The 62,208-nt window shown below is 45.6% G+C and overlaps 3 long non-coding RNA genes across 4 annotated transcripts; 2 read left to right on the forward strand and 1 right to left on the reverse strand.

Annotated features, from left to right (window-relative positions):
- Window positions 1-16,382: 16,382 nt before the first annotated feature.
- On the reverse strand, window positions 16,383-22,008 carry LOC118238298. 2 transcript variants are annotated; one of them, XR_004768180.1, is made up of 3 exons: window positions 21,189-22,008; window positions 18,175-18,280; window positions 16,383-16,554 (listed from the first exon to the last, which is right to left on the reverse strand). It is a non-coding gene; the product is annotated as an uncharacterized LOC118238298 (long non-coding RNA). The 2 variants fall into 2 exon arrangements; XR_004768181.1 differs by having other exon boundaries at window positions 18,102-18,280.
- LOC107979404 lies at window positions 16,927-45,135 on the forward strand. Its single transcript, XR_003482746.2, has 3 exons — window positions 16,927-16,988; window positions 25,563-25,764; window positions 40,513-45,135. It is a non-coding gene; the product is annotated as an uncharacterized LOC107979404 (long non-coding RNA).
- On the forward strand, window positions 17,878-19,312 carry LOC113834307. The gene is made up of 2 exons (XR_004768182.1): window positions 17,878-17,933; window positions 18,356-19,312. It is a non-coding gene; the product is annotated as an uncharacterized LOC113834307 (long non-coding RNA).
- Window positions 45,136-62,208: the final 17,073 nt, after the last annotated feature.

Genomic DNA, 62,208 nt, shown 5'->3' on the forward strand with positions numbered 1-62,208 from the left:
AGAGATGGTTGATATTTTGGCACAGAGCCTCCTTCGGATAGTGGGTGAGTTCAGTTACAGGAAAACGTAGAATAATGTGCTTCGTTTACCCTGAAGACTGTGGCTTCCAGACACCTGCTCCATTCAGGAAAAAAAAAAAAAAAGATTTAAATTGAAAAGCACATTTTCTACAGTCCTTAATCACCACCTCATTGAAGCTTATGTACAAAATGTCTCCAGGGTGGCAGGCATAGTCTGAGGAAAGAGGTGGAGCACCTGGAAGGGCAAGGGTCCCTCTGACTGGGGTGGACTGGGGATTGTCCAGACACAAGGACAGATCAATGAAACTTGGTCATGGTCTTGAAAATAGCCACATCCCTTACATCGACATGAAAAATGCTTGCGTTAAATTGCTGAGCAAGGGCTGGTGAGACAGCTCAGTAGGTAAAGGCGCTTGCCTCCAAGCCTGGAGGCCTGAGTTCAATCTCCAGGATCTGTGTAACATGGAAGGAGACAGCCACCTCCACATGTGGTACATGGTATTTGTGTGTGCACACACACATACACACAATAATAATATCTTGATAGCTGAGAGAAGAAAAGCAAAATGTAAATCCATCTGTTCAAATGATCCACGTACAGATATAGTGATAATTGGTGACAACTTTGTGACTATATACTAAAGGCCACTGAATTTTAAAATGATTAAATTTGAGGTCTGTGAATTGTTCATAGAGATTTAGATAAAAATAAGAGACATTTAACAAGGAGTAGCTTATACAAAGAACTCTTGCAATTTTGTAGATGATAAATTCCATATTTAAAGTTGAGCAAAATATTTGAACTGGTCTTTTAACCAAGCAGGTATGTAAGTGACAAATGGGCTCCCAGAAACATGTTCAACATCATGGCTCATTTGGGACATGCAAATTAAAAACACATAGTGACACTGCCACTCACAGAGATACCTGGAGTTCAAGTTCCACTATGTCAGCCCCAAGGAGTGCAACCAACTCTGGGGTGTTTGAAGGTAGCCGTCTGCCTCCCTTGGCCTATGGTGTTCAGCTTATCACCACCTGCCCAGATCAAGAGAGCATTCAATCCATTTAGGCAAGGCAGTGCGGGATGCCCAGGCAGGGCTTGTGAAGGAGGGGCAGCTACAGGCTCCTGGATTCAGGGACTGGGGTGGGAGTGGGGGTGGGGGAGGGGAAGCGGGAGAGTCTGTCTGGGTTGTGGCTGGGAAGATGTTTTCCCCTCGCACTGGTGCAGTGTTATTGGGGGAGCTTGGTGGGTTGTCAGAATCTATTCAAGCAGCTACAAAGACACACTGTAGACTAATTTATAAACAAAACGCATTTATCGCCTATAGTTCTGAACGATGGGATGTCCTGGATCTAGGCATCAGCAGAATTTGAAGGGCCTCGTGGAGGCTCGCTCTTGTTTTGTCCTCCCTGGAAGAAGGGGTAAAAGGGCACTGACTCCTTTCATGAGGGTGACACTCTCATGCCTTCACAGCTTCCCCTAGGCCGTACCTTTCCATGCTACCACACGGGGAATTGGTTCCCAGCTATGGCTGAGTGAGATGCCAGCATCAGACACAGCAAGAGACAAAGGACAGTGAGGAATGAGCAGGAAGCAGTCACTGGGAGGCCCGAGTGGCAAGGACTGAGGAAGAACGAAGCAGGCCAACTGAGAAGAGTGCAAAGCCTTAAAGGGACGCGAGGAGTCGCTGAGCTTGGGGACAAAGCATGAGAACTCCCAGGGGGTCAGAGCACAGTGCCCCCTCCCCCCAGGCAGAGGGCACAAAAAGGGGGTACAGGCAAAGACACCTGCTTCCACTTTGCAAATGTGCGCTTTCCCACCAGGCATCCTGGCTCTTGTCCAGCAGGCCACTGGCTGTGAGTCTGAAGGTTGGAGAGACCCAGGCTGGAGCAGACAGTGTGGCGGTCGGCAGAGGGAGCATCTGGAAGCCCCAGGAGCAGAGAGACCACTGAAGAGATGGAGGGAGAGAGAGCAGACAGAGGGATCTGTCTGGGGCCAGGTGCTGAGGGGGCACCTACAGCAAAGGCTTAAGACAGGAAAAGGAAGCAGAGCCACCTGTTTCCCTGCCAGCTCCTTGCTGGCTGTGACTTGAGACAGCATAAGGCAGAGAAAGGAGTGAGGGAGGATGCTGGCCCCCAAACTGGGGAAGACAGGCCTCACAGAGGTGCCAGACAAAGGAGCTGGTTCTGAGTGCCCCAGCAGCCTGGTCTCCTAATGGCCCAATCTGTTTTTTGTTTTTTTGTTTTTAAGACTTGGATCAATTCACGTCTAAATCCGCCAGCCTTCCTGTGTTCGCCTTTCTCCTTCAGTCACGTTTCCAGCTCAGGCAGGTGGTGTCTGAGGATGTCCTGGGATTGAGAGAGCCACGGTCCTTGTGTTACAGTGTTTACAGGCTGCTGCCAACTAATAAGTGGCCAACTGTGACTCCAGTGGGATTCTCTGGAACTGTCCAAACCCCTTGTTTTTGATCCCCCAGGCTTTCATCCTACCTCCAAACGGCTGGGACTGAACTCTGGACTCTTCCTTCCTGTCCCCAGCTGTGTCTCCATTCTTAAGGCTGCTGGGCACTTATTCCCTTGAGCACCCACCACCTTCTCAGGCCAAGGGCTTCCTGAGGCCCATGCACACAGCAACCCACCGGAGCAGGCCTAGCGTCCCAGGAGCACACACAAGGCATTTGCAAAGGACAAACTTCTCTCTCTCTCTCTCTCTCTCTCTCTCTCTCTCTCTCTCTCTCTCTCTTTCTCTCTCTCTCTCTCTCTCTCTCTGTCACATACACACACACTCACTCACACACACATACTCTCACACACTCACACACATTCACACACACTCTCACACACATACACACATTCACACACACTCAAATACACACATTCACACACACACAAACACACACACACACACACACCCCTTCTCAGCCTTTGCCTCTGAGAACACAGTGCCTCAGTGACTGTTCCATTATCTGCTCCCCTCTCCCTCACTCTCTGCACAGATCCAGTCAGTCAGGGATACTACTGAGGATACGTGCACACGTTAGTCATGTGTTGAGAACCTTCCTAATGCTGCGACCCTTTAATGCAATTCCTCATGTTGTAGTGACCCCCAATCATAAAATTATTTTCGTTGCTACTTCATAACTGTAATTTTACTACTGATATGAATCATAATGTAAATATCTGTGTTTTCTAATGGTCTTAGGTGGCCCCTGTAAAAGAGTCATTTCTCCCCACAGGTTGAGAACAGCTGAAATAAGCTGAAGAAAGACTGAGTATATTGGCTCATATGACTAACAGGTTCAGGGTTCAGATCTGTCATGGCTGCACCCAGGAGAGGGAACCCTGTGAGAGGGTCCAGGCTTCCTGCTTTGCTGTTTGTTGGCAGTCAGTGTAGTGGGCTTCAGGTTCTTCACATCAAGGCCAGCAGGAAGAGCAATCTGTCTTCCCTAAAAATGCCACCAGCTTCATGGACTGTGACTGACATGCATGGATGGCTGTCCCTGGTCACCAAGGTACAGATGTGTGCATGGTTCCAGTTGGGGGTTTGGCTGAATCAAGCATGTGCCCCACTGCTTGGCATCACCTTGATTACATGCCCTGTGGGAAGGGGGCAGAGAGGGTCCCTCCAGGACATACGTGTCTCTTTCCAGTTGAGCAAGCTGTCCCAGAAACTGATGCCAGAAGAAATGGCCAAGCCTGCTTTAGACATGAAAGAAACTAGCAGTGGACAGTATGTTATTGAGGAATATTTGTTTAACTATGCAAAAATGTGTTGCATTTGTTTAACTATGTAAAGATGTGTTGCTGTGTTACCTTGCTTGCATAAGGTACCTGACTGGTATAATAAAAAGCTGAAGAGCCATTTGCAAGGGAGGAGGTATAAGTAGAACTTCTGGGCAGAGAGAGTATGTTGGAGGAGGAATTTGGCTCTAGGAGAAATAAAAGGAGACACCAGGGAGATGCCAGCCAGCCAGACACAGAGGAAGCAGGAAAGTAGGACATACAGGATGAAAGAAAGGTAAAAAGACCGGAGGCAAAACATAGATGAATAGAAATAGGTTAAATTAAGTTAAAAGAACTAGTGGGACAAGCCTAAGCTAAGGCTGAGCATTCATAATTAATAAGTCTCTATGTCTTTATTTGGGAGCTGGTTGGGGGCCCAAAGAAAATGCCAACGACAGGAAGCTGCGAAGGTCTGCTGAGTGAAAACATCATTAATTACAGTTGTTTACACAATCATCACAAGCAGCATCCCACATCCCTGAGCAGGTGTGTGTGGGATCTAATCACAGCGCTGAACTCTGCTACTGTGATGTGTGTCTGCTCAGTGGGCTCTCCTTTCAATGCCAAAATAACCAGAGCAGACCTGGCCTCAGGCCCCATCTGCTCCACCCCCAGCATGGGGAGGGTACTGAGCCACCTCAGAGCTGACTTTAGGATGAACACAACCCTCATCGACTTTCCCTGGGTCTCAGGAGCCAAGGCCTGCAGAGGGGGCAGGGTTTTGACATTCTTCACATGCAGACCCCTGAGAGTGAGGGGTCTAATGGAATGGAATGAACAAAACCCACCCTGGTGAATGATTAAAGGGGTTCCCTGGAAAGCCTCAACTCCAAGAGCCTCCAGCCGATTCTTTGATAAGTGGATTGACTACCTAGGTATCTTGAAACAATTCTTTTCTGCCAGGGATTTTTCAAGGTTCTTTCTGAGAAACACTTGCCCAAATGTGATGTGTTGAAAACATCTGGCCATCCAATCTTTAAGAAGAGAAGGAAGATCCGGACATTCGGTTGAAGGTATGTATGGAGGACACAATTCCTGGTGATGCCTGTAGCAGAGGCCTGAAGAGTTGACTGTCCTGGAGTGCCCCCTGCTGGCCACAGTGACAAATGGCATCTCTGGGGCTCAGGCCTCGCTGAATGGACAGAGCCTCGGGGCTGGCTGCAGGCCTGTTTTGCTCTGGGGTCTTCTAGGTCTGTCAAGCTACTATCCTGGGCATGAGCAGGTGGCAGCCCCGAAGGAAGGCCAGGCCCTACATCCTCTGCTCACAGAAGTTTGTGAGTGATGTTTTTCTTTCCTTTGCCAGCAGGCAGTGTGGACAGGATGTGCCAAGCCCTGGCCCACTGGGAAATGCCTGGGCCTCTCTGGACATACCCTTGCCTTTTCCCCAGATTCTATTTGCCCACCTGTAAGACAGGGCTGAAACCTGCCAACATCACAGCACATCACCCCCCTGAGTCGGTTCCTCCAGCATAGGGCACAGCACACTTTGTTGTGTTTCTCCTGTGCTCACAAGTGCCTGGTCTCAGCTATATACACAGACTGACCAGGAGTGTGACTGGGTGACACCAAGATAGACTTGGTGACTTGGTGAGAGCTCTGTCCGGTGGCTCTCCTAACTGACCCTTGGCTGTGGGATTTGGGGACTCAAAGCTGGGAACTGTGTGGTCCAGTGGCAGCATCCCTGGGATACCCCAGACTTTTCTCTCTGACACACTCTGGGCTTTTGAAGTAGACTTCTCGAGGGGTTTTTGTAGCATGAATAATAAAAGCCCGGAGACAGATATTGGGGTTAATCTAAAGATCAGAAAAGCAAAGCAGCCAGCCACTAGCTCTTACTTCTACCTCAGACCAAAATAGGCGATCCTGTCTCTATGAATCCTCAGACTGAAATACTCTCCACCAAACCTCAGACTCTCAAGCTCCTGTCTTCTCCCGCCTTATATTCCTCTCTAGTGCTGGATTAAAGGCCTGTCACTCCAAGTGCTGGGATCACCTTTGTTTGAGCTCTGTTTCTCTTTTAGACTGGATCAATTTCGTGTAGCCCAGGGTGGCCTTGAACTAACAGAGATCCATCTGCCTCTGTCTCATGAGTGCTGGGACTGGCCTCTGTGGTGGCTAACTAGTGTGGCTGGCTTTGTACTCTGATCCTCAGGCAAGCTTTATTAGTTAGATCATGAACAAAATATCACCACAGGTTTTTCTGTCCCCAAATCCTGAAGACCACTACAAGCCCTCCTCAACTAGTCTTCTGCCCCCTCCCGCTCCCCAGCCTCATCCCTCCCACCATGAGCACAGCCCTTCAACCTCTAATTTTGCAGGAGGCTGCAGAGAAACCCAGTCCTGACCATCGCTGGCTGCAGAGAAACCCAGTCCTGACCATCGCTGGCTGCAGAGAAACCCAGTCCTGACCATCGCTGGCTGCAGAGAAACCCAGTCCTGACCATCGCTGGCTCCACCTAGCCCCTCTTTGGAGACCTCCAGCCCTTCCTTATCACTAACTGAGTTGGGTCCAGAATCACCACACAAACTGTGTCCCCTACTACTCCTCTGCTGTGCTCTCCATCTTGTGGAGTACCAAAAAAATAATGTGACATAAATGTGAGGCGACGTATGTGCCTCGCAGTTCTATTAATAGCAGCCATGTTTTTATTTTATTTCCTGAGACAGTCTCAAACTCCTAGGCTGAAATTATCCTCTCAGCTCCACTATCTGAATAGCTGGGACCACAGGCACATGCCAGCATCTATCTTTATTTATTTTTTTTTAGATAGCCAAACGAGTCCAGTGAAATTAATTAAGTAACTTTTTTTTTTAAATTTTGCCCGACATTTTCAAAATGTTACCAGTTCAGCATGCATTCACTCAGTACCAAAATTATTAAGATACCCTAACAACCTGAATCCTTTAGATACAGCAAGGCTGTGAAGTTCCCAGAATGTACGGCCCCTCTCATTCAAACTGGCCACATGCTGCATGGTCGTAAGACACATTAGTGGCCATCCTACCAGGTGCTTCAGCTACTGCCAACTCTCTTACCCCTGAGAGGCTTAGGGTGTGTGCTGCTTGCTGCATATGTTTCTGGGAAATTCGTGAGGGCAGTTGCAGACTGCCCAGTGTACTGCCTGTGTGAGGACCTGGGCCCGACCTGGGGAAGTCTTCTCAGGTGAGTGGTGAGTTTTTTTGTAAAGCTGCATTGATTTTTTTGTTTGTTTGTTTTGTTTTTGTGTTTTTGACAGGGTCTCACAATGTATCCCTGGCTGGCCTGGAACTCACTATACAGACCAGGCTGGTCTTGAACTCAGAGATCCTCCTGCCATGCCCTCTCGAGTGCTGGGCATATAGATTTGATTTGAAGGTAGGCTCCACAATCTGAGATTATTCCCTTCCCAGGACTGGGCATTAAAACCCATCAGCAGCCCCACCCCCTTCTCTTGCTTTTGACATGATGGTGACAGAAAAAAAGTGGTTGCTTTTTAGGGCAATATTAGAAGATGGCAGCCCTATGCACTCGAGATGGAAAAATATAAACCAACCTGGCCTATGAAACCCCAGGGCCCCAGTGTCCACCATCAAGGTTCTTCTAAAATGAAAATCCAATGGCCTTGCTTCTTAGGGATTCTCATTGCCTCGGGAGAGTTCATGAGCTGCCAAGACCCAAGGAGACCCTTACTTAGCAGCTGTCACATATATTTCTTTCTGAGAGGGGCAAACCACTTGTTCTCCCTCCTGCCATTAAGTTCCTTTCTAAAGCCAAGCTGCTTTCTGCCTCTTGTTCCCAGCATTCCCTGGCCTGTCACTGGCAGATGTCTCACCCTGTCTCAACCTCTAGCAGGAAGCCTCTCTGACTTTTGTCAGGGTCAGCCACACCTCAGGATTCTTTTTGAGGTGTGTGCAGTTGGCTCTGCCCGTCCCGCCGACATATGAACCTTTCCAGTGAAGGGTGCTGTCCCCACTGTTAGCCCAGGGCTTGCATCAGGAAGGGCTCGTGCGAGTTAGAGTAGAGCAGCCAGGAGGGCTCAGGTGCCCTGCCAGGAGGGTGTCTGTAGGGCAACCTGTCCTCTGTGGGGCAGCACCAGGCAGAGGAGAGCCAGTAGGTTCTGGGTCTCCCCAGGGGCTCTGTAGGGACCGGACAACATAACCGTTAAGTCAAGGACTGGGATCTGTCCATGCAGTCTTTCCCCACAGTGATCTCTAACCAGCTGTACTGAGGTATGTAACACACACACAAGAAAACTGATCTATTCAGTGCTATTTGAGAAGCCCAGCAGGGTCACCCCCACCCCACAAAACGTCTAGCATTTCCACCATCTGCAATTTCCCAGTGGCCTTAGTCCCTTTCCCACGATGGCTCTGACCATTCTGGCCTCTGCCTTGCAGTTTCCTCTTTTCAGACTGTCATGGGAACACAGGGTTGGGGGTGTAGCTAGGACGGTAGACTGCTTGACCAGCACGCACAAGATCTAGAGTCCGATTCCCAGAAGTTCAAAGTTACCCTTGCCTACATAGCAAGTTCAAGGTTAGCCTGGGCTACAAGAGACCCTATCTCAACACAAAAACAAATGACAGACTACCATAGAAATCGACCCCACAACATGCATCTTTCTGGGGTTGGCTTCTGGCATGTAGCATAAGGCTCTCAGTTGCATGGGCGCCATGTGAGGTTTACTCCTTTATTGTGGCTATGCAGGAGAGGCTTTTTCCTTTTCACTCTTGGGCAGCCCACTGTTGTCTTGATATGCCACAGTTTAACTGTCCCCTGGTGCAAGAGCCAGCTCGTCCTCCCCAAGAAAAACAAAGATAGTCAAGAGCCATATGGATCAGGTGTGGTGGCCGAAATCTAATCCTGAAGAGGCAGAGGTGGGGTGATCATGAGTTCAAGGCCAGTTTAAGATATGTAGAGGCCTCAAGGGTAGCTTAGCGCATATAGTGAGACCCTGTCTCAAAAACCAAAAACCCCAATGTGAATAATATGGGTTTGGAAAGGGGGAGTGTCAGGAGCCCCTTCCTCAAGGAGGTTGGTGTCAGGTCCAAAGGGCACCTCCAAATGACAGTCTTAGTTCTGCTCAAACTACACTACATAGAAGCACTGTTGGCGGAAGAGATAAAAGCTCTCTAGCACCCAGCATTCCTCAGGAACCTGCCTACCAGAAAGGGCCACTTCCCTTCCCAACACTTGTAGTTACATATCAAAGCCCACACTGGCCTCCAGACTCCTTTAGTCCTATTCACATGTACTTGTTATACATTTCAAAGTCCACACTAGCATCCGGGCCCTCTCCTCCTCCTCTATCCCAACTCCCAGGCTGCCCCAGGTCACAGGCGTCCCTCCTCTCCTTATAACCCAAGTGATTCTTCGACACCCTGGCCCTGGCCATGGCCAATCTGCTTCTTTCTCTCCCTCACCCTGAGGAGTGGCTGACCTCTGTGCCTGCACCAGCTCTGAGGCTCCTCACCCCTCTGTGACTGCACCTCCTATGAGGGCTCCTCACTCCACTGTTTGCCTGTGGAATGGTTTGTCTTCAAGAAGGAAACAACACCTCTGAGATCAAAGGAACTGTGTCCTATGTTCTAAAAGTTAAAAACTCAAGGGACAAAAGACCATCCTGAATGCTTTGGCCCCCTCTGCCTTTGTCCTGGGTCAACACTTTGGCTTCCTTCCTTCTCAAATGTGTTTCTGAATTTCCTTTTAAATGTCTTTCAGTTAGTGTGTTTATTTTCAAACCAGAAATTCAGTGTGTTGTTTTCTTGCCTTTTTATTTAACTGTGGAATGCCTCACATGTTTGCCTGCTTGTCCTCTTCTGAGGCTATGTTAGTCTCCTCTGTATTGTTCTGACTTGGTGTGTGTGTGCAGCCAGTACTTCCAATAAGATTTCAAATGGTTAAAACCTATGTGCTTGGAATAAAGGCGTCTCTCCCTTGGGGATCCCAAAGTAATCTCTTCAAAGCTGGTGAGGGTGGGCTCCTGGTCGAGACCCTGTTAAATGGGTGTGTTGAAGATGGGAGTAGAGAGGTCCCTGTGTCTGTGAATGCCTCTGGCTGTGCCTGTGTGCAAGAATTTTTCATCTCGGGAGCCCTGTGTCTGGGGACTGTGTGGCAGGTGGGGGGGAGAGCAGGTAGGAGAGAGATTGTTTCTTCATTGGCACTGTCTAAGAATGCCTCTCGGGTATTTATTTCCCCTCCCTGTACAACAGCCCTACATCTGTGTGTCATTATTAATGTCACTCCACACAAGACAAGCCCAAGGCTGGAACACAAGCCACCCTGAGAAACAAAGATAGGACTGAGACAGGTAAGGGCTTGGGAGAACTTTGAACTCCAGAATCCTTGATTAATTCCGGAACCTGTGTGGGAATGAATGGTGGTATTGTAAGACCCAATGGTAACTTGTAAACCCCACCCTGGTATCTTCCTGGAATGCTCGGAGTTGCAGTTTTTGGAAAATAACAGCCAAGCCATAACACGGGTCTGGGGCCACTCTGCTGGGAATTCTAGGGAGTGAACCTGGCCAGAGTCCATCTACCTGAACAGTATTTAATATTTAATAAAATCTTGCTTCAACCGGGTGTGGTGGTGCACAACTTTAATCCCAGCACTCAGGAGAATCTCTGAGTTTGAGGCCAGCCTAGTCTACAGAGTGAGTTCCAGGACAGCCAGGGCTTTTGCACAGAGAAACCCTGTCACAAAAACAAAAACAAAAACAAAAACAAACCAAAAACCCACAAAAAACCCCAAAACCAAACAAAAAAGCTTGCTTGAAATTTGGCTTATGTGGTGGAATTAGTTTTTCTCCAGCAAACCTCAGGATTAACAGCATCTCATCATTTGACCTTGTGGTATCCACCCAATGCTTTTGTACCATGGTTAATTTTCTTCACCATGTTAGTGGTTCTAATCCAGAAACTTCTCTATATGGTGTGTGTGTGTGTGTGTGTGTGTGTGTGTGTGTGTGTGTGTGTGTTGTGTGGTATGTGTGTGTGTGGGGGGGTGTGTGTACTTGCATGTGCACACACGTGTGTGAGCATGTGTACACTCATGAACTTTCATGCTTTGATGGTAAGCACCATCTGAGAACCATTGGCTACCACCAAGAGAGTGAGCATGGCCATCATCCCCAAAACTTCCTCCTGCCCCTGGGTAATTGCTCTTGTGGCCATGTGGCATTGCCTCCTCCAGGCCACCAGAGTGTTCTGTCACTACAGCATCATTGTTGCCCAAGTCCAGGGAAACTAGTTTCCTATAAGAGAGGGAGCCTGAGACACAGAGGGAAGAGTAAAAACACAGCAAGTGGCCATGCACAAGCCCAGGAGAAAGACCTCAGGGGAAACTAGCCTCCCTAGGGCTGTGAGGAAACACAACTTTGCTGCTCAAGCCTCCTGGGAAGGTGTATTTGCTATGGCCACCCATGCCCCAGTGTCCCCAGGCCTGCTGGGGGAAGGTCACCTAGATCCTGTGGTCTTTCTCTTTGGGCTGACCTTACTGCTGTAGTGGGCTGCCTCAGGACTGACAGCAGGCATCTATCTACCTGCACACTGGACTTAGGGTCTCTCCAGCACCTGACAAGCCAGAATTCTGAGGAGAGCCCTTAACCCAGTGACACTGTCTGGGGGGGACCTTTGAATGTGCCTCTTCCTCAGGCTACCTTTCTGTCAGATGCCTTCCTTCAGTGCCTCAGTCCCTGGCACTTCCATCCAGGTCAGCCTGTGGTTCCCTAGGCTCAGTGTTGGACATGCCTGGTTGCCCACGTGGCATGAGGGCATTAAACGGGTGCTGCACGGAGGGTATAATAATGGCGATGTACTGAGACTCCCATTCCTGGGTGGTTGGCCTCTGTGCTTCAGCACTGTTCCTAAGCCTTCAGTATCTGCCATGAGTGGAGCTCATTTTTCACGGCTGCCTGCTGCCGAGTGGAGTCACACATTCAAGGGCCTGGCAGAGCAGAAACGGTCAGCTTTCTTCTCTTTCTTGTTTTATCACTTTTTATTTTATTTTTAAACAACAGGAAAACTAAATCCCAGAGATAGCAAGGGATCTGCCCCAGGTCACACAGCTGTATGGAGGTCAAAATGAATGCAGAATGTGAGGTTTCTGGAGCCAGGCAAACGCTGAGCTTGTCCTGATGAGCACTTTGTGGGCTCTACACTCCAACGACGACGTCACTTGCTTTTCTGCCTAACAGTTGAATGAACATTTGGAGCAGGCTGTAGTTCTTTTTGTTCTCCCAGAAGTTACAAGTGCTGCGGTATCTTATTTATGAGAGCAAAATCTAGTTCACATCACTGTTATTAAAACTGTGATTTAACAAAGATCTTTTATTACAAAAATAAATTTCACTAATAACCACTCAGGCACTTGGCAATTAAAAATAAAACTGTGTAGTAAAGAGAATGCCATTCACACCACGCTTGATTGTTCTCTCTCCTCCTCCCGCCTGTACTCAACAGCATTGTCACAGGGTTTCAATGTCACTGGCATTCGCCTACTTAATCCTGGGCTGAGCTTCAAACAACAGGCTGATTCTGTATTTTTTTTTTTAAGCTCAGGACTAATTCTTTCTGATAGATGTGTATCTTTCAGTCCTTAACAATCACCTCTGCCAGGATTTGGCCACTTGGATTTGTCCGCTTAATGCAATGGCTATGTTTGATCTTGTCACTGTTTAAGACGAAAGCACATAGCATGAGAACCTCATTGTATTAGTCATATCAGGCTGCTGAGTCTGATCTGACAAAACACTGCAAAGACAGAGTCACTGAACAATAGACCTGTGTCTTCTCACTGTTCTGAAGGCTAGACATCCAAGACCAGCATGCTTAGGCTCTGGTAAGGGACCTGGTGAGGGACCTCTTTCAGGCTGTAGATGGCTGAATCCTCAGTATATCCTTACTGGCAGAGACGGGGAGAAAGAGGGTGGAAGAAAGAGGGAGAGAGAGACACACAGAGATAGAGACAGATACACAGAGAGACAGAACTGAGACCCTTTAGTTGCTTGGTTGAGGGTTTTTTTTTTTTTTTTTTTTTTTTTTGAGACAGAATCTCACTATGTAGCACAGACCAGAACTCCCAATCCCCCTGCCTCAGCCTCTGAAGTGCTAGATGACAGCTGTGCATTGCCACTTACCTGGTTAATGCTCTTCTTAGAAGAGTGCCTAGGCACTTCCCGCCCTCATGACTTCATCTAATCACTTCCAGAGGCTCCATCTCCAAATACCTTCGGATTGGAGTTAGTGCTTCAATGGTAGGATGGGAGACAGTTCAAGCCCCTTGGTACCCTCTGCCTAAACTTCCTGCCTGGCTATTTTCACAGTGCTTGAGTATAAGCTTGCACTTGGGATCACATTCACAGGGCTTGTTTATTCTTTTGCGTCTACTATGAAAAAGGAATGAGCTGTTTCAAGTCCCATTAGTGAACAACAGGTAGAACAGCTTGTTGTCAAAGCTCCTTTTAGCTACAGAGGACCCAATAGCGCCAGCAGGAGCTCCCTGGGGCCTCTGAAAGTTCCCCTCGTTATTGCCATATTAGTTCCTCATTGCAGCTCACAGGTGAAAGAGTTCTTAAAAAGGTGAAGAAATTAGTCAAATGCCTTTGGTTGTAAGTGTGGATATACGCCCCGCAGAATCTTTTGTAGGATTTCTCTATACATATTGACACAGCTAATCTTTGCTTCTCCAGCAAGCACATAAATATTATCCAAGATGACTGGCATATGGTACTGTTATGTGTCTTTTAAGAAGATATCCAGCCAAATCTAGTATTTCCCATGTGGCACCTGATACACTGTGGGTGTGAGATATTTATAGAGCGATAATAATACTTGGATTCTGTAATGTCTAAAGGCTCTGTCTCTCTTGCAGATTTCATCTAGAAGGCTGCATTCTGCAGACCTAAGCTCTTGCCAGCTGTTCTCATAGTCTGGGATGCTGAGCGCTGTCGGCATCCCAAAATGGCTGTGCTAAGCACTACTGCCACTGAGTCCTGTAGTGGGAAAGCTACCATCTCTCAGTCATGGGACTCTCCTGCCACTGGGGACTCCTGCCTAATCCAGCCGTCTAACCTTGGTCTTTTGCCCTCAACTAGAATTAGGGCTTTGATGCATTTTTTTTCCTCAATAATCTTGGGGGGATCCATAGGCTACTTGTAGTAGTTCACAGCATCACACTGTAGAGCAACAGTCTATGGGACGTCCCTGAGCAGAGAATAAACTTAGTTTCCATTTTATTTATTTATTTATTTATTTTTGTTTTGTTTTTGTGCATAGGTTTTTTTTAAAAGATTTTATTTATTTATCATGCATACAACATTCTGCTTCCATGCATATCTGCACACCAGAAGAGGGCACCAGATCTCATAACGAATGGTTGTGAACCACCTCATAACGGATGGTTGTGAGCCACCCTGTGGTTGCTGGGAATTGAACCCAGGACCTCTGGAAAAGCAGTCAGTGCTCTTAATCTCTGAGCCATCTCTCCAGCCACCCATTTTATTTATTTTTATTTTGTTTTTTGGTTTTTTGAGACAGGGTTTCCCAGTACTTATGGAGCCTGTCCTGGAACTCACTCTGTAGACCAAGCTAGCCTTGAACTAACAGAGATCCGCCTGCCTGTGTCTACCTAGTGCTGGCATTAAAGGCATGTGCCACCACTACTCAACTTTAGTTTCCATTTTAAACAAACTATTCGCCTTCCTTGTGCTGGATAAGTTTTATGTCAACTTGACACAAGCTAGAGTTACCTGAAAGGAGGGAACCTCAGATGAGAAAATGTCTCCATAAGGTCCAGCACAAGATCTTAATTGGTGATTGGTGGGTAGGACCATCCCTAGGCTGCTGGGCTTGGGTTCTATAAGAAAGCAGGCTGAACAAGCCATGGTAAGTAAGCCAGCAAACAGCACCCCTCCATAGCCCCTGCATCAGCTCCTGCATCTAGGTTCCTGCCCTGCTTGAGTTCTTGATCTTACTTGGAAGTGAAACCCTAATAAACCCTTTCTTCCTCAACTTGTTTTTTCGGTCATGCTGTTTCATCACAGGGATAGAAATCTTACCTAAGACACTCCACACACACTTTTATTTTTTTAAGTCAGTGAGGATAAAGGGGGAACTGGGAGTTTTCTGTATCTACTGCAGGGCTCAGTCTGTTCTCCTCAATTTGTTTCTATAGCAAGCATAATAGCCAATCTTACTGGATTCAGTCCTATCCTGTTTCAATTAGTCCACGTTATCAAGAGACCCACTGGGATAATAGCCTTCACTATCAAAGGTCTATTCTGTCAGGTTTTACCAGACTCCCAGAAGGTGGGCATGAACACTCCATTTTACACATAGGTAACCAAGGTATAGTGAGGTCAGTTGTCTTGTCCAAAGACCCATAGCATCTAAGTGATCAAGTCAAGATTTGAACCTGGAACCATTTGACTCTGTAGCCCAGGTTCCTGCCCTCAGCACTGGAGAGGAGAGATGGAATTAGAGACTAGTTTTCCATACAAACAGGATTGCTCTTCTGAGGCTAGGCTGGAGTATGGGCACCAGGCTTATATTCCAGGCCACTGTTGTCATGTGCCAAACTACCCAGGATCAAAGGGTCTTGGGAGAACATTCTGGCTGTACAGAAGACATGTAAACAAATAGCAGCACCTTGTGATGCCAACTGTGCAGAGGGGCAATGAGAGGCTGTAATCTCAGCTCTAGAAACTGAGTGTAGCTGGCCCTGGTAGAGGAAGACGGAAAAGCTTTGAGGTGGCCAGGTCTTCTAGGCTGCGACTCTCATGTTTTAGAACCAAGAACAGGAGGGGGCTCAAGGAAGCAGGGTCCCAGTGTGGGATGGGTCTAGGCTTGAGCCATGCAGAGAGCATACCACAAAGCACATGGATATACAGCTAAAGTCTGGATAGAACCCGCCTAAGAGACTAGGGGAATCCTGAGGGTCATAGGTGGGGGCGGGGGTGGGGGCGGAGTCTGGCCCAAGATTGAGAACCAGTTCAGGGTAGAGGAAAGCTCTGGGAGGAGGTAGGTAAGGGCAGCATGTTTATAGAGGCTGTTGTAGGAACCTTGTCCAAAGATGCCTATGGTCTGATCAAGGTGGTTCAGCCATGGGGATAGAAGAGAGCAGGAAGCCTTGGAAGGAGAGAGAGGAAGATGACAAACCAGTTCAGGAGGGTGGTAGGGCAGGAGGCATCTCAGCCAGGAACAGCTGCTCAGTGGTTGAGAGCTCCTGGAGACAGCAGGTGCCAGGGGAAGAGAGGATAGCAATGGGGGGATGAGGTATAGACCCTGGACCCTGTGGGCCACCATGGCAAGGAGACTCATATTTAAGCGAAGGAAAAACAGGAAGGGATCTCTTTTCCCCTCCGCTCCTGCTCCAGCAGCACGATGTGTGGCGGTGGGGCTCAGGCGGCTTTGGCAGAAAGATTTATCGTAACAGGCCGTCGCTTCTATCTCGACCAGCAAGAGAAACACGACCACGACTCTTCTTCAAGCCGTTTATTCAGGAACCTTGTACATCAGCTTCTCTCTTCTCCCAGCCCCCGCAAGCCCTTAAGTAGATGCTCAGTGCCCAGTCAGCTCATGCCATCTGGCAATCCCGGATAGGCCACAGAAGGAGGAAGTGCGCCAGATGCCTCAAGCACTTCCAAATAAGGCTTGTTTACAGCTAAGCTCCTGGCATCCAGCCAAGTGCCATCTTAGGGCTGTGGCTCTCCACAGCAGGCCACCTCATCTGTCTGGAAGGATGGGTGATGACAATGTAGCCTCAGCTGCTCTAGAAGACATGAGATGGAGGGCAGGTGTATGTGTCAGTCTCATCAAACTGGGGTTAAAGCCTCATCTGGGAAGTGCAGCTGGGACTTTGCAGAGAAATGAAGGGTAAACGGAGGCTGGGTGAGCAGGGAGGGTCGGGCAGTGGTCTTAATTCAATAGGGCTCTGATGGGGAATGTACTGTGTATGTTTATCTTATTGATTGTTAAATAAAATACTGTTTGGCCAATGAAATGGCAAGTTAGGCAGGACTAGGAGTCAAAGAGGATTCTGGGAAATGTAGTAGAGAAGTGCCGATCCAGGCAGGAAGTGACATAGCAAGGATACTCATATTTAAGCGAAGGAGAAACAGGAAGGGCCCTTTTTCCCGTTTGCCCCCTCCAGCGGCAGGATGTGAGCCACCGGCAAGGAGGGACGCCAATAAGGCGTCCGATAAGGTAAGTCTTATAAAATATATAGATGTATGATAATTGAGACTGAGCTAACAGATGAGAATCCTAGTCATTGGCTAAGCAGCATTGTACCTAATACAAGTTTCTGTGTATTCATTTGGGCCTAACTCGGGCGTAAAGCTCACACATGGCGGTGGGTCTCAGGCAGCTTTTGGCGGAAAGATTTATCCCAGCAGGGCTCAGCGGTGGGCAAAGGCTGTGGCCCTATCCTGAACTGGCCTTGCAGATATATGACGAGGCAAATGGGGCACACGTGTGGCCCGGAGCCTGGGTTGGATGAGGAAAGTGGGTGGGACATGTTCACAGGCAATGAACTCAGGCAGGGCTTAAGAAGGTCACAGGTGTATATCATGACCTTCCAGTATCCTAACAGTGATGCAACAACTTTCCTGGCCCTCTCAGCTAACAGCCAGCCCCAAGTGAGCTGCTTTTAAAGGGCAAACCCCCTTGGGAGGCTGTGCCCTGTGGGTTTGCTGCCCTCCTGGCATCAAGAGCAGTCTCTGGGATGACAGTGTTTCCAGGTGTCCACAGCTGCACACACGTGGGTCTGGCGGCAGCAGGGAGGAAGGGAGAAAGCACTGGAGTCCAGAAGTGTCATTCACAGCTCTACAACTTAGTTTTGTTTTGTCTTCAACTTGACACAAGCTAGAGCCATCTGGGATGAGGGAATGTCAACCAGGAATTGCCTCCATCAGATTGGCCTATAGGCAACATTTTCTGGATTGAGAATTGATGTGGGAGGCCCAGCCCACTGTGGGCGGTGCCAACCCCAGGCAGGTTGTCCTGGGTTGTATAAGAAAACAGGTTGAGCAAGCAATGGGGAGCAAGCCAGTAAGCAACACTCCTCCATGGTCTCTGCATCAGCTCCTGCCTTTAGGATCCTGCCTTGAGTTCCTGCCCTGGCTTCCTTCCATGATAGACTGTGATAATGTAAGTCAAATAAACCCTTTCTTCCCCCAAGTTGCTTTTGGTCATGGGGTTTATCACAGTGACAGAAAGTAAGATGGACTCAGGGCCTTAGGCTCTCCATCTGTAGTAATAGGACACCTGTAGTCCCCTCTCTGAGGTCATTAGAGCCGCTCTGGAAGGAGTACTCACAGAGGAGAGGTTCTAAGAGAAGGTCCCTTGAGGGTGGGTGCAGGGTCCCTCCCAAGTCAAGTAGAGTCCTTACATAAGTGCTCTGGGCCTGAAGTTCACTGGAGGAAGAGGGAAAGTCTTCATCCCTGCTGGGTCTCTGGGTTCAATCTTCAGTAATCTCCTAAATGTCCCATGCTGGCCTTTTAGAGATATACAAAGAAAAGAGTCCACATGGTGGTGTGAGCCATTCCTGTACTACACACCTTCATTTACAGTAAGTGCTGTGGGGTTGGCCTGATGGCTCCGTCAGTAAAGTCAGATGACCTGAGGATCTCCAGGAGCCACATCGTGGAAGAAGAGAACTGACTCCCACAAGTTTTCTGCTGACCTCTGCAGGTGTGCTTGGCATGCTCATCACACACACACACACACACACACACACACACACACGGGAGACGAGAGAGAGAGAGAGAAGAGAGAGAGAGAGAGAGAGAGAGAGAGAGAGAGAGAGAAAGAAAGAGTAAAATGTAATGTAAAAGTATGTCAGGGGCTGGAGAGGTGGGTCATCAGTGTACTGCTCTCGAAGAGGACCTGAGTTCAGTTCACAGTGGCCTTGTTGGGTCGCACACCACCCTCTGTAACTCTAGCTCCAGGAGACCAATGTCTCTGGCCTCTGCAGGTATTGATGAACCAGCTTGGCCATCTTATAGTAAAGACAAGCTAGTTTCATTCCTGTTTATGATTATATCTCTGTTTCTCAAGGACTGGGCCAGCCCCACCTGTAACCTTAACTCCTGTCTGTACTGCCTATTCCAGGAATGGCAATCATGCCTTTGTTTCAAAAAGATGCTTAGGGGACACTCTCATGTATACATGCAGACAAAACACCAATGCAAGTAAAACAAAAATAAAGTTATTAGGAGATTTCAAAAAGTTGTTTATAACCATCTTTCAACTCTGTCTTTGTTTCAAAAGGTTGTTATGACTATGTATTGCTATGACTGCCTTGTTAGGACCACCTTGCAATCATGCCTTTGTCTCAGAAGGTCACTATGACTGACTTGTTATGCTTATGTTCTGCTCCTGTAACCACACATAGTTCTTCCCATTTGGAAACCCCCTACCCTGAGCTATAAAAACATTGTCTTTCTCATGTCCAATATTGACCTCTGGAATCCCGCCTTAGGGGGAGGCAGCCTGAGTACACAAATAAAAAAGTTTGCTGTAATTAATTTGGCTGTGATGATTTGAGTCGGTGATCTTTCTCCTCAAATATTTGGGATTAATCTTACCCATACTCATACTCACATGCCCACACACATACACTTAATTTGAAAATGAAGTAAATCTTAAAACAACGTTTTAAAAAGATGAATGCTGTCATCCCACCCTACCAGGGGGATAGAAGCCAGGAGGAACTGGGAAGCCTTTCCTGAAGGCTAGCCTAAAATCTGAATCGAAAACCATCTGACCTTGGATCCATGGTGCCAAGCAGGGAACCCTGGACCCTTCACAAGTCCCAGCCAGGAAAACTATCCCTGCTACTATTATGGAGGGCATGGAGGTTCAATAGGTAAACTAGATGCAGAATTAGGCCCTAGCATAATGCATGTTAGGTGTTCTTGTGGCCAAAATTAGCTACCCTAGAAGGGCTTGCCATATAAAAAGCAGCCCTGCTTTTCAGGCAGAAACTGAGAGGTTTTCAGAGAACTGCACTTTTGGGGTGTAGACCCTATGTGCCCCCAAACAGCACAGGTCCAGCCAGCTCTTTAGCTGCAGATAGACTCTACCCCCACATCTCCCAGCGAAAAAGCACCCCCGACAGGTGCCCAGCTCCAGGCAACATCTCTCTTCCTGGTGGAGGGAGTACCCATGTCTAGGAAGAGAGGCAGACTTCACAAGGAGCTGCCTCCCCTCTGCCTGCCAGCCTGTGCAGCTGGCACTCACGGCCATCTGTGTCAATGGCCTCACCTCTCTCCTAATGCAGCCTGGCAGGTGCTTTGGCTGAGGGGCAACAGGACACAGGTCGCTTCCTGTGGCGGGAGAGCGATGAGATGTTTGCGGATGATGGATGTGCTCTGGCAGGAAGGCTGCAGGAAAGGACCAAGCTGCTGGGGACAGATTCAGTCACTCTGATTTAGGAAAAGGTGTTTTGAGGTTTTCTGTTTCTTTTCACATCACCCCTTTAAGTCTTAAGACCTTCTCATTCCAAAATGGTTTATTTTCAAAATATTGCCCTTGGCTGTTGTGATTTTCGTTCAGAGTTGAGTTTCAAGAGTTTGCCAGGTACTGCCTGGGAACCTTTAGTCTGCAGGAGATGTAGCATGCCCCATACCGAGACATTGTGTCTTTAGAAGGATGAGTTCAATTCACAGCTATGCCTGCTGCAATTATGGATAATTATCATGCCATGCTGAGAGATCTCCATGGGGTCTGGGCTAGGCAGAAGACAACTAGTGTACTTGGTTCCCTCCTGCTTTGGAGAGTCCCAATCTAAATTGTCCTGCTTAGATTTCAGAGGTGGGTGGGACAGAAAGAATTTGCTCATGCTGTGTGCAAATGTGTGTATGCCTGTATGCATGTCACTAAAATTAATTCTAAGTGAAAAAAAAAAAAAGCCAGTTTGCCACAGTGTAAATAGAAACTTGTAATCAGGGATCCCAAAGGAGGTAAGGAGAAGAACAAAAAGGTTTTTTAAAGGGACCTAAATTTAGGCTTTGTTATATTAACAATGTGACTTTATAAATGCTGCCCTCACCGGGGCAGGGTGGGGTGGGGTGAGGGGAGGGCCCCTCTCTGGATCTTACCCTTTAGTTTGGCAAATATTGATCATGCTCCCATGTGTTAAGTTCCAGACATACCTGTTTTCACTTTAAAATTGTTAGCACATTTATTTGTGTTGTGTTAGTCACAGAAAAACTGGGTTTTTCCTTCCACCATGTGGGTCCTGGGGATCTCAAGGCATCAGAAGCCTTTAGTGGAAGAACCTTTACCCCCTGAGCCAATTCCTCAGCACCACACCTCCATCTTTTTTTAAAATTTTAAAATATTTCTTTTGTGTGTATGACTGTGTTTGCCTGCATGTATATATGTATACTATGTACATACCTGCTGCTCACAGAGGTCAGGGGAGGGCACTGGATCCCTTGGAACTGGAGTTGCAGACAGTTTTGAGCCACCATGTGGGTGCTGGGACTCGAACTTGGGCCCTCTGCAAGAGCAATTAAGTGCTCTAAACCACAGACCATGACAAAGACAACTCTTAACATATAGTTGGTGGACTTCTCATGTAGAATTAGCCATGCATTTGATAGCCTGTGTGTGCTGGTTGGTTTTTTCAACCTGATGCCTGGGAAAGTGGACCCCTTCCTTGAGGGGTTGCCTCCATCAGATTGGCCAGTGAGCAAGTCTGAGGGGGGCATTTTCTTGATTAATGATTGATGTGGATAGTGTGACCCCTGGCAGGTGGCCCTGGCTTGTATAAGTGAACAAGCTGAGGCAGCCAGTGAGCATTATCCTCCATGGCCTCTGCTTCTGTTCTTGCCTCTGGGTTTGCCTTAGCTTCCCTGGATGATGGACAGTATGCTGTAAGACGGAATTGTAATGATAAATCTTTCTGCCAAGCTGCCCAAGCCCTGCCGCCATGTGGGTGTCCAAAATAACACACAGAGTCTTGTATTAGGTACAATGCTACTGGCCAATGACTAAGATTTCCTATTTGCTAGCTCTGTCTTAAGTATCACCCATAACTATTAATCTATATATTTTATAAACTTATTTTATTGAGCACACTGGTGGAATATATCCTGTCTTCCTGGTGATCACATGGTGGCTGCTGTCTCTACTACATTTCCCAGAATCCTCCTCAACTCCTAGTCCCACCTAACTTGCTCTCCTATTGGCCAACAGTGCTTTATTTATCAACCAATAAGACAAACATATACACACAAGGACCTCCCCCATAATTTTCTCTTTTCTGTCTAAGTAAAAAGAAGGGTGTTAACATTAACATAGTAAAATATATAACAAAACAGTTATCAAGTAAGAACTATAGTTACAATATTTAGTCCATTAACATTTAGCAAGATTTAAAGAAAATATTCTATCATCTATCCCATCTTTGTGAGTCTAAAGTCTTATATGTAGCTTATCTTTTATAATAACTAAAGAAAACTATAACCATAACTATCTGTCTTCAACTCCAACAAAGACCACAGAAGGATAATAAATAAACTCTAGAACTGACAGAGATATCTCGCTGCCTGGACAGTGACCCGAAGTTCCTTTGTAACGTTGGGGCACACTGATGGAATTTATCCTGTCTTCAGTCTATAGGCCACAGTATGTCTGGCAGACTTCTCAGTGAAGCAGGAAATTTTAAACTGTCCACCTGTATTGGCAGTTTGTCAGCCAATTTCCTCTGTGTCCTGCAGAATGTCTGGCAGATGCTTCCTTGAAGCAGGGACTCTTCACAACTTTCCATCTTGTTTTCTAAGTTCAGCAGTCACTTTCCTGTGGGTCCTGCATGTCCAGTTTATCAAACAGTCCAGACAAGAGCAGTTTCTTGCCCAAATGGCTAATCTTGCCACATTGAAAGCAAACTCCATAATGAGTTTCTTCAATGCCCATCTTCCTCTCAGATGTAATTGGTGTGCCAGGAGCAGTTGTGTCTCACTGCCATGAAAAACCCTAAACCATTTAAATGCCATATATTCTGTAGGTCTTTGTCTATCCATCTCAAACACATCTCTCTATAGCTAGAAAACCTAACTAACCTAATTATAAGTTCTGACTATTATAGGTGACTATATAATTTGCATTTAATTATACATTACATTTTAAAAGATCTGTATAAACACAATACCAAACAAGAGGAGAAATTTACATATAACAAAATTAACCTTAAATTTGTATCAATAAATGAAAATCCATACCAATGTATTCATTTCTATATTCTATTCCCCTTTTTTCCTTTAAAAAGAGATTGACTGTGATCATTACCATTTATAACCAACCCTATTTAAATGAAAACAAACATTTATAAACAATATTTGGGAACTTGGGCATCGTTCGTTCCAAACTGCTTCCTGCTGGTTGGGGGTGATGTCCACACCATGGGGGATCATGATAAAACACAGAAATCAGGCCAGTTCCTTGTTTTTGTAGTCTGCAAGGCTGCATCGTCTCAGCTGTTTTGGATGTAGGATCGGTTGGGCCACTGCTTCAGGGGGTCTTGCTTGATCAAACCAAATTAGTCTGGAAGGAATCCACAGCTTTCCATTTTATGTGGAAACGTAAGTAGAAATTCTTCTCCCAAGTAACCTGTCCTTATATTTAAATTTAGAAGTCAAAGCATTTTAAAAATATATAAGTTGGACTAATTGAGTAGCACTTATAATCAAATGTGTTTTATCAGCTGTAGCTCTTTCCTCGGCAATCAAACAATTTAAAGACAACAGTATAACATATAGTATCCAGACTCTGTGAGTATTTTCCATCTTTACCTGGCTTTTTAATATTCTATTTCTTTTACTTCCTTTTTTTCCCCCCCCTGAGACAAGGTTTCTCCGTGGAAATCCGCCTGCCTCTGCTTCCTTCAGCAAATCCTACTGGCGTGTGCCACCACCACTGGCTTCTCTTTCTCTCTCTCTCTCTCTTCTCTCTCTCTCTCTCTCTCTCTCTCAATTACTTTATCCTGTTCTTTTCTCTCACAAGCCTACATATATTTTTAAATACACTGTAAACCTTTAGGAGTTTTTCTTCATCTGAATCTGTCTTTACTGTAAATCTTTACCTTTTTCTGGCTACACGATCTTTTATCTGCTAAACAGCATTGCTAAAATTAAAGCAGTGGCTGCTTTAGTGGATGTCTTTCCAAGATGGCGAAGGTATGTTTACCGCCAGCACTGAGAGCTATGCTCACTGCCTTGGTCTATGCTGTCATCAAGGAACACGCTTTCGGCTTGGAGATGTGGTTGCTGCCACTGCCAGCTGCTCATACATACCATTCAATTGTTAGCAAGAGCCCTGTGGTTTTTTGTTTTTGTTTTCTTTTTTTTCCAATTATGCTGAGTCAGGAAGCCTCTCTTAAAGGAGCCACTTGAGTATCTGCTTGTCTCTAGCAAAACAGAGACTACCCGAGAAAATACCACTACCAAGAAGTAGTGCTTGTCTCTGTTCCTTTGCTTCTAAATTCCCTTTTTAAGTTTTTGTGAAGTTTTTATGTGGAAGTTCATAAAACCATGTCCTGACACCATTTGGTAATGATAAATCTTTCTGCTACGTCACCCGAGCCCCGCCGCCACGTGGGCGTCCAGAATAACACACTGAGTCTTATATTAGGTACAGTGCCTCTGGCCAATGACAAAGATTTATTTGCTAACTCTGTCTTAAGTATCACCCATAACTATTAATCTATATATTTTATAAACTTATCTTATTGAGCACGCTGGTGGAATATATCCTGTCTTCCTGGTGATCACGTGGTGGCTGCTGTCTCTACTACATTTCCCAGAATCCTCCTCAACTCCTAGTCCCACCTAACTTGCTCCCCTATTGGCCAACAATGCTTTATTTATCAACCAATAAGATAAACATATACACACAAGGATTTCCCCATCACGGAATAAACCATTTTCCTCCTCAAGCTGCTTTTCATCAGTGTTTTCTCACAGCAACAAAAAACAAACTATTAGGATACTGTGTGTTTCCATGTGAGCCACATACTCTTAAGAACAGGGTAAAAACAGAGAGGGCCTGACAGGGACAGGAGCAGCCAAGAACACATCTTGGGCAAGGCCAATGGCTCCAGAACCAAACCCAAGTAGGCACAGGAAGAGGTTACAGGTAGGAACACAGACACGATGACTAGAGAAGAAAACTGTTGAAAGGAGGTGAGATTTCCACACAGTGCCCAGTGCTCTACAGGCACCAGCCTGACTTCTGTTCAAGCCTCTGTAGTGAAGCTTGACTCTTCCTCACTGTGTGGCCTCAGCCGAGTTACTCAGTTTCTCTGTGGCTTGATTTTTAAGTCAAAGCCTTGTGTGATGAGTTGGGTCATGAGATGAGGAGCTTGAGTGAGGACTTGAATTGACTCACTGAGGGGCTTGCCATAGAACTCAGTGCCATGCCTTGGAGCGCAGTGGGTACTTTCTGTCTTAAATCTCATCCACATTTGTTGGTCCTGGTGAAGGAAGGCTTGTGATTTAAACCCAGGCAACGAGGCCTAGGCTGGGCACACCCCTAGAGCCGACTGCATGGCTGCTGGTCTCATCTGGAAGGGGTGCCTAGGCTAAGCACAGGGATGGGCCCTCCAGACTGTCCCTGTGGTAATACCATAACCTCATTGGGGAACCTCCTTGAATCCCACTCAACCTATTCGTTCCTCTTCTCCTGCATTTATCAAAGGATCACTGCCGTTTAAGACCTGATACACATGGAACCAGACTGTGATGCTCTTGTCACACTCCATTGTCCCAACAGATGAAAGGAGAGGAAAAGCTCATGTCCACCACAAGGCTGAAGAACCTCAGAGCTGCCCAGACTCAAAGACTGCCTACGAGGGGCCATCTCTCCCAACCAGAAGCATGGGGCAGATCCCTGGAGGGCAAGACCTGAAGAAGCCATGTACAAGATGCCTTTGAACTGGGAGATGGCAGGGGCAGGGAGGCTAGAGGCAGGGAAGGTGAGCAAACATTTCCTGGAAACTTCAGTCTAAATCCTCTCCTCTCCCACCATTTTCTGCCAAGGGCTTGCCTTGTAGCAGGATGTGTTATCAGCTTGTTGCAAATTACATGGTAAACACTGATCCCCCCTAGTTGAGGCAGTTACCAGTCTCTTTGTTAGATTAATAAGATTACAAGATCTGGGCAGACTTTCAAATGTTTCTCTTCAGAGGGTGGTAAGAGCAGCAAGAGGCTCACTGGGTTCCTGGTGTAGGATCTCTATTCTCTTCAGAGTGCACAAGAAAGAAAAGGGTTCTTAGGCAGATCTCTGAGTTTGAGGCCAGCCTGGTCTCCAGGGCAAGTGCCAGGATAGGCTCCAAAGCTACACAGAGAAACCCTGTCTCGAAAAACCAAAAACCAAACCAAACAACAACAACAAAAAAAAAAAAAAAAAAAAACAAGAAAAAAAAGGGGTTCCTGATCCTTGGCCTCAGACAGATTACAGTCATGAACCATGTCTCTGGCTTCGTAATCAATCAAATGTTTATGGTCTCACCTACATGGCTTTTTCAGTCTTGTCCCAGATTATAAATGGCTTTGAAAGCCACCTTTGCAATCACTGGTTTCTTACATCATTCCTCGGCATGTGGCCAGAATGTCTGTCCTTTGGCTTGTATCTAGACTCATTCATGAAGGCTTTTATTCTGTAATGCAAATCACATCTTCTTGTTGTCTCATATTATGCCATGTTTTGGATAGTGTGATTCCTTAACAAATATAAGCCACTTCCATGTTGGCTGGGCAAGAGAGCATGGCCCCAGGTGTCCCTGTGCTGGCCCTACTTACAAATCTTTACAAGGTCCCATTGTTCTCTCTCACCTCTCCTCTATATTCCTGGCTGTGGCTGTGTGTGTGGATCTGGTACAGATTGTGGGAAAATGAAAAGAGGAGACTGTGTCTTGAAGACTTTGCAGCCAGCTGAGTGTGCAGACTTTTAGGAGTCCCCAGAAGCATCTTCCTTCAGCACAAGTGTGCTCTGATACCTCAGCCAGCTGCAGTTTCTTTAGGTCCACACACCCCACCTTGGCAATAACCCATTGTCTCACAGCCTAAGCAGTGTCATCTCTCCTGGCTCTTATTGACTGACCAAGTTCCTCCGACCCATCGTGCCCTTCTGCACCACATCACAGTCTTCCAGATGCAGGACAGGGCTGCCCTTCTGGGACTCATCCCCGAGTCCGCGCCTTGTCCACATTCTGACTCACTGACTGAGGGGTAAGGTTCTCACCTGGCTTTGGACTTGATGGCTTTGTTTACTGATGCCCTGAGATGCTATGAAACCTTTGGGGAGCCTTCTAAGTTTATTTGTTTTTGCTTTTTTGAGACAGGGTTTCCCTGTGTAACAGCTCTGACTATCCTAGAACTGCTTTGTAAACCAGGCTGGCCTTGAACTCACAGAGATCTGCCTGCCTCTGCCTCTTGAGTGCTAGGATTAAAGGCATGCACCACCACCAACCAGCCCAAATTCATTTTTATAGCCCCTGTGCTGAGCTTGCAAGGTACTCAGGGACTGGCCAGCTCAAGCAAGGCAGACACGGCTCTGGCAGGCCTCGCCCTTCTCTATTCCCTCTGCCTTGCTATAAACCATCAGAGTACATTCCTAAAGCTAGCCATCAAGATCTATTCCCTTATATAGCCACTTCCTCCTCCTGAAGCTGACCATCAAGGTCCAGCTATCAAAGTACTGAAGTCCAGCAATCAAAAACCCTCTTTGGCTCACTTAGTCAACATGCCCAATTAAAATTAAACACTTCATCCTAATATGGGGTTTCCCTTTGTACCTTTATAAACTGCCATTTTCCTACATACCACATCTCTCTCCTCTCTATCCAGAGGCAATCCTTGTCCTCTGGGACAAATACCCCTGCCTCCTTTCCTTTGTTCCCTTCCCCTTCTCCCTGGTCCCCTGTCTCCTGTCTTTGTCTCCTATCTCTGACCTCTGTCCCTCTGGGGCAAATAAATCTCCTTTGTGCTGAGAACTTGGTCTTGGGGGTCCTGAGCCCATACTTTTCCTTTCAATGCCAAATACTGATAATTTAGTAAATGTTAAGTGAGTGAATACATAAATGAACACACACAGAAAAAAAAATAAATGAACATGTTAACAGAGATAAGAGTTAACTTTATTGAAAGGGCTTTTCAGTGTCCAGAGTTTGTACCCACTGGCTGACATGGGTAGCTGCACTGCCTAAACTTCACAAGACCAAGAGCCCCAGTCCTGGATGAGCCTGCCCTGCCCTGCCCACCCCCAAGAGAGAGCAAGGTGGGCACACATCAACCAGGAGGGAAACAGGCTCAGAAAACACTCTAACTTCTGAGCAGGAATCAGAATCCACATCTTGGGTCGTAACCTTTTAGTCCCCAGCACTCAGGGGACTCAGACAGGAAGGCAAGCCAAGGCGGAGCCGCCTGAGCTGAGTCCCGAAGCACAGAATGGAGCATCTCCCCAGTCTGCTCCTGGGACTGGAGGAGCAGCAGGCTGGGCTTGGGAGCTGGGACCTAAGGGACAGTGTGAGGTGTGGGAAGTGGGTGTGACCAAAGCCAGTGGTCAGGAGGGCCCATGTCAGAGCAGGATTCATGGTCTAGGGGTAAGGTACTTGATTCTGTCTGAGTGGCTCCCATGTGGGTGGGGTGGGCACTGTAGCTCCTTTGAGGTACTCTGGGTCAGTAGGGGAGGGAGCTGGAGGTTGGGTAGTCATCTGGTCACGCCATTGGTGACTGAACATGAATTAGAGAATAGAAATCTTTGGGGTTTTTTGTTTTGTTTTTTGTTGTTTTGTTTTTATTTTGTTTGTTTTGTTTGTTTGTTTGTTTGTTTTTGAGTCAAGGTTTCTCTGTGTAACATCCCTGGCTCTCATACAACATGATTTGTAGACCGGGCTGGCCTTGAACTCATGAGATCCTCCTGCCTCTGCTCCCTGAGTGCTGGGATTAAAGTTGTGCAACACCACACCCAGCTTGGAATAGAAATCTTAAAAGATGAAACAGACACACAAACAGTTGAGATTCTTTCCCATACTCCCCTGCCCTCTATTTTTAGGTCAAAGAAATTTCTCAACTGAAAGAACTCCCCAGCCTTGGCGGCTCAGGCCATCAGACCTTTTTTGTTTGTTTGTTTGTTTGTTTGTTTTTCAAGACAGGGTTTCTCTGTGTAGCTTTGGAGCCTATCCTGGCACATCAGCCCTTCTTGCTCACTGTCTCCTCTGTTATCTCTTCCCCTACCCACCGACCACCAATCTGGATTACATCTGTTCAGCTTCCAAAGCTTTGCCAGTACCCAAGCATCTCTCCATGGCTGCCAGTGTGGTAGGCTGCACGACCACACCTGTGCACACCTATATGTCTGGCTCAGATTTCTACGGCAGCAGCAGCAGCACCAGGCTGTGCAACTGCCTCTTCTGGTAGAGACTGAGCTCAATAGCTGGGAATATTTTTATCTTTGTGTTCCTGTGCCTAAGGCAGTACCCAACACATAGTAAGCAGGAAGTCAAGTGAATGAGTGTGTGCATGAATAAATGAACCAACCAGTGCATGCCTGGATGAGTATGCGAACAAATGCCCTCGTGAAGACTGTCTCCCCTCTTTTCCAGCCACTGGGGGCATGACAGCTTTACACTTGTTATCCTGGCTTTCAGACTGTGTGTGTCGTCCTGAGAATGCTTTTAAAGGAAACTTCATTTTTGGAAAATTAATGAGCATTTCATTTGGTAAGGTGGCAAGCATGAAACGCCCCAAAGGAGCAAAAACTATTTAAGCGTGAGGGAAAGAAAAGAATAGGGAAAGGCATGTGGTCTGGGCTGTTGGCTTGCAGTGGCTGGTCTCTTGAGCATAATTGTGGACAAAAATAATCCCAAGCTTGGGAGACCAGAGGCCCTGTCACAAGTGACCTTGGAATACATTTTTATTTCACCTCCTCTCCTGAGGAGCCAATGGGGAAAGGCTTTGGAATTGGCAAGGAACAGCAGGAAAGAGACATATTATTATTCTGCCTGGACTATAAAATATTGCCTTGAGAATTCAGAGCTAGCTCCACCTGCTCTCCCCAAAGAAAGACTATTCTAACATGACGTGGATTCCTTTCACTTACTAAGGACTACATTAATTAGGAAACGTTTTCTGAGATGTAAAATTAAGTCTCTGAGTAAGCACAATTCTTTTCAGGAAGTAGGAAGCACACGAGTCAAGCAGCCCTACCCTCAGATGCGAAGCCATCTGTGATTTCAGAACAAGCGGTTTTGCTAGCTGGAGGTGGCACGCTGTTGTGAAATGCTGAATTAAATACCACGACACATTATTATGGTTTCAAAAAGTAGTTACAGGCTTCAATAAGCACACTTTTATCACAAGAACACACAACCTAAAGCCAAAATAGTTCAGTTTAGCATGCCAAAAATCTGCTCACCCCATACATTGTTAGAAAGAGCAGTGGGAAAGGCATCCAGAATTTGCTACCATTTCTCTCGATGGTAGCCAACACCTCCTAGCTTCTTTGGCAAGGAGGCCATTTTTGTATGCTGTATTTTGCACACAGAAATCTGAATACAGTGATTTGCATACCAAAACCACATTTGTAAAAGAAACTGTTTGCAGAAAAGCCAGAGGGAGATGGGGTTGCCACCATTGACTTCTATGTACAACACTCCCGGGTTGCTTGCTTTTTATTCTCTTCTATGCTGAATCCCCACAAAGGGCCATGTGCTTTATGAGGCATTAAAAATTAAAGCAAATATATCCTGCGTGTTTCTACAAACCTCACTAATAGTAACAACGCGGGCAGAATTGTTCCTGCCAACAGCCTGTCCATTGTTTACTAAAAGGCTTGTAGTGGTAGCGCTAAGCACCACAATACATGGATATTTTATTATATGTTATATTTTAAATAAAGTCTGTCTTCAGGACAGGTGCCGTGGTACTCTGATTTACATAGGGAGAAACTGAGGCATGGTGAAATAAGGTACATTGCCAAAGCCATGCCAGCCAGGAGTAGTATAGCCAGGTTTGGAAGCCTGGTCTGAGTGCTCAGACCCTGGTAGCCACCTTTATCCCCACTGCCATCCTCTATCTTTAGTGCTACACCCCCACTTTAGCTGACTCTTCCAGTCTGAGGTGCGGTGCCATGCTGGCTGAAGGGTACCACTTTTCTGACCAGAGCCTGGAATTATGGCAGCCAGACCCAAGGCTTAGAGAAGGCGGCTCATAGCTAATCCAGGGGCACACTGGGGTGAATGGACAAGTGGCTTATGATGCTGCCAACAGTGTCAAGAGAGCAGGATTGGTGGCTGCACAAAGGCCACACGTGGTCATTGAAATGCAATGGAGGTCTTCTGCCCAGTGCGCATGTGCCTCAGTGCCAGCCCAGCTGTGTACTTGGAAACATAGCGCTGTCTGTGTGGGCTTAATTAGAATGCTGCTTACAGAGACCTTATCGGTAGCAAGTCAGATGCTCTGTGCTCTTCGTAAGAGAAAACGTCAGTAGTAGTTCTTTTAAATTGGTTTATCTGATGAGTACTTTGGATGTTTCCCATATACAGCATTTGAAAGAAATTAGCCATTTCTGCAAAGAAAAAGGTCAGAATGAAAAGGCCACGAATGCTTGAAAAAAAAATGGGATTATAAACATTTGCTTTCTTTAAAGGTGTCCTTTTGGTTTTGTGTTTTTCTCTCCCAGTCTCCATTTTCAGGCATAAAACTGTAATACACGTTTAATCATATCCACATTTAATCAGGTCAGCATTGTCCGAAGGCTGGTGGTTCTGAGACCTTCCAGTGTACTAGTTTCTTTTGGAGACCCATCTTCCTGATGCTTTCAGTGCTAAGTTCCATTTGATGTGATCTGTAACAGCTCAGCCTTTTGGCAAGTTCCAACCTGAACAAGGAACTGATGGGCTCCCAAAGCAGTCCCATCAGGAGAAGTTTGGGCGTGTTGTCATTACGACTTGACCTTAGTTAATCTCTGGAGCCTCAGTTCCCTCACCTGTCAAATAAGATGACAACAGCTGGCTCTGGGTGCCTGCCCCATGACCATTTCTCTCCATCCCCCTCATCTCTCTAGTTTATAAGAACAATGATAAACAGAATATTCTTGTTTTTCTTTTTTATTTAAATTAGAAACAAGCTTCTTTTGCATGTCAATCTCAGTTCCCTCTCCCTCCCCTTCTCCCCTGCCCCCCACCAACCCCCTAATCCAACCCCTTACTGCTCCCCAGGGAGGGTGGGGCCTTCCATGGGGGATCTTCAAAGTCTGTCATATCATATGATATGTGCAACAGGGACAATGCCATAGAGTAAGTGTATCATGGAAATCGGGTTTATTTTGTCTTTTGGGTCCAGAGGGAGTGTCCATAATGGCAGGGGTAGCATGGCAACAGGTAGCCAGAGCAGGAAGCTGAGAGACCACATGTTCAATTGTAAACAGGAAATGAACTGGGAACTAGGATTGGGGCAAGGCTACAAACTCTCAAAGCCTGTCCCTGCTGACATACGTCCTCCAGCAAGGCTGCACCTCCTAATGTCTTATAATCTCCTCAAACCAAATGGATATTAGGTGTTCAAATGCTTGAGCATATAGGAGACATTTCTCATTTAAACTGCCACGGTACACGCTCAGTGAATCATCTTAATGCAAACCAGGCTTTTGTCTTCATATTAGTGAAGAGGCCAATGACAAACCACCCTGAGTGTCAAACACATGACACATGAACATACTCGGTGTCTGTGTCCACTCACATCCAGAGGCAGCCCACATCCAGCTGAAAGAAAGCCTTCTATCTCCATGGCCACAGGTCTACACGCTGAGCATTGGCTTTTGTTAATTATTAATAGCCTGGGGCATTACCAATCTCTGAGTCAGGAGCCATATTTAGCAATCTATTATTTTAAAAGAAGCAATACAAACTAATCAAGAATTGTAATGATAAATAATGAGAACTTTTGGCTGCCTTGAACACAATTAAATACAACCACCAATTCCTAACACTTTGGCTAACTCAGATTTTATTGTATGCTATTCACACCCCACCCCAGCTTTGTTTTAACTCAATCTCTCCCCTTTCCTCTTTCACAATAAAGGGCAAAATTAGTGGTAAATACACACTGTGAGGTGATTCTCCAAAATTGATGGTTTCTACATAGCAGAGAATATGATATCATTTCTTCCTTAGAGGCAATTTCTACTCCTTACAGCATAGTGGATTTCAAAACTGATTTGTATGGGATCTAATGTCACTCTGTCATAGTCAGCAGTTTGCTTGTGCAGCTGTGGTCTTAATTTGATTGAAGAAGATAGAGGTAAGAGTTGCAGTAGGTTTTAGTACACCCATACAGTTTGTATCATCAATTCCAGAACACTCTCACCCTCCCACCCAAAGAAACCCTGGACCTACTAGCTGTCACCCTCATCCCTCCCTCCCATTTCTACCCACAATCCCTGCTTCTTGAACAATGAATTTTTTATCTCCATGGCTTTCCCTAATCAGGACATATCTCATAAATGGAATCATGCAACATGCACTGAGTCTGGCTTTCTTTACTTAGCATAATGATGTCAAGGTTCACCCACGTGGTAGTATTTGTTTCATTTCATTATATTTAAGAAAATAATGTTTTCTTTCCTTAACACTCCACTGTTTAGGCTTATGGCATTTTTCATCCATTAGTCGGTAGGTATTTAGATATTCTTTGGGCCTACTGTACTACTGTGAGCAAAGTATCTTGTGTTGTTTTTTGTTGTTGTTGTTTGCTTTTTTTGTTTTTGTTTTGTTTTGTAGACAAGGTTTCTCTGTGTAGCTTTGGAGCCTGTCCTGGAACTCGATCTGTAGACCAGGCTGGCCTTGAACTCACCAAGATACTGCTGCCTCTGCCTCTTGAGTGCTGGGATTAAAGGCGTGTGCTGCCACCACCCAGCATCTTGAAATAGTTTTAAGGTGATGATTTTGAAGTGTACAGGTAAGTGACATTGTATTCATAATGTCCTTTATGTACTGTCTTCCTTTGTCTTGGCCATTGTTCTGTTGCTGTTGAGAGTTGTCCATCCAGATCCACAGGATGCAGGAAAAGAGAGGCAGACACTGGGCCTGGCTTAAGCTTTCGAAAATTCAAAGCCTACTGCCAGTGACACACTTCCTCCTATAAGGCCACACCCACTCCAACAAGGCCACACCTCCTAATCCCTGTCAAGCAGCACCACTCCCTAATGACCAAGCCTTCAAATAGATGAACCCATGGATGGCATATGCGATCAATCCAAGTGCTTAGGAGGCAGAGGCAGGCAGATATCTGATTTCTTAGTCAATCTGGTCTATACAGTGAGTTCCAGGACAGCCAGGACTACATGAGAGATCCTGTCAAATAATTAAATAAATAACTTTGGAATAATATCCCATATCCATTAAACAATGTCTTGGTTTCACCAATCCTGGTCACCATTAACCTGTTGTCTCTCTGAGTTTGCCTATTTTTTGATTCATTTCATTAAATAGTTATACAGTGTATAGCTGGTCCTGGTATTGCAGACCTATAAACCAAGCTACAGGGAGGCTAGGCCAGGAAGGTCACAAGTTCAAGACCTGCCTGGGCAACTTAGTGAGACTCTCAAAATAGAAAGCGGACAGAGTACTAGGGCTGTGACTTCATGGTAGAGCATCCAATGCCAAGTTCCCAGATGTGGGGAAAAAAGTGACCTCTTTGACTTTCACACCTGGCTTCTCTTTCTACATGATGTTTCTGAGGTCCATCCATGTTATAGTGTCAGTACATGGTTCCTTTTTATGCCCAAATATCCTGCTGTATGTCTACTTCACACTTGGTTTGTATGCTAGTGAACAGGCAGCTTGGTTCTGCTTTTTGACTTCTTGAAACATTTTAACATCTCTTTTGTCATCAGTATTGCCTGTCACCTGGACTGTAGTAACAGTAAATTACTTTTAAAAAATGACATGTATTCTACTTTTGTTTTCCTTACTGCAACTTTTTCTTCCTTCTTTCTTCCTTCCTTTCTTTTTCTTTTTTTCTTTTTTGGTTTGTTTTGATTCTTTGAGGCAGGGTTTCTCTGTGTAGCCCTGGTTGTCCTGGAACTCATTCTGTAGACCAGGCTGGTTTCAAATTCACAGAGATCCTCCTGCCTCTACCTCCTGGGTGCTGGGATTAAGGGCATGGGCTACCACTGCCTGGCTCACAGCAACTTTTTTCATTTGTTTGATTTTTGCATTGTTTTGTTTTGCTTTTGAACAGGACCAGCCTTAAACGTTCAGTCCTCGGTCCTCAGCCTCTTGACTACTGGGCTCACAGGCATGTGTCACCATGCTTGGCTCTCTCCTCACAGTAACCTGAAGGTCGTTCCATGTTTGTGGCCCTTTAGGGATGTTCTATTAGTTCTATGAGTACTTTGAGAAGTCTTAGTCATAGATATGAACACCAAAGCCCGGAGGACTCCTCCTGGGCACATTTCCTGTCATCCTCTCAGTGGTGGAGTGGCTCAGCCACAGTGAACCTCTCTGGCTCCTCTGGATTCTTGGGTTGCTTTCTGTCCCTTTAGGGCAGGTATTCCAGCTGTGGCCACTGTCACATCATCTCTGGGGGTTGTATGCCTGCTCTCCTCTGTCTCATTGTAAGCATCACATGGAGACACAATCTTACAACACTATTTCTTTGCAGCACTTGCGTGGCATAATGTGCACATTGTAATGTATTTTCCATATTCTAATTGAGATTATGTGTCTCACAAAAAAACCTTTAACCTAGCCAATGCTTGACTTGTAGATATTGGTCAGTGGTATTGTAGATAGGACATGGGCATAACTACCAAAATGTTCCTAAAATATTTAAGGTCATAAAAGTTCTAAGAATATGGTAAACAACACAGACACACAGACACAGACACAGACACAGACACAGACACACACACACACACACACACACACACACACACACGCTTGCGCACATATGCACACACACTCAAACCTATACTCACATTGTTACTGACCTCTCTATATACCCACCCCATCACCCGTATTAAAGGAGTCAGGAAAAATGAGTGTCTTCTAAACGCTATTACAGTTCGAATCTCCATTATACAATTCTTTGCCCATAATGTAAAAAGGAACTGATCTTTAAGGCCACAAAAAACAAGCATGCTGTAATCTAATGGCGGCGTGCAAAATGTGGTGATTATTCGTGGCTTTGAAAAAAGCTCCAAAGAAACGCTTTCCAAAGAGTCTCTTGTGTAAAGGGAAGATTCTCAAACAAGACTACTTTGATCCTTCACAATTTTTACCATGTGGTATTAGAATATAAATATGGCCTTTGTTTTTGAGATTTTGCTTCCTCCTTTTATGCACTTCTCAGAGGACAGATCAGGGGATGAAATCACAGCTTTCTATCATGAAATTAATTTTGTACACTTGAGAAAGCGACTTTAATCACCACCTGGGGGCAAGATAAATAGACTATGCCAGCTTCCCTAGCCATAGGAACCAAAACTTAGAGGAGGAAAAAAAAAGAATGTGACAGAATAAAACCTTTTTGTTGAAACTGTGCACACACAGGCATGTGTATACATGTGGTGTGTGTGTGTGTGTGTGTGTGTGTGTGTGTGTGTGTGTGTGTGTGTGTCCATGTACAAAGGCACTAAAAGGACTATGTTTATAATCAGTTCCTTCAAGTTAGGACTCAGGTACCAAACAGGCATGGGAATATTACATATTAAGTAGTTTGCAATTTGATTACCTCTGTGTGTGTGTGTGTGTGTGTGTGTGTGTGTGTGTGTGTGCGTGTGCGCACACGCGCCCGCACTCATATGCTAGGCAAGCACTATACCACTAAGCCACCTCCCTAGTCCTCTTTTTACATTTTTATTTTGAGGCAGGCTCTCATTAAGCCACCCAGCTGGCCTGCAATTCACTCTGGAGCCCAGGCAGCATTCAAATTTGCAATCTTCTTGCCTCCAGCTCTTGAGCAGTACAGGTTCATCAGTGTGACCACTTCTAAGTAGTTTCTCTGTAGGCTTTCCAAAGTTGGAAAAGATGAGGGAAGATCCACATTGTATGCAAATAGAAATAACTTTGAGACTGGTGTCTTATTTTCATTTTATGTTATGATAAATACTCTGACAAAGGCAGAATAGGGTTCTCCCTGTGTTCAATTTACTCTCTTATTTTCATACAGTCCAGGATCCCAACCCAGGGGATGGTGCTGCCTGCTTTCAGGCTGGGTTTCCCACAGTGATTAACGTAATCACGTTGACCCCTATAGTCATACTCAAGCTAGGCAATCCCTCATTCTGTGTCTCTTCTCCAGTGACTCTAGACTGTGTCAAGTTGACAATTAAAACTAACCATCACAGTTGGAAACTGAGGAGACAGCTTAGTGGATAAAGAGCCTGCCATATAAACATGAAGACCTGGGTTCAGATACCAAGCACCCATGTAAAAAGCCAGATGTGGTGACATGTGCCTATAATCCCAGTGTAGGGGAAGTGGAGACAGGAGGATTCCTGGGGTTTGCTGACCAGCCAGTCTAGCCAAAATAGTAATCCCTATCTCTAAAAAAATGAGGTTGAAAGCCGGGTGGTGGTGGCGAACACCTTTAATCCCAGCACTCAGGAGGCAGAGGCAGGCAGATTCTATGAGTTGGAGACCAGCCTGGTCTACAAGAGCTAGTTCCAGGACAGTCTCCAAAGCCACAGAGAAACCCTGTCTCGAAACCCCCCCACCCCAATGAGGTTGAAAGTGACAGAGGAAGACACCCAACACACATATACTGACACACACATGTGCATACATACAAACAGACACAAGTAAATAATTTTGAGTACTATAAAAATAAATAATGAAAGGTATGTCATTGGTTATAATAGTGTGCTACACTGGAGTATTGAAGAAAGTGTGGACTTTCATTTAGACTGTACCCCAATTATCTATGAGTGCATATGCTACTTACTCTGAGTCGTGTGTGTGTGTATGTGTGTGTGTGTGTGTGTGTGTGTGTGTGTGTGTGTGTGTGTGTGTGGCTGTGGTAACATGAGGATATGAATATCAATTGCTAACAAAACCATATGTATACTATGGCTGCTATAATTCAGTAATACACAATTTCTCAGAAAGTGCAATTACAGGTATAGAAGAACAACAATTCCCTAGAGTTTTTTTTTGTTTGTTTGTTTTTGTTTTTGTTTTTTTTCTGTGGCTTTGGAGGCTGTCCTGGAACTAGCTCTTGTAGACCAGGCTGGTCTCGAACTCACAGAGATCTACCTGCCTCTGCCTCCCCAATGCTGAGATTAAAGGCCACCTGGCATTTCCCTAGGTTTTTAATTGTGATGGGTATCTGTCTGTCATAGAAAAAAACAGATTAAAAAAAAAAAAAAAACTGGGTCTGATAGTGCAGCCCTGTAATCCCAGATCCATAGGTGGCTGAAGCAGGAAGTTTGCACACTTAAGGCCTGCCTGGGCTCCATTGTGAGTGCCAAGTCACCCTGGGCACCTAAGACAGATTCCGGCTCAAAATAAAAAGTACACAAAGGGCTAGAGAGAGCTCAATGTTAGGACACTGAGTCAGCGCCCCCTACTGGGGAAAGAGATAATTATCAACACATATATTTCAGTGGCTGGAGAGATGGCTCAGTGGTTAAGATCACTGGCTGCTCTTCCAGAGGACCCTGGTTCAATTCCCAGCAACCACATGGTGGCTCACAACTGTCTGTGACTCCAGTTTCTTGGGAGCTGATGTGCTCACACAAACATGCAGGCAGGCAGAACACCAATGCACATAAAATAAAAAGAATTAAAAATTATTTTTAGGGGCTGGAGAGATGGCTCAGGGGTTGAGAACGCTGACTGCTCTTCCAGAGGTCCTGAGTTCAAGTCCCAGCAACCACATGGTGGCTCACAGCCATCCGTTATGAGATCTAGTGCCCTCTTCTGGTGTGCAGATATACATGGAAGCAGAATGTTGTATACATAATAAAATTATTCAAAAAATTATTTTTAAAAACAAGTATATGTTTCATATATGTCCAGGGAATGAGGAAAGCCTAGACGTTGAGGATTTCCTTTATATGTGGCTCTTAGCTTATTTACACTGCTTCCTCAACAAAGAATCATGAGTTGTGAGAGAAAATTTAGGAGTCTGAATCTTTTAGGAAAGACAACCAGTTAGGAGAAGACAAGTGAGGAGCAGAGAACCGCAGCAGATATGTCTATCACCACTAGGAGTAAATGCCTCCCTCTTGCGGAAGGAGAGGCAAGGTCTTTTGTCTTCTTTATGCTTTGCCTTTCACAGACAGATGAGGTGGAGAACACTCTTAGATCTGAGGCTTGGTTATGTTTGGTCAAACAATCCTTCATATTTTGGGATGGCATATTCCAGTCTGCCACACAGGCAAGGTAAAACATTGAGGGGAAACTAAAATTGTTCCCAAGGAATACATCTTAATAATCTGAGCTCCTGTTATCTTTAAATGACTCTCTTCTTTGAAGTCAGCTGACAAGGTCTTACTTCAACAGACATCTGCAAACCACCAATTAAAACCAAGTGACTAGAAATTCATGGACTCAATATGAAAACCCCTCATCCAAACCAGAAAGCTATCTTGTTGGCCACATTCACAACAGCCAGGACCACACCATACAGCTGTCCTTAGATGATATGCCTCCAAACATACACATTGCACAAAGCAACAATGACCCCCCCCCCAACTGCCCAAACAATAATCACAAAACCCCACAGATCACAAGTGATCTAATGGCTTGCAATCCATAGATTTTAGGGTTATCTCTCAAATCATGTTACTGGTAGAGGTGCCCTTTAATAATAATTACTGACGAAACAAACTGCATGCAAACACTTTGTTAGACAACACTGGGCACAATGTCCATTGAGTTCTTGCAAAACTGTATGCACAAGGTTCATCTTCATTACAGATATTGTTCCTTACCGAGAACTTCTACACAGACTTGTCCACTAGCCCACAAGGAGCGCTGTGGTGCCTTACCCACAGACCGTGAGCCTCAACACACACAGCAGAAGCACTAACTCACAGTAAGCGTTCTCTGTTGCCCACAGGCTCTGAGCCTTCCTCCCAGGTTCTTTGCTGTCCAAACAGCACAGTCAAATTGAGAGGCCCGCTGGCACACACTCCGTCAACTGCCCATCATCCGTAGCCCACATCCTTAACTTCTTTTAACAATGAGTTTACTATTGCAAAGTTAAAACATTAACACATTTCAAGTTTGTATTCTAATACAAATTCCCACAGCAACCACGTAATAATGTGGTAATATAAAATATCAGGTTGGAGTTTATTTCTTATTCACATTTCCAAACATCTCTAATTCAAAAACTTGCTGATTTTACAGTTTCCTCTCTCCAGAGCTGTGAAGGTTCAAAGACCTGGAAGTGCCTCATAACTTCAATACATCTTTTCACATTTTTTAAAACTTCAATACATATTATAAATAGCAACCATGAGATCTCTGAGACCCCTATCAAATTAATAGTACTACACTAAAAATAATGGTTTCCTTCCAAGTCCTTTCCGAACCATTCTTTAATATTTAACAGAGAAAAATGGCTGAAATTTTTATTTAAGATGTCAGGGTGGTATGCTGAGTGACTGCTGAAAGCTGGGGTACACAAAAGCAGTCCCTGAGGAGCCGAGGTTTTGCTTTACATATTTATTCCCAGAGCTTGCCCTTCATCTCCTTTGTGCTTTCCAGACTGATCCAATTTTGGGGCTTCCTGGAGAGTGCTGGGTTCTAATCAGCAACATCAGGAAGAGTCGGAACAAAGGGAGATGAGAAGATGCAGAGTCCCTCATGCCCCTGGAGCAGTGAACCCGCTAGCTCGTCCTACAAAGACACTCTAGCTGTCCGCAATCTTTACCCAGACAGACAGGAACAAGAAACGGTGGCTGAGCGCCTCAGCGACTCAACAGATGAAGCTTCTGAGAGGACCCGGCACCAGACCTTCGCTTTGTTCCTTCCCACGCACTGTGCTGACCTCCACACCTCATTTGTGACTGACCCCTGGGTAAGCTACAGAAACAACGGACAGAGAGACGCATTCGACACGCCAAGTTTCTCAATATTTCTTTTCTCCTGAGGTCCCAATCCCTCCCTTTTATGAGCAGGTTAAAGGTTTATTCCCCGTTCTTTTAAGTTAGTAGGTTAACGCCACCAGGCCAGCTCCCCAAATATGACGCAGCCCCCAAAATGAAACACTTGCATCTCTCTTGGACAACCAAAAAGAAGTCAGTATTTATTTAGTTATTTTTTACTTTTTTGGAGAATTTCACACATGAATACTGTATATATATATATAATTCCCCCCCACCCCAGGCTTCATCTCCTCTTGTGTCCCTCATGCTGCTTGGCAGACAACCCCCACTTAATGGAAATCCTGAGCTGTGTGGTAGCCAGAGTCCACACATCCACTCCAGCTTCCGCTTCTTCAGAAATCTGGGCACTTGAGCATCTGCAGAGAGAGGCAGCTTGAAATACATACACGTTGACTAAGTGGATGGGTCACTCCAGCGCTGTTGGGCTGCCATTCCAGATGATGAAGGTCTTTCCACAGGCCCGCCAGCCAGAAGCGACCAGGTATAGGGCAAAGAAGCCAGGCATGGGTGGAGGCAGCCTGGCCTAGGCCGGTCCTGCCCTTGTCGATGCAAAGCATGTGGTGAAGACCCTGTGAAAGCCAGACTTGAAGATGTCTAGAGACACACTGTCCACCTGCAGCCAGCCCACATCAGCCATCTTACCCAGGCCTGCCCTGCCTCTGGGCTTCAGCACCTTCATGAGGAAGCCCTGAACTAGTCCTTAGGAGTCTGCCACAGTGGGGTGGGGTGGGATCCTACAGTGAAGGTGGCCAGCACCATCCTGCTCTCTCCATCAGGACGGCCCCGTTCCTGCCAGGCCAGCCTTTGTCCCTTCACAAGCCCTCTCTGTCCTTCCTTGACCAGTATTAGTTGTGTGTTAGACCTCACCGTGGGCCGTGGGCAGAGCCTTCTCTACCCAAAGAGGCTTTTCCAGCTGGCTGCCTAGTCTTCTGTAAAGACGGTAATAAAATAAACCAACAAATACAAACACGAGTAGACACAGGAATAGGCGAGCAAATAGAGGAGAAAGTGAATGACCGGGTGAAGGGACTCCATTACAGCCTTCCTGAGGGGCCTTTCTGGAGGCTTCTTCATTCAACTCTGCCCCTTAGAGTGATGTCATCTCCATAGCAACAGTGTTCTATCAACAGAAGTGTCCAAGAGTTGGCAATGAGGCCCTGGCAGCCCAGTCCTGTGCTTCCAGCTTTCTAGGACCCTTCATATCTGTAGGGAGGGCGGGCGACACATGGAGGCACTCCCTCAATTGGGACAGGTGGGACCACTAACTGTTGTCACCCACTGGATATTTTTCACTGATTGGAGTCCCTGGCACAATTTGGGGGCACACAGGAGGAGGAAAGCCCTCCTTTTCCTCAGAGCTTGCAATCTCACCAGCCTAGAACATGAGAGCTCAGGGACTCAGGAGAACAATAGCACACACTGTTCATTCCTTCACTCACTGTGCCGGGCCCTGTGTAAAGAACCAGGCACATTCCTGCCTGCTTCCTGACAAGGCTGATTGGTTATGATCCTAGGCGTTGAACCCAGGGCCTGCCCAGTGCTAGGCAAGCACTCTTCAGCTGAACTGTATCCTCAGCCCTAAATAAAGAGGGTTCCCCCCCAAATGTTAATATTAGAGTAACATAGCAATCTGAATCGTGTTCTAGACGAACAACACGGGATAACTAGTTCTGTCTGATAACGTCAACACACTTCTGAGGAGGTGACAGTGTGGCTAGTGGCCCTGGAGGTTAAGGAAGGAAGAAGGAAAAGTAACTCTAGGTGATGGAAAATGTATGCGCATGGTTACCCGTGAGTCAGTCAATGAGCTGCAAACTAGAAAGAAACGAGTCCCCCAAAATAAAACTGGGTGGGATTCAGGAGGGACTTCAAAGTCTTCTTCAGGACTTGGACACTTTTCTCCTGTCGGTGAACACACCAACCTTCCAAATCACCTGGAAAATTAATTTAAAAATCCCCGTTCCCAGCCATGTATGAGGGTGGACATCTTTAACCTCAGGACTTGGGAGGCAGAGCCAGGCAGATCTCTGAGTTTGAGGACAGCCTGGTCTACATTGTGAGTTCCAGGCCAGCCAGGACTGCATAGAGAGACACTGTCTCAAGAAGAAGAAAAAAATAGTAAAAATCCTAGGGCATACTCCACACCCCTGACTGAGGATTTCTTGAGGGCAGATCTGAGATTTCAATGCTCTTCTTAGTGGATCTCTCATTAAACCTCAAAGTTTGGAAACTGAAGTTTGTGGCGTCCAGGAGGTGGAGAGATCTTGGAAGGTTCTGGGAGGAGTTGACACATTGATTGGCTAAGGATTTACAGAGGGCGTCAATATGAAAAGCGGAGTGGTTTGTGTGGGGGCTTCTGCACAGCGTTGAGAAGTGAGAAGCTGAGAGAGACGTTGTAGGCAGGGAGTCTTTTTTGTCATCCCACCCGTGTGTTGTGCTTTCTGAACCATTTTAGATACTGTGTTCTAGTCTGTTTTTGGCTGTTTCCTGAGGCGGGGTAATTTGTAATGAATGGAAGTTCATTTGGTTCATGTTTCTGGAAGCCTGGTTCTTCCATTTGTGTCCCGTAGTAGAAGACAGAGAACAAAGGCAGCTGATGGGGGAAGTGGATTTACTGTTGTAGCATCCAGCATCCAGCATCCAGCACGAACCCACCCTACAGTCCCAACATTAACCGGTTACAACTACCACACTATCCTGAGTTCTTACAGACATGAAGTGACCATTAAGCAGACCTCACCTTCCAACAAAGCTAGATTTTCTTCCCTTTTTTCCCCCCTGGTTTTGCTTTTTGTTTTGTTTTTTTGAGACAGGGTTTCTCTGTGTAGCCTTGATTGTCCTGGAGCTCATGCTATAGACCAGGCTGGCCTAGAACTATGTAGAGCTGCTTGCCTCTACCTCCTGAGTGCTGAGATTAAAGTTGTGTGCCACCATGCCCATCTAAGCCAGACTTTGATGTAAAGGGAAGAGAGGGAAAATGTATTTGTTCATTAATACAGTGAACTTAATTGGGCAATTTAATCCTCCCTTGTGAATGCCTATGTTACCTAAATTAAGGTAAAATTTCTTTAAAAAAATATGGAAACACATGAAAGACATTGAAATGAATGAATTTAAGCTCTTAGGAACTTAATGGGGAGGCAATTCTGTGCTTTGATACTGGGGGTCTATTTCTATTTACATTTCTTTTTATAGTTGTTTTGATTAAATTTGCTTATCTTATGTGTGAGTGAGTGTGCAGGCACACATGCATGCATGAGAGAGAGAGAGAGAGAAAGAGAGAGAGAGAGAGAGAGAAGAGAGATGGGGGGAGAAGAGAGAGAGGAACCAGGGAACTTGGGCCACAGGAGACAGGAGTGGAGTAATGTGTAGGTCTTGGAGATCAAACTTGGGTCATCAATTCTTGGCAGCAAATGTATCTATTCAATGAGCCATCTTTCTGGGAGCACATGTGTGTGTTTTGAGACTGTAAGAATGCTGCAGGCTTTGTTCCAACACTGATGTATTAGTTACTTTTCTCATTTTGTGGATAAATACCTGACAGAAACAACTTGGGTGAAGAAGGATATTTTTGGACTCGCAGTTTGAGAAGGATGCCGTCCATCATGGCAGGAGGCAAGGCGGAAGGAGCATGAGGTGGCCGGTCACATTGCATCTGTAGACAGGAAGTAGGGAGGGATGAAGGCTGGAGGTTACAGTTGTTTCAGATTTTGCTCTATTGTATGTGTATGAGTATTCTGCCTGTGCGACACAGGCATGCAGTACCCTCTGAGGCCAGCAGAAAGCAGACACCCTCTGGAACTGAAGTTAACAGGTCATCCAGCAGAGCAGCCCAGTGCTCTTGACTACTGAGCCATCTCTCCAGCCACATGATGTTTTAGCTTTGTCAACTTGACAGTCGGGACTCACTTGGGAAGAGAGCTTCAGTGATCGACTATCTGGATCAGGTTGGCCTCTGGATATGTCTGTGGGGATTGTCTTGATTACGTCAACTGATGTAAAAAGACTCATCCATGGTGGGCGGCACCACTCCCAGAATATGAGTTCTGGACTGGTCAAGAGTGGAGAAAGTGAGCTGAGCCGCAGGCTTGCACGCAGTCATTCTCCCCACTTCCGACTGTGGCTATAACCAGCCTGCTTCAGGGTTCTGCTGTCTCGAGTTTCTAGCAGTGATGAAATGCAACTTGGAATCGTAAGCCAAATAAACCGTTTTTCCTTTATAGTTACGTTTGTAGGGGTATTTTATCACTGTGGCAGAAATGAAACTAATACAGCTGGCTTCGTTTTTGTGTGTGTGTGTTTTGTTTGTTTGGGTTTTTTGTTTGTTTGTTTGCCCAGAGAGGGTTTCTTTGTGAAGCTCTGTCTGTCCTGGAACTCACTCTGTAGACCAAGCTGGCCTCAAACTCACAGAGACCCATCTGCCTCTGCCTCCGTGTGCTGGGATTCAAGGTGTGTGCCACCAACGCCCGGAAGGTTCTTGACGATGTTTATTTTTATTGTCCCGTTTTCTGAAAGAAGTATGCATGATCCATCAATGCTGAGTTTGCAGTGGCTTAATTCTTTCCCCTCCTTTTTAAACTCAGCCTGAGACCTCAGCCCATGGCATATGTCACCTCAGTTAAACCTCTGGGGAAACTCAAACATCCAGAAATGTGTTTCCTAGGGATTCCAAGTCCAGTTTAGTGGGCAATGAAGATGCTAACATTGGGTCTCTTCAGTCTTATACCAAATCACATCCAATGTTTTAAATATTGTTAAAGATTTATCTTAGTCAGGTGGTGGCACACGCCTTTAATCCCAGCACTCAGGAGACAGAGGCAGGCGGATCTCTGTGAGTTCGAGACCAGCCTGGTCTACAAGAGCTAGTTCCAGGACAGCCTCCAAGCCACAGAAAAAGCCTGTCTTGAAAAACAAAAACAAACAAACAAAAATATTTATCTTTATGCATATACATGTTTTCCCTGCACACATATGTGTGAGCCACGTATATGCCCGAGGATGACCAAACCTGGGTTCACTGAACAGTTCCTAACAGCTGAGCCATCTCTCCAGCCTCAAGGCATCCAATGTTTTAATCCTATTTGACACTAATTACTTGGATTAATATTAGACCCTATTGTTAGAGGCTCAATTTCCTAAGATTGTACCCATTTCAGACACCAACCACTTGTCCCAGGTCTCTTGATACTTCTGACCTACTGACTCTAAGTGATGGGTTTTCACAATCCCCTTCTCACCGGGGATCAAGGCCATATATAATGGACGATATTCCTATCATCATATCATCATTAAAAAAAATGTTCTGGGCTGGAGAAATGTCTAAGTGGTTAATAGTGCACTCAGCTCTTGCAGAGGACCTGAGTTTGGTTTCCAGCACCCATGTCAGGTGGCTTACAATCTCCTATAATTCCAGCTTTCAGGGAATCTGCTGCCTCCCTTTGGGCATCTGCATTCACACACATCTATCACACACATGTACATAATGAAAAATAAAGTAAACCTTAAAAGGGGCTTCAGAGACCCTGTGCCAGGACCCAGGAAGAAGGTCAGATGTGTATCATTTCAGAATGTCACAGCCAGACACTGTCATACAGTGGAAAAAGTCACACAACTTTGGACAGAAACCGAGCCCCACATTTTTTTTTTCTATCTGTGTGGCCTTAGACGTGCTATTTAGCTTCTTTCTGTGTTTATTTTTTCTTCTTCTTTAGACCTGTAATTTGTGTTCACGGCAACTATCTTTTAGGGCTGTTACAAGGAGAGGGAGACTGTGCGTTAAGTACTGAGCTCTGTGGCCCGCACATTAGCAAGCACTCTGCGATCGTCGGCTTGGCTGCCTCTGCTGCCCCTGTCTCACCCTTCTTCTGGAGAAAGTCTGTGTTCCCGTGATGCTCCAGACTCAGCTCTTCCGCTAGAGTGGTCCAGTTAGCTAAATTGCAAGTGACTGACGGTTTGGGACAGGAACTGAGGAACTGATACTGGTGGAGATGTGAGCTTCTTTGACAATGCCCCAGGATGTGTCAAGGCATAAGACACATGGGCCAGCGATGACTTACTCATGACTGCTGCCTGCAAACAGAGGACAGGGCAGACAACAGGGCATCCTCTCATACCTCAATATAACCTCCCAGCCTGGTGCTTTGTTCAGCTGGGGTCCAGCAACAGTTAGCCACTCTCCAGTTTGCTCAGAAGGTGCCCAGTGTTACCTTTGAAGGTTCAGTGTCCCCCAAACCCTCTTGGTGCAGGCTAGTCAGGACAGTTGGACGTCATATGTTTGGAAGTCTGTGTCCTGGGTTTCTGACTGCTGGCAGTGTGCTTCTGTAGATGCTGCACCATTGCCGCTGCCAGACTAGCTTAACAGGGACAGCACGAGGATGAAGAAGCCCATTCCTAGGTCTGAACCCTGGGTGGTTCCACTTTTAGCATCAGAAAAGATTAACTTTCTGGATTTCTTCGTCTGTGAAAACACATCATATTCCTCCCTGAAGTTGTCGTGAACTTCATATTATTAAATTAAATGTGCACACAGTGCTTGCAGTGTTGCAGGATGTCAGGGAGTATCCGTTGTTTCACCCAGACTTCCCTTGGGGGTACTGTGTCTCTCAGCACCCTGGAACTTCACTTCAGGGAAGGAAGGGGGCTCACAGGCACTAGAGGGCACTGTGGCCACTAGTCCATTCTTCCCCACTTCTTCCTACATTCCTCTGAACACCAAAACAACGCAGCTTTGGTGAGCCTTGATGGAAGCCGGCAAACCCTAAGCCCACAGTCGTCTCTAGCTTACCTAATGGGCCCCACATGCTTCCCATGGTGTTAACTGAATCTGGCCATTCTCTGTCCTGTACACTTAATTCATAACCCTTCTCACTCCAGGGGGTTCCTGAGGTGCCAAGGGCTCCAATGTTTATTCTTAGAATTATTCAACCGCAATCAACTAATTACTCTGATGAACTGTCTATCTCTACCCCCATTTGCTTGACTAGGCTGGAAACAATGATAGGCATTCATCTTAGACTTATTTGTAGAAACTCTGACAGATGGAGAATTACAGAGTTCGTTAAGCTGTCTCTTAAAATAAATATTTCTGATTTAACCAGCGAGTGAAAGAGGAAAAAGCCACAACCCCTCACTGATCAACTAAGTGACGGCGTGTTTAAAGAAAATGGCGAGGGAGGTTGTGACTGCCATAGGCTCTGAAGGAAACTGCTCCTAACACGTCTCCCCGCATTTCTGTGGAAGAAATTGTCTGTGAAAAGAACGTTCAGTGTTCCTGGTAGGAGTCGTTCTTTACCTATAGTATGTTCAGGGAGAAAGAGGAAATTAGTCGGATACTTTTAAAATTAAATTTCCAGGGTTCCTAAAGGTGTTAAATGTCCCAGAGACCCCATTTATCAAACAGCATGGACATAATGACCCCATGCTTTCTGGTGGGGCTCCTGGGCCAATCTGATGGGTTGTGTGTCTCAGGAATGCTATAACCTGGTATATAATAGTAGCCTTCTATCTTTTTTGATTTATATCGTTTTACTGGTCTTTTATAGTTAATAGGATATACATGAAAATATTCCTGTAAAAATAGCATCATTCTGTATGAGGTTTCAAAATGCAAATGAGTTTTACTAGACTCTCCTAGTTGGCATCGTCTAATAGGTAAATATTTCTTGTTCTAGGGCATGAGACAGTGTATTGATCCCATTTTAAAGGCCTGGGGGCTGGGGAGATGGTGCAGTCAGGAAAGTGCCTGCCTCATAAGCATGAGGACCTGAGTTCAAATTCCAGCACCCATGTGTCCACAGTCTCAGTGTAGGAAAGCAGGCACAGGAAGCTCCCTGGAGCTTGCTGTCCAACCTCCAGCTAGCCTAGGGAATGGATGGGTTCTGGGTTCAGTGAGAGACTGACTCAAAAAAATAATATAGAGAGTGAAAGAGATAGACATCCAGTGTCAATCTCTGGCCTCTGTGTATATGTGCATACATACACATGCAGACAAATAAATCCCTAAATAGCCAAGACAGAGATCTGCACCAGGGTGACCCAGCCACGTGATGGAGGAGTGTGTGGCAGTGCTGTGTCCCACACAAAGGTTCTGGAACAACTTGGATTTGAGCTGCTGTTGAAATGGGGTCTTTGGTGGGCAGAGGACTAAACAGCCACATTGGACCAGCGCTGTTCGGTGGAAGAATGTAAGAGACACATGTAATTTCAGATTCCCTGGCAGCCACATTAAAACAGTGAAGAGCCACAACAAAAGGTGACTTAACTGTTTCAATATGTATTCTATGCAAAACTTGGGAGCTATTTGCATTCTTCTCTCTCTCTCTTTTTTTTTTCATACAGTGTCTTTGAAATCCGGTGTGTATTTTATACTTTCAGCACATACAGGGCTCACAGGTCACAAGCTGGCATAGGGACACAGAATGGCAGTCTGGCAGAATCCTGATGGCACCTGGAAAACCAGTCCAGCCTACTGTGATTGGGGGTGAGAGCGATGACTTTCTGCTTACCTCCCTTCCAGTGGTCCCTCCTTTCTATGGTACTAGCAGAGGATGCTGACCTCGTACCCGGTGCCAGATACCATGGTGGGCATTCCAAATGCAATGCCTCTGCCCTGTAAGAATCACAGCCACAGCTCATAGTTCAAGTAAATGAAATAATGAAGTGGGAGCAATATAGAGTAGTGGTTAGAATGGACTCAGGGACTATTCACGCTGATCCTGTCGCTGCAAACCTTGAGGAGGATTGTCTTAGTGATACAATCCAGTGTTCATTCTCAAATGGACAGAACAGAACAACTTCCCATAAAGATATAATGTATGATGTACCCAGGGCCATGCTTGCAAAATATTAATTCATTAATATTGATGTCACTAGTAGAATAAATATGGAGCAATATAGGATTTGTTTATGTTATGCAAGAATTGTAAATGACTGGGGCTCAGAAGTTCAGTGACTTGGCCTGGACAGCACAGTTCATGCCTACCAATCAGGTTTTGTCTTGTGCCACTGTCTTCAGTGTTTCTTGCTATTTGTTTTCTTTTACAACCTGGAGTTGACTCTGTGACATAAAAGGAAACATATTCTTTGGAGGTAAATTCTTTCTAAAACTTTAAAAACTATATTGTTGTTGTCGTGTGTGTGCACACTTGTGTGTGAATATACATGGTGGTGTGTGTGTGTGCCACAGCTCACTTGCAGAGACCAGAAGACAACCCCGAGAAGCAGTTCTCCCCGTTCATCTTTTCATGGGTTCTGGGGATCAAATGCAAGCTGTCTGAGAGAAAAGTTCTTTTTTCCAACATTTATTTATAAAATTATGGGCGTGTGTATCTGTGTGGGAATGTGGTAATATGCACAGGTGTTCACAGAGGCCAGAAGGTGTTGTTGCATGTCCTGGTGCTGAAGAACGGATGTGGGTCCCTGAGGAAAGCAACGTGTGCTCTGAACTGATGAGCCATCTCTCACTCTGGATATTGGAAACCTGCCATTCTCCTAAGAGCAGAATTTGGGGGAGATTTTTTTTTTTTAATTCTAAGAGGATGAGCAAGCAATACTCACAGAAAGAGGAAGATTGATTTTCCCCCTTTTCATTTGTGTGCATGCTGTACTTGGTGTGTATGTGTGTGTACATGTATGTGTATGTATGTGTGCTTGCAAGTTTGTGTACATGTGTATGTATGTGTGCATGCAGGAGTGTGTACATGTGTATGTGCAGGCAGGAGTGTGTACATGTGTATGGTGTGTGCATGCAGGAGTGTGTACATGTGTATGCTCATGCAGGAGTGTGTACATGTGTATGTGCATGCAGGAGTGTGTACATGTGTATGTGCATACAGGAGTGTGTACATGTGTATGCTCATGCAGGAGTGTGTACATGTGTATGTGCATGCAGGAGTGTGTACATGTGTATGCGCATGCAGGAGTGTGTACATGTGTATGCACATGCAGGAGTGTGTACATGTGTATGTGCATGCAGGAGTGTGTACATGTGTATGGTGTGTGCATGCAGGAGTGTGTACATGTGTATGCTCATGCAGGAGTGTGTACATGTGTGTGTGCATGCAGGAGTGTGTACATGTGTATGTGCATGCAGGTGTGTGTACATGTGTATGTGCATGCAGGAGTGTGTACATGTGTATGTGCATGCAGGAGTGTGTACATGTGTATGCTCATGCAGGAGTGTGTACATGTGTATGCACATGCAGGAGTGTGTACATGTGTGTGTGCATGCAGAAGTCCGAGGGCAACCATGTCCTCCTTGATCACTCCCAGCCTTTACTTTCTTGTATGAATGTATTTTCTAGATTCCACCAGCCTTTACTTTTTCAGACAAGGTCTCTCGGTGAACTTAAAGCTCTGATTGGTTCGACTTGACTGGCCAGTGCGCTTCAGGGGTCTATTTTTCTCTGCCCCCTGAACACTGGGGTTACAGGCACGTGCTAGTCTCTCTGGCTTTTTACATAGGTTGTGGGGATGCAAACTCGGGTCACTTATGCTGTGTGACAGGCACTTTACAGACTGAGCCGGAGCTCTAGCCCAGGAGGCTTGAATTTAATTGCTTTGGGTTTTTTGCTCTTTTGATCCTTGTTTTACTAAATAAAGAACAGCCAGTCACCTGTCGGGTGTCCTGTCATGTTAAACCACCCTGACACTAACAGAGAACAGTGGCATTAAAGGTTATGCTCTTTCCAATCAGCAATACATTTACGTGGGCACGGGCTTAATTTTTTTCAGAAAAAAAAAAAAAACACCTTGAGGTCTGTAGAAATTTGATAACAACGTCAGAAAGGCTGGCTGATGTGGGCCTCATAGCATAGCCTGTAATTCCAGCCACTCCGAAAGTGGAAGCAGGAGGATTGCAAGTTCCAGACCAGCCTGGGCAACTTAGTAAGGCTGTTACAGAATGAAAAGTAAAAGCAGACAGTCGGCTCAGTTGACAGAGTGCCTGCAGCCCAAGCCCGAGCACCTGGGTCTAGATCCCCAGCACCCATGTAACAAAGCTGGGTGTGGTGTGTGCCTGTTCATTGCTACGACCCCAGCACTGAAGAGGGCAACACAGAGTCCCTGGGGCTTGCCTGCCAGCCAGTCCAGCCAACTAGTGAGCTCCATGTTCAGTGAGAGACTTTGAGAAGTGATTAAGGAAGATGCACACACACACACACACACACACACACACACACACACACACCACACACACACTCACACACACTCACACACACATACACACACTCACACTCACACACACACACTCACACACACTCACACTCTCTCTCTCTCTCACACACACACACACACACACACACACTCATGTGCACTCACACAGAGACAAAGACAGACAGACAGACAGACAGACACACACACACACACATACACACACACACACACACACACACACACACACACACGCACACACACACATACACACACACACACATACACACACACACTCATGTGCACTCACACAGAGACAAAGACAGACACAGACACACACACACTCATACACACACACACACACACACACACACAGAGAGAGAGAGAGAGAGAGAGAGAGAGAGAGAGAGAGAGAGAGAGAGAATAAAAATAAAAAGAAGTCCAGGGTAGAGAGTGTTTGCGTAGTAAATATGAGGTGCTTGGTTCTATCCCCAGTACTTAAATAAATACAAAAATAAGTAAGTAAAGTTCACGCAGCCAGCAGTTCATGCCATGTCCATAGGCATGAATACAAACATTTGTTCATCAAACTAGCAATAGAAACAAAACAGAATTGGTGCTGCTAGGCCTCACTCAGCTGTCACCCCACACCCCTCTACTAGGACACAGTGCTTCCGACCGGCTCCACAGAAGGCTCTGTTTTCACCTTTGCATGCATGGCCCCTGGCACAGCCCTCTGTGTGTCTGATTGCAGATCGTTGCTTTCTTATCCTGTGTGCCTTCCATCACTGCCGTGGGCCTCATGACTTCAGAACCCAGGCAGAGGTCAGTTGATTCATCAGAATCCTGTTGCTGAGTGTGCTACGGAAGTTCTTTCTAGCATAGTGTTGGGTCAGGGCTGTGGCTGGCCCCAAGTGTAATAATCACAACCTTTTTAGACCTGAAACACACATACAGGGTCTAATTTTGTAGTTTGCTGGAAGAATAACCAGGGTACAGTTTGGCCTGGGTCTGTCATGCCATTCCTCTTCTTGGTCTTAGATAGTGGATCCCTTAACTCCCCACAAAGACCCCTTCCACAACCTGCTGCCTATCTCTATCTCATTTTACCAGTCCCCCAGATTCACTGAACCACAGCTGCTTGTGGGCTTCAAACACACAGGACGCATCTCTCCTGCTTCTGTACCTGGCTATGTCTACCACCCTCTAGGAGTTAGTTGAGAAATCAGGTCCTTAGGGAGGTCTTCCTGGTTGCTCAAGCTGGGTCGGAGTTCCATGTGGACTCTGCAGCATCCTGGGTCACTCCCAAACCTTAATCCCACTGGAACTACTTTAACGTCTGGATTCCTAGCTAGAATGCGTGCCTAAAAAAGACAAGGATGCCGTTCTCGTACTTAGATGCTTTATTCTTATTTCATAGTTGGCACTCAGTAAATATTGGCTGTATGTAGCAGCAACACATTGCATCCTGGGACATTTCCCTGGCTCACAACTATTCTATCATTTTCACCTGCTTTGGCCCAATTATTACACAGTGTGTGTGTGTGTGTGTGTGTGTGTGTGTGTGTGTGTGTGTGTGTGTGTGTGTCTGCAGGTACTTAACATGTCCACCTTACATTTTGAGATAGGGTCTTGCACTGAACCAGGAGCTCACGGCAGCAAATACTTCACTGACTGAGCCAGCACCAGCCCTGAAGTACATAATTAAGTACATATATTTCTATTTATCACCAAGCTTTCATGGGGGAAGCATTGTTTTGAAATTTGATTTTAATAAAATATATGCTTAAGAATAGAGAGACTTTGGGACTGAATAGATTGCTCACCTACACAGCAGCTCACAGCCGTCTGTAACTCCAGTTCTATGGGATCCAAGGCCCTCTTTGGCCTCTGCAGGCACTAGACACACACATGGTTCACATACATATATGCAGGCAAAACACTCATGCACATAAAATAAAAATAAATAAATCTTTGTTTTTGCTGTTTTAAAGAGTACATACATTGCAAATGAGTTTCCAGGTTTGAATCGTGGCTCTGAGTCCTTGGGGGTTCTTAGCATCTCTAGGATTCAGGATTTCCTGGGGTGAATGGAATGATAGTTAGGTCCACTTTGAGAAAGTTTGTGAGGATCATGTGTGCAAACACATGTGAAGAACTTCAGAGTTCCTGCTATGTATAAACAGGTAGTGCCATTACTATTATTACATTATTAGGAGTAGGAGATGAACTCAAAACAAAACAAAACACCACCAAATTTCATGCCAAATTCTGCTAGTCAGAAGAGTGTCCCTGAACCACAGTATAGGCTTTCTGCTTTGCTGAACACTTCCTAATGTTGGGGAAAGTTGCTGAAGTCAACAGGATTTTGTACACCAACTAGCCTGAAGATAACTTTAACATTGGTAGGAGAGGGAGGCAGGATTCATTCATGCATTTCACAACCATTTTCTGGGTGTCTAGTATTTGCTGGATAGAAAGAAAAGACAGCCAGAATCCTTCCTAAAGACCCAGCTATGTCAGTGGGTGTCGCCTGGCAGGGGAGATTGTGAGGGAAGTGAAGTGCTGAGGCAGGATTTTGAAACATCTTCCAGAGGTGTAAGCCCTTCCCTCCACCTTCCCAATGAGAACGTCAATAAAGTTCCATTGCTCAGTGGAGAGAGCTTGGAGATGGGAGGAGAGCCGTATCTGGGTTACAGCTGCTAGGGGAAGAATGCTATAGGCGGAAAGCGTCCAGGAAGGAGATGTTCCAGAGCATGTGGCATCTAATGATTATAAATGATGCCCCTGTGTACTGCATAATGCAGGGCTCTTTACAACGAATATGAATTACACAGTACCAAGAGCAAGCATATTAACCCTCGAGAAGCAGCATTAGGGAACTTGGAATCCTGGGAGAAAAGGGACCATATCTGAAGTCGGGGGTCAGATATGATCACCCCTTTGTAGTTAATTAGAGGTGATGCCTCAGCAACTGGAACTTGTCATTTTGTAACTGTCTCTGTTGATGAGGATAGACTTTCTAAAACAAAAATGTCCTAAGCAGGAGATTAATAGCTACAGCATATGAAGAATTAAAAAAAAAATCCAACTCCCCCCAATCTAATCAGTACATAGGCAAATGAATTGAACAGTCCTCAAAAGAATAAAATGGCCAATAAATACACAAAAAATGTTCAACATCCTTATCTATCAGGAAAATGCAAGTCAAAAAGACATTGAGGGGGCTGGAGAGATGGCTCAGAGGTTAAGAGCACTGACTGTTCTTCCAGAGGTCCTGATTCAATTCCCAGCAACCACATGGAGGCTCACAACCATCTGTAATAGGATCTGGTGCCCTCTGCTGGTGTGCAGATATACATTGAAGCAGAATGTTGTATACATAATAAATAAATAAAATCTTTATAAAAAAATACATTGAGTCCTACTTTTTTCTGCTTTTTAAAGTTTTTTTATTCATTTTACATATCAACCAGAGGTTCCCCCTCCCTCCTACCCTCCTGCTCTCCCCACCTCCCCTCTACTCCACTACCATCCACTCCCCAGAAAGGGTAAGGGAGCCACTGAAACCTGGCACAACAAGTTGAGCCAGGACTCTGTCCCCTGTATCAACGCTGAGCAAGGCATCCTGCCATAAGGGATGGGCTCCAAAAAGCCAGCTCATGCACTAGGGATAGATTCTGGTCCTACTGCCAGGGGCCCCACAAACAGACAAAGTCACACAACTGTCACGGGCATGCAGAGGGCCTATAGTTCCGTCCCATACAGGCTCCCCAACTGTTGGTCCAGAGTCTGCAAGCTCCCACAAGCTCAGGTCCGCTGTCTCTGTGAGTTCCCATCATGACCTTGATTCCTTCTTGTTCATGTGATCCCTTCTCCCTCTCTTTGACTGGACTCCAGGAGCTTGGCCCAGTACTTGGCTATGGAGCTCGGCATCTGCTTCCATCAGTTACTGGATGGAGGGTCTTGATGACAATTAGGGTAGTCACCAATCTGATTAGAGGAGAAGGCCAGTTCAGGCACCCTCTCCACTATTGCTAGAAGTCTTAGCTGGGGTCATTCTTGTGGACTCCTGGAAATTTCCCTAGCACCATGTTTCTCCCTAACCCTATAATAGCTCCCTCCCTGTACTTGGGAGGCAGAGGCAGGTGGATCTCTGTGAGTTCAAGGCCAGCCTGGTCTACAGAGCAAGTTCCAGGACAGCCAGGGGCTGTTACAGAAAAAACCCTGTCTCAAAAACAAAAACAAAAACAAAAACAAAAACAACAACAACAAAGATCTCTTTCATTGCTCTCCGTCTCTGGCCCTTCCCCAACTCGCCCATCCCCTGCTCTCTACCCACCTCCCCTCGCCCAGTTTATCCAGGTTAGGTAACAAGGTGGACCCTAAGAAAGATGCATGGATTCCCCTAGGAAGGGGAAATAGATGAGCTCTTACTTTATCCCATGAAGAAAGCAAACCTGGGCTGCTGAGATGGCTCAGCAGGAAAGGGTATTTGCCACCAAGCCTGATTATCCATTTGGCCCACATGATAGAAGGAATGAACCACCACAAACTGTCATCTGGACCCCATGCACTGTGATCTGTCCATGTGTGCATGTGTTTGTGTGCACACAAGTACACACACAGAGAAAACATAACAAGTGTTTTGAAAGAGGAAAGATAAAGAATGCTGGTGAAGAAACGGGAGAGCCCTGCAGGCTACAGGGAATGGAACCTGGTGTGGTGCGGTCACCGTGGGAACCGGCAGGAGGACTCTTTAGAAAGCTGGAAGTGGAATTGCCACATGGTCAAGTTACACTACTCCTGGGTGTCCACTCCCAGGGAGCTAAGGCAGCATTTAGCACAGGCATCTGCATCCCAGTGTTTACTGCACACTACCCACGACCGTCAGGTGATGGGGTCAGCCTAGCTGTCTAGTAACAGATGCAGGGATAAAGAAAATTCAGTGTGTGTGAGTTTGTGTGTGTGCGAGTGCATGTGTGTGGGTGTGCGTGCGCGCGCACACACTAGTGCACACAATAAAGTTTCCCCCATTTTCTAGTTAAACTTGTTTAGTCAGCATACAAATAATTGGTTTCACTATGACATTTCCATGTAAGCGTATTATCGCACATTTGCTTACAGTCACCCCATTTCCTCCGCCCTGTCCCTCCCTCTCCTCCTGCTGTTCCCTTTCCTCCCCCACAAATCATCCCAATGTTTTCACATCTCTCTCACACACAGTTAAACTTAGGACTGCCTTCTCTTTTCTCCGTTACCCTCTCCATTTCCCTTCTTCCTTCCTTTTGACCCCTGTCTTTGCTCATATAGCTCCTGCCCTAGTTAGGGTTTCTGTTGATGTGATAAAACACCATGACAAAACAAAAAACAAAAAAGCAACCAACACACCCACACCACACACACACACACACACACACCAACACAAGAACAAAAACAAAAGGCAAAATTGGAGGAAAGGGTTTATTTCACCTTCTTGCAAATTGTAAGTCCATCACTGAGGGAAGCCAGGACAGGACTTGGCTGGAACCTGGAGACAGAGACCAAGGAGGTAGCTGCTTCCTGGCTTGCTCAGCCATGACCCAGGACCACCTGTCCAGGATGGCATCACCCACAGAGAGCTGGGCCTCCCACATCAATCAGCAACCAAGAAAATGTACCACAGGCTTGCCCATAGGCCAGTTTGGTTAGGGCATTTTCTCACTCGAGGCTCTCTCTCCACAGTGATTCTAGCTTGGGTTAAGCTGACAAGTTGACATAAAACTAACTAGCACAGCCTCTTTCCACTGTCATATCATGGGACCGGGTAAAGATCATTACTAAGCAGAATGAGCCAATTTGACAAATATCACATTTCTCTTATAAGCAGAATATAAATATATATATATTCTTATTATATGTATTCTTATTATATATATATTCTTATATATATTCTTATTATATATATATATATATTCTTGTGAATGTATGACATTCACAAGGCCTCAACCCAAGAAAAAGAACTACAGGCAACTAGGAATGCTGAGAGCAGGAGAAACAGTCTTCCCCAGGGAAGAGCATATCAATTGGTTAGCTAATACCAAATGATCAGCCCTGAAAACATACATACAAGTAACATTATATGAACTGGGTAGGTTGTATTTATATATTTGGGAATATACACACACCACCACCACCAACAACAACAACAACAACAACAATTAAAATATAGGCCATTAAAGGAGTGATGGCATACACCTTTAATCCCAGCACTCATGAGGCATTGGCCTACTGAGTGAGTTTCAGGACTGCCATGGCTACACAGAGAAACCCTGTCTTCAACAAAACAAAACAAACAAAAAACAAAACAACAGCAAAACCTAAAACAAACAAACAAACAAACAAAAGCAAAAAATAGGCCATGAATTTGAAAGAGAGCACAGTTGGGGGTATATGAAGGGCTTGGAGATGTATCATAACCTCAAAAAACAAAGATTATCCTTAAAATATGTCTGACGTGACATCAGGAGGAGTATTTCAAAGGAGAAAAGGGGCAGGGTGGGTGAGCAGGAGACAGTAATAGGATTGAGTATGCACTAAATGCATGATATACATGCATGAAGGTGTAATAAACCCATCATTTTGTACAATGGATATATGCTAATTAAAATTTTCAAAAAATGGACAAAACCATCATAGTAGAAGGAAAAAGATACTGTCTAAATATAGGGAGGAGAGTAGCCCACCTTGTACCTCCCAACCCATCCTCATTTGGTATCCAGTTTCCCTCTTTCACATCATGTCAGTGTCTTTTTAAACAACAAATTGAAGAAATGTGCTCTTTCTCTTGAAAAGCAGCAGCTTAAGATGCAATCAGCTCTCAGAGTAAAAACACAAAGCTATCAGTTTGCCTGAGTTTCTAAGAAAATAAATAAAGCACCGTTGAAATTTACCTGCGCAAATTAAGACTTATGTGTGCGGGTAAACTTCTGAGATTTGTTTGTTCTATAACCCCAGGGTTTCTGTACCATATCATGTGACTACAGATTTAAAAGATATACGGGTCTTCATTAATATTTTCAAGGCACTATGCAAATTCCTATCACCTAGGGTGTATTTTGCCCTCCCAGCTGTGAAGTGAACATGGAAGCATTTTGTATTTAACAAGACTAAAGTATGTTAACTCAAACAACCTGTTTTGAATAGGATTTTCCTCTTAAATTATTAATGAGAACACGAAGGAAGCTTGGGTGGTCAGGTGTGAGATGTGAATGAGCACTTTTTTAGGCCTGATTGTTCACTGTTGCCTAGTGTTCAGACTTAAGTTTGGTAATATAAAATTTAACCTTGCATAGTATTGTTAAGCTGTGTAATAGTGCAGTTTATGGCCCAGACCTTTTTTTTCCCCCCCTTTGGTTTTTCTAAACAGGGTTTTTGTGTAACAGCCCTGATTGTGCTGGAACTAACTCTGTAGACCAGATTGACCTTGAACTCACGGAGATCTGCCTGCCTCTGCCTCCCAAGTACTGGGATTAAAGGTATGTGCCTTCATGCCCAGCTTTTTTTTTTTTTCCCTGTGGTCGTGGGGCTTGAATCAGGGTCTTGCTATGTAGTTCTGGCTGGTGTGGGACTTGCTATGTAGACTAGGATGGTCTCAAACTTGCAGCAATCCTCATGAATCTGCCACTACACCTAAAGCAAGGGCTTTAATATCTATGTAATGAAACAAAATTGCCATATATTACTATGTATACAATTGTGTGTGTGTGTGTGTGTGTGTGTGTGTGTGTGTGTGTCTTTCTTTTTGGTGCTGGGAACTGAGCCTGGGACCTCACATGGGATAGACAAGCACCCTGTGTACCACTGACTCCTGGCCTTCCCCTAGAATTTTTTAAAATACCTACTGAAATTATGATATTTAAAAGACTCTTAAAATCTTTACTTTTGTCGGAATAGCTAACAATTTCCTGTTAAGTATTTTGGTTTATTATTATAATAAGCATTTACTCTCTTGAAAAAACCATTAGAAATATCCCAATCCTTAAATTACAGAACTTTAAGAAAAAGTTTCATGTTTTTAACAGGGAAAAGAATTCTTCAACTTTCTATAGCTTGATAAATTTCTTCTCAGTCTATTCTGGTGAACACAAATTATTTTATACAGAAAATTACTCTGTCACTTTTTGGCAAACCAAGAGTGAGAGCTATTCATTGACATGTTCTTGGTGGAAGTGACACTGCCATGCTCACATAGGTTACACTATCAGTGTTTTTGTAGAGGGAAACAAGAATGGCTATAGCAAAAGAAATTAGGTCTCAAAGCCTCTCCAGAAAGGAATGGATCCAAGTCTTCTCCACCAAGATAATCTTGCTGTGGTGGATGGGCGTGGTGGGGGAGGTGATTCAGTCCGGAAAGTGCTGGCCATGCAAGCAAGAGCCAAGTTTGGATGCTCAGCAGCCATGTGAAAAGTCAAGGGCATGTGCCTTGATCCCAGGGCTCAGGAGACAAAGACAGGAAGGTACCTGGAGCTTGCTGGCCAGATAGTCTGACTGAAACACTAAGGTCCAGCGAGAGGCCCCGTCTCAAAAAATAAAGTAGTCAGTGATTGAAGAAAATACCCTATGTCTACCTCTGGCTTCCACATACATGCACACACACACACATGCACACACAAACACATTCACATGCCTGCACGCACAAAGACATACACATAAGTTAAAACTTTTTTTTTTTTAAGTAGCCCTGGGTACTGCATAGTATTCAGATCAAATCTGTTTCCTGTCCATTTCCAGGAGCCACGTACATTCAGCATTAGTGGTCATGGTGGGGACCAGCTTCTTCCTGTTGTTTCTTAAGTCTATTCTCAGCTTTTGCCAGGAGCAACTGGACAATGTCTGTACAAGCCTTCAGGCATCAGTATGAAAAACCATGTCTCCCCACTCATTCTGTTTGTTTGGTTCACTGTTTGGCTCTGTGAAGAGTATTTCCACTACGTCTTTGTGCTGACCACTACAAGTCCAGTACAAAGCAGTGCTTCCGGCTTTGTCTAAGCCATCAACACCCACTGGGTTGTCCAAACAAACACTCATCCAGCTCAAACTGCCTCACTTCGCATCAAGCAGCTGGTGCGCAGCCACGTCTCTGTTTGGAATCAGCTGAGTCCTGCCTTTTCCAGCTCCCTTCCATCAGTTGGTATCACTTGAATGAGGAATAGAGATAATGTTGCCTTCCTCAAAGTACAATCCAGCATCACACAGAGCTCTGAAGGCTGTGACTTGCTGTAGTTTGGCCAGTTTGGGAGGCTGCTTTGCCATCTGGATTCCCCCCAGGAGCTAAACCTAAGGACAAAAAGCCACCAGCATGCATGTTCCCAAAGCCTTTTTTTTTTTTTTTTTTTTTTTGGTTTGGTATGTAAGGATGAGAGCCCCCAGGACTAGTGTCCACACTCTGTGAAGGACAGAGTTCCCTGCCCAGTTCTTGACATCAGAGCCCCTGAATCGATGATTTTTAGGTGTTATTTTTAAATAGCAAGGTCAGTGAAAAAAAATTAGACAGTTTGAAATTGGGTGATGTTGAAAAAAAAGTTCTTGCCCTTTATCTAAGGGGCCTGTGTTTAAAATCTGAGGTGAACATAGGTGTTAGGGGATGGGCAGACAAACCTAGACACACCTAGACTCCTTCTCCTCCTCCTCTCCCCCCCCCTTGGTTTTCTGAGACAGGGCTTCTCTGTATAGCCCTGGCTGTCCTGGAACTCACTCTGTAGACCAGGCTGGCCTCGATCTCAGAGATGCATCTGCCTCTGCCCCTGCCTCCCAAGTGCTAGGATTAAAGGCATGTGCTGCCACCCCCGACTAAAACGAAGACTCTTTAAATGGTGCCAGCTAGCCATTACATTCCTGAAGTGACAAATAACCCAAGGAACACGGTCTTGGCTACTTAACAAAGAGGAGTAATACTTTTTTTCAAAGGAGGGGAGATTTTCTGAACCCCCCATTCAGCTCTCTAGAGTCTAATGAGCTCAGAATGGCAACAACTTCCACTCCAGGCAGGGGAAAAATACCACAGAGACTAGGGAAAATCTAGGCCGGCTCTACCCCAGCATAGCCAGAATGATTTCAGAACAGAACAATGAAAATCACCCAGAAGTTAGCATGCTAGCAAGCACAA

Source organism: Cricetulus griseus, chromosome 2 (assembly GCF_003668045.3).
Source record: "Cricetulus griseus strain 17A/GY chromosome 2, alternate assembly CriGri-PICRH-1.0, whole genome shotgun sequence".
In the NCBI taxonomy this organism is placed as follows: domain Eukaryota; kingdom Metazoa; phylum Chordata; class Mammalia; order Rodentia; family Cricetidae; genus Cricetulus; species Cricetulus griseus.